The 72,089-nt window shown below is 47.2% G+C and overlaps 1 protein-coding gene and 1 long non-coding RNA gene across 2 annotated transcripts; one reads left to right on the top strand and one right to left on the bottom strand.

Moving 5' to 3' along the window:
- Positions 1-19,590: 19,590 nt before the first annotated feature.
- On the bottom strand, positions 19,591-26,775 carry LOC120928232. The gene is made up of 6 exons (XM_040339339.1): positions 26,736-26,775; positions 26,185-26,336; positions 22,470-22,911; positions 20,989-21,147; positions 20,290-20,380; positions 19,591-19,750 (listed from the first exon to the last, which is right to left on the bottom strand). The coding sequence occupies exons 1-6, from the start codon at positions 26,773-26,775 to the stop codon at positions 19,690-19,692; spliced, it is 945 nt and encodes a 314-aa protein (XP_040195273.1). The 3' UTR covers positions 19,591-19,689.
- A 2,436-nt stretch (positions 26,776-29,211) lies between these two features.
- LOC120929362 lies at positions 29,212-53,609 on the top strand. Its single transcript, XR_005747378.1, has 2 exons — positions 29,212-29,324; positions 53,332-53,609. It is a non-coding gene; the product is annotated as an uncharacterized LOC120929362 (long non-coding RNA).
- The last annotated feature ends 18,480 nt before the right edge of the window (positions 53,610-72,089 follow it).

The following is a 72,089-nucleotide window of genomic DNA, read 5'->3' as shown; positions in this document are numbered from 1 at the left end:
TCCAAGAAGATTTTTAATAGTAGTGCTTGCATTCATTTTGCATAGTTGTATCTTGCATATTGGTGTATATGATTTTTAATTCACTTAAACTGACTTCATTTTTTGGGGAATACATCAATTTTAAAGAGTTTTAGACACTATTTTAATGTTGGTAAAGTGACAGCGGGCTTGCACATACATATTAGTTTCTTCCAGAAGACCCAAACCTTCAGATTCTCAGTATCAAGGCTTCCAAATGGCTTTGGAATACAGAGTAATCAAAAAAAAATATCAATTAACGGTTTTAAATTGACATACAAATATATATTTGAAATGAAATCTTTATTATTTTTTGGTAGTAACATGGTGTGGGTGGATTCCTGCCAGTCACAGGCTGTGTCACACCCCTCCAGCCTGTGTCTTGGAATAAGAGGGAGGTGATCCCTCCATTAATCAACATGTAATATCCAACCCCCATTGTGTTTAGCTGGTTAGCAGGCATGGAGGAAGAGGAAGGGAGTGGGCAGTCATTTACCACTGTGTATACACTAGAGATGCACAAAAATTGCTGCCGCGGAAACATTAAATGCGAAAATGGTGTTATCGGCATTGCGGCGGATTTACAGTGATTTTTTATTTTTATTGCCTACAATTATTTCTTTACATTTAGCTGTCAGTAGCTTGTGTTTTTTGGTGTGGATGCATTGAAGTCTATTACACGCAATTTCCTGCGGTAAAAAACATCCCTGACCCTTTCCAGAAATATACGCATATATATAGCTGTGAGCGTGTACCCTAGGAAACCATGTTAAATGGACTGAAAAAGGCACAAAAAAATGCATACTGTAGGTCTGAACCTAGTGTGATTGATATTTGTTTATGATGTGGGATTGGTGGCACGTTAAGGTAAAAAGCCTTCTGTGCAGAAGATCCCGCCTCCCCAGCCCCTCTGCATACTAATCTCAATCCAGCACTGTGCCCAAAAGCAGCAGCTCTCTCCCCCTTCGCACTGGACATGGTGGCAGCAGTCTGTGAGGAGAGAGCAGGGATTGGTGGGGGGGGGTACGGAGCCACACTTGTATGTGTATCTATGGACACAGCTCAAGATCGTGCCCGTGTGAGTTCCCCTGTAGCAAGCAGCTTGAAGGGGGGAGGAGCCAGCAGCACTGACAGAAGACCCCAGAAGAGGAGGACCTGGGCTGCTCTGTTCAAAACCATTACACAGAGCATGCAAGTATAACATGTTTGTTATTTTATTTATTTTTAAATAATGTTAGCAATCACTTTAAGTTATGTTCTTGTGACCAGTAGCGAGGTACTTCAGGCAGGACGAGGTTGGGCCACAGCTTTGATTCTGGCATGTAAAATGAATAGCCCTGGAAACAACCCTACTCATAAGTTTGACATACTACGGAGCTCTTGTGAGGAATCCCATAAACTTTGTGGAACAAATGCAAAGCCATTGTGTACCAGAATCTAATACTGCATGTTATCTTTTGTAACTAGATTGAGACATTCGTTTTTGTACGTATTTACATGATGATGATAATACAAAAGCAATGGTCATTAAGGCCCCTTTCACACGTGCAGACCGTATGTCCGCTTTTTCATCCATCCGTTTGCGAATGAAAAAGGGACATACATTGGTCCCTATGAATATCCGCTGACACCCGATCTCGTTCGCCTCCGCAAAGATCCGATTCTGCAGACAGAAGAAAACCCTATTTTTCCTTCAGTCTGCGGATCGGGTGAACACAGACATACGGTCCGTGTTCATCCGATCCCCCCATAGGGGAGAGCGGAGAAACTGCAGGGACCGCCCTGTCATCTGCCAGCTCAGCAGGGATCAACAGAGCGATCCCCGCTAAGCAAACAGAGCATAAGGAGGCGGATCATTACTGATCCACCTCGTGTGAAAGGGGCCTAAAACAAAATTAGTGCCCAGTGTTTCAGGTGTCCAAGTGTTTTGGAAGAAAAATAAAGGTATGTGTAGGCACATCATGTTTGCTGTCACTTTACACTTTTTTTTAGCAGTTTGCTAAAGTTTGTTTATACTGTAACTCGGTGTGTAGCATTGTTTTTAGCTTGTAGTTTCTCAACCCAGCAGTGGCAAATGTTCTTAAAAAAAACAAGCAAAAATAGAATTCTAGGCATATTAAAAATCTAACTCCATATTTCCATGTTGGCGATAAATTTGCAGCAGAAACTATTATGGGTACGTTTGCCAATGTGATACCCTTTTATTTTCCATTTTCAGTATGGATGTTTGTGCAGTGTATACAGAGCAATGTTGCCTTTCTTGGCTTTAATAAAGCTGGTCTGTAGACTGGCCTCTGTTCCTACCGGCATCAATACGTTTCAGCTCAACACAACTTATGGCTGCTTGTGCAACTTGGTTTTAATGCTGATGCTTTTGTACACTGATTTTAGGATATATTTAAAAAAAAAAGTTTATAAATGTTGCCTTTTTGATGCGTATTCATCTAAATAAAATACAGGTTTAACCACTTCCCGCCCGGCCTATAGCCGATTTACGTCCGGGAAGTGGTTCTGAAATCCTGACAGGACGTTCCAGAACGTCCTGCAGGATTTCATGCCGCGCGCGCCCGTGGGGGCGCGCAGCGCGGCGATCGGTGATGCAGGGTGTCAGTCTGACACCCTGCATCTCCGATCTCGGTAAAGAGCCTCCGGCGGAGACTCTTTACCACGTGATCAGCCGTGTCCAATGACGGCTGATCAAGATGTAAACAGGAAGAGCCGTTGATGGCTCTTCCTCACTCGCGTCTGACAGACGCGAGTAGAGGAGAGCCGATCGGCGGCTCTCCTGACAGGGGGGGTTCGCGCTGATTGTTTATCAGCGCAGCCCCCCCTCGGATCGCCACACTGGACCACCAGGGATGCCCACCCTGGACCACCAGGGTGGGCAAAAAAATAAAAAAGCCTGCAAAAAAAATAAAAGTCTGAAAAAAAATAAAAAAAGCATTCAAAAAAATAAAAAAAGATGCCAATCAGTGCCCACAAATGGGCACTGACTGGCAACCTGGGAAAATCAGTGCTGCCCCACAGTGTCCACCAGTGCCACCCCAGTGTCCATCAGTGCCACCCCATAGTGTCCATCAGTGCCACCCCACAGTGCCTATCCATGCCCAGTGCCCACCTATCAGTGCCCATCTGTGCCACCCATAAGTATCCATCAGTGCCACCCATAAGTGCCGCCCATGAGTGCCCATCTGTGCCGCCTATGAGTGCCCAGTGCCGCCTATGTGTGCCCATCAGTGCCGCCTATGTGTGCCCATCAGTGCCGCCTATGTGTGCCCATCAGTGCCGCCTATGTGTGCCCATCAGTGCCGCCTATGTGTGCCCATCAGTGCCGCCTATGAGTGCCCATCAGTGCTGCATACCAGCGCCGCTAATCAGTGCCACCTCATCTGTGCCCGTTAGTACTACCTCATCGATGTCCATCAGTGCCATCTCATCGGTGCCCATCAGTGTCGCCATATCAGTGCCCGTAATTGAAAGAGAAATACTTATTTACAAAAAAATTAACAGAAAAAAATAAAAACGTAATTTTTTTTCGAAATTTTCAGTCTTTTTTTAGTTGTTGCGCAAAAAAAAAAAAAATCGCAGAGGTGATCAAATACCACCAAAAGAAAGCTCTATTTGTGGGGAAAAAAGGACGCCAATTTTGTTTGGGTACAGTGTAGCATGACCGCGCAATTGCCATTCAAAGTGCGACAGTGCTGAAAGCTGAAAATTGGCTTGGGCGGGAAGGTGCGTAAGTGCCTGGTATGGAAGTGGTTAATGTCTCTTAGTAATTTTTATTTACATCTGTGTACCTTTGTCAGTCATGTCATTCTCTAAATAAGGCCTCATGCACACTGGACGTTTTTACAGCTGCTGTTTTTGGCTTCAGACGTTTTTTTTCTACAGTCCAACTCTCCAGCATGTTATCCTATGTATCCATGCGGGCTGTTATCAACTGTTTTTGTCTGGAACCCCCCCCACCCCCCACCCTCCTCTAAAAACTAGTGGGTTCTGAGAGGGGTTTTTCAGCTGTAAACACGCTCTAACGTCATCTTGCCAGTGTTTTTTTAACATCTTTGGTCCCATTGAAAAAACAAAAAATACTGCTAACACTTAAAAAATGCAAAGAAAATTCACTGCAAAGCTACTAGCTTTTTGATAACACCCAGTGTGCATGAGGCCTGAAGGGTAATCAACAAGCAGGGAATTTAGAAATATCAACTTTGCAAATTGTGTTTTTTCTAAATAACTGTAATCTTGGACTCACCATTTTTTTAGGTAAATATATTTCTAAGGGTGATATTGACATGACATTTTCAGTAAGATCCAATGCAATCCATACAAATAAGTTCAAAAATTGTTGTGTAATAAAATGGAATGAAAAAGTATTGAACAGGCTAACAGAAATGTATTTAATACTTCATACAAAATCCTTTTTTTGGTAATGACAGCTTCAAGATGGCTGATTATGACCCATTCTTCCACACAGTCTTCTAATCTTGAAGGTTCTGTAGGCCTCTTCTATGAACTCAGATCTTTAGTTATTTCCATAGATCTTGAATTGGATTCAAGTCAGGTGATTGGCTGGGCAATTCTAGCAGCTTTATTTTCTTTCTTTGAAACTAATTGAGAGTTCATATGGCTTTGTGTTTGGGATCATGGTCTTGCTGAAATGTCCACTTTTGTTTCATCTTCATCATCCTATTAGATGGCAGAAGACATTTATATACAATATCTTGGTACATTTTTTTCAATTCATCCTTCATTTAATGATATGAAGTTTGCCAGTCCCTGTACGCTGAAAAACAGCTCCACACCATAGTTACATAGTTAGTCAGGTTGAAAAAAGACACAAGTCCATCCAGTTCAACCACAAAAATTAAAAATAAAAAGTACAATCCTATACACCCAACTTCATACCCACAGTTGATCCAGAGGAAGGCAAAAAACCCCAGCAGAGCATGATCCAATTTGCTACAGCAGGGGAAAAATATCCTTCCTGATCCCCCGAGAGGCAATCGGATTTACCCTGGATCAACTTTACCTACAAATCTTAGTACTCAGTTATATTCTGTACATTTAGGAAAGAATCCAGGGCTTCCTTAAAGCAATCTACTGAGCTAGTTTCGGGGGTTTAGGAGCCTGCACATCACGTCGCTCTTCAGCCGTCTTCATCTGTTCATGATTGTACTTCATGCCGTTTTTAGTCTGGCCAAATGTGAGTAGCCTGACTTCTATATTCTTTTGTGAATAAATCTACCTATTGCAACAGAGAGCACTTAGTCTGTGATATCTTTTTCCATGTACCTGTCCTATGCGGTATGGTTGCCTAAATGAGGATCTAATACATCAGCCTGGTTCCTGTTTACTGTGAGACCTGCCTAATTGACCATTTGTTAATTCAGTGGTCCACGCATGAAGGTGAGAGTAGCCATTCCTAACGGTGGAGGGATCACTTTAAGTGTGGTGGTTTATCACGTGGTGGATATCTACTTCATCTATTTTATTTATTCGACATTTATGGACTTTGGATCGTTATTCTGAGTTTACATATTTGGTCTGTTTTATTATACATAAATGTGCTGGCCATATACCAGCATCATATATATATTTTTACGTTTTTTGCGCTGCACTAATTTCACCTATTATTGAATCTACTGAGCTGGCCAGAACCACCTCTGGAGGGAGTCTGTTCCACATTTTCACAGCTCTTACTGTGAAAAAACCTTTCCGTATTTGGAGGTGAAATCTCTTTTCCTCTAGACGTAAAGAGTGCCCCCTTGTCCTCAGTGTTGACCGTAAAGTGAATAACTCAACACCAAGTTCACTGTATGGACCTCTTATATATTTGTACATGTTGATCATATCCCCCCTTATTCTCCTCTTCTCAAGAGTGAATAAATTTAGTTCTTCTAATCTTTCCTCATAGCTGAGCTCCTCCATTCCTCTTATTAGTTTGGTTGCCCTTCTCTGCACTTTCTCCGATATCCTTTTTAAGAAATGGCTCCCAAAACTGAACTGCATATTCCAGATGAGGTCTTGCTAATGATTTGTACAGGGGCAAAATTATATCTCTGTCTCTGGAGTCCATACCTCTCTTAATACAAGAAAGGACTTTGCTTGCTTTGGAAACCGCAGCTTGGCATTGCATGCCATTGTTGAGCTTATGATCAACTAAAACCCCCAGATCCTTCTCCACTACAGATCCCCCCAGTATGTATGACGCATGCATATTCTTAGCCCCCAAGTGCATAACTTTACATTTATCAACATTAAACCTCATCTGCCACTTAGTCGCCCAATTAGACAGAGCATTGAGGTCGGCTTGTAAATTGGAGACATCCTGCAAGGACTTTATTCCACTGCATAGCTTGGTGTCATCTGCAAAGACAGAAATGTTACTTTTGATCTCAGACCCAATATCATTTATAAATATATTGAAAAGTAAGGGTCCCAGCACTGAACCTTGGGGTACACCACTGATAACCTTGGACCATTCAGAGTAAGAATCATTAACCACGACTCTGAATTCTGTCTTTCAGCCAGTTTTCTATCCATTTACAAACTGATATATCCAATCCTGTAGACCTTACCTTACACATGAGCCGTGTGTGCGGAACTGTATCGAACGCTTTTGCAAAATCCAAATATATCACGTCCACAGCCACGCCAGGGTTTTACTTACCTCTTCATAAAAAGAAATCAGGTTTGTCTGACAACTTCTGTCTTTCATGAATCCATGTTGTCTGCTGCTTAAATAGTTTTTTTCCAGCAAGAACTCATCCATGTGGTCTTTTATTAAACGTTCCAGTATCTTCCCAACTATAGAAGTTAAACTAACTGGTCTATAGTTACTTGGTAAAGACTTTGTTCCCTTTTTAAATATGGGCACCACATTGGCCCTGCGCCAATCCAGTGGTACTATTCCTGTCTTTAATGAGTCCCTAAATATTAGATACAGTGGCTTTGAAATGACAGAGCTCAACTCACCTAGGATCCGTGGATTGATGCCATCAGGTCCAGGTGCTTTATCCACCTTTATTCTGTCTAAATATTTCTGGACCATATCACTTTTGAGCCATTGTGGATTTGGGGCTGTGTCACTCCCACCCCCATTTTGGACATGAGCTCCCCCATGCTCCATTGTATACACAGAGCTGAAGAAAGCATTTAATAAATTTAATAATTTAATAAATTTGCCTTCTCTTTGTCCCCAGTCACCCACTCTAGATTATTTTGTAAGGGGCCTACATGCTCAGACTTCACCTTTTTACTATTAATTAGGGTTGTCCCGATACCACTTTTTTAGGACCGAGTACAAGTACCGATACTTTTTTTCAAGTAGTCGCCGATACCGAATACCGATACTTTTTTTTAATGTCATGTGACCGTTTTCAAACCACAATACAGACCAAAGATATTTTCTTTAGAATTATGAAGAACTGGTACATCATGGTGTGGGGCTGTTTTTTAGCATACGGTACTGGAAAACTACATATCATTGAAGGAGTGATCACTGCCAGTGCCACCTATCAGTGCAGCTCATCGTTGCCAGTGCCCAAAAGTGCAGCTAGCCAGTGCCACCTATCAGTGCAGATCAGTGCCCATTAGTGCATCAGTGCAGGGAGGCAGCTTATTAGTGCATCTCATCAGTGCCATTCAATCAATGCCAGTGCCACCTATCAGTGCCATCCAATGGTGCCATCCAATTTGTGCTCGATGTAAAAAATAAATAAAAATAAAAAAAAAGTATTCTATTTTGGTATCGGGAGTATTTGCGCGAGTACGAGTACTAGCGCAAATACTCGGTATCGGTCCCGATACCGATACTGGTATCGGTATCGGGACAACCCTACTATTAATATATTTAAAGAATTTTTTGGGGTTTGTCCTATCTTTTTCAATCTGTCGTTCGTTTTGAATTTTTGCATCCTTGATTTCCTTTTTACATATCCTGTTATATTCTTTGTAACATTTAAACAACACTAGTGTTCCTTCATTTTTATATTTTTTACAAGCTACTTTCTTATTGTTTATAGCTTTTTTAACTTTGACCGTGAGCCACATAGGTTTTATTTTTAGCCTTTTAAACTTATTACCCATGGGAACATACTTTGCAGTGAGGTTCCACACAGTCTTTTTGAAGAATTCCCATTTCTGTTCTGTGTTCATCTGTGCCAATAGTCCCTCCCAGTCCAAGTCCTGGAGAGCAGCCCTCATCCTTGGAAAATTTGCTCTCTTAAAATTTAGTGTTTTAATATTTCCTGTATGTATTTCTTGCTTATAGTTAACATTAAATGAAATCATGTTATGATCACTGCTACCCAGGTGTTCCTTTATCTGAACATTCGTAATAAGCTCTGCATGGTTTGAGATTATCAGGTCAAACAGCATCATTCCTAGTTGGGGCCTCAATAAACTGCACCATAAAATTGTCCTGCAATAGGTTTTTAAATTTTTGTCCTTTAACTGTCCCAGAAGTGCCATTAATCCAGTCAATTTCTGGGTAGTTAAAATCCCCCATTATTATCACCGTCCCAGCCCTTGCAGCCCTTCCCATCTGTGCAAGGAGCTGAGTCTCCACCTCCTCATTAACATTGGGTGGTTTATAACAAACTCCAATGATTAATTTTGAACTACGCACATCTGTATGCAGTTCCACCCATAATGCTTCAGCCTCATCACACTCTCCATCAAACAGGTTCTCTTTCACGCTTGCTTTGAGGTCACTTCTCACATAGAGACAGACCCCTCCACCTTTCCTTTTTACCCTGTCTTTCCGAAAGAGCATAGCCAGGAATATTAATAGCCCAGTCATGTGAGGATTGAAGCCAAGTTTCAGCAATACCGATTACATCATAGCTCTCCTCATGCACCAGAGCTTCCAGCTCACCTGTTTTGCTTGGCAGAATTCTGGCATTGGTGAACAAACACTTAAATGTATTGTTACATTTTTCTCCGGTGTTTTTCATATAATTTATAGTAGTACAAATGGCACTATTATTTCCAGTGGCTGTTTGCAACATGGGAACTTTCTTGTCACCTGCCATAACCCTCCCCCCATCTATCCCCATGATGTTCCCACCTCCAAACTTCACTGTTGGTATGCTGTTTTTGGGGTGATGTGCAGTGCCATTTGACCTCCAAACATGGTGTGTATTATGGCATCCAAAGGGTTCAATTTTGGGCTCATATGACCAGACTATATTCTCCCAGTATTTCACAGGCTTGTCTAAATGTTGTGCAGAAAATTTTAAACAAGCTTCAACAGGCTTTTTCTCCACCTATGGAGTCTTGCATGGTGAGCGGACATACAGGATATGGCAGTTGATTGCATTACTTATTGTTTTCTTTGAAACAATTGTACCTGCTAATTCCAGGTCTTTCTGAAGCTCTCCACAAGTGGTCCTTGGTTCTTGGACTACTTTTAATTCTTTTCACTCTGTCATAAACTTTGCTAGGAGCACCTGGTCGTGGCCGGTTTATAGTGAAATTACGTTCTTTCCACTACCTGATTATGGCCCCAACAGTGCTCACTGGAACAGGTTTAGAAATGCTTCTGTAAACAATGCCATCAGTATGTTTTGCAACAATAAGTTTGATCATGAGATATTTCTTGTGACACCCTGGTAATTATACCTTTTTTATAGGCCATCATTTGAGACACAACCAGCTGATAGTAATTTGCACTGACAAGGGGTAGGATTGCTTTCTAACTACTGATAGATTCCAGCTGGTGTTTTGGCTTTCCATGCCTTTTTTGCACCTCCCTTTCTTCACGTGGTGAATATTTTTTTCCCTGTGTCATTCCATTTTATTACATGTAACTTAATTTCTAAACTAATTTGTTTTGGTTTCTTTGTATGTATGGATTGCATGGGTTGTTGCTGAAATGTGGTGAACATTTAATGTTAATAGCACCTTTAGAAATATTTACCTAGAAAAATGGTTACATGTTCAATTCTTATTTTACAAGCTGTATGTATAACACTGTTGGTTGTTCGAACTAGGGTCAGCACTTGACTATCAGCGCACCTTAGTTTTTTTCTGTAATGGGTTGAGGTTCCTACACTTTACACCAGTAAGCTTTCTTTTACTATCAGGTGTTAGGGGTGTCGAATTTAATCGGTGCATCGCGATTCGGGTGTCACTGATGCGATTCCGATGCAGGCGATCATAATAATCAATGTCTAGCCCCGCCCCCACCCGGGAGAACTCTCCGTGCAGCCGTTACCTAATTTCCCAGTGTTTGTGACTGCTCATGTGACTGCCCGGCCCGCAGTGATTGGATGACTCGCACAGCTCCTCCCACAGGACCTGATTGTACGTGCCTACTCTGCTGCTCAGGATAGTTATGTGGGCGTGTCCGCCTGTACACGCTCCAGTCGTCCTGTTGTCACGTTTCCTACCCCCTGTGATCCCTGGATGGAGTTCCTGAGAGCGGAGCGGGCCGTACCGGATGATCTGAGGAGGAGAGGGATGGAGGCGGGAGGAGCGCAGCCTGTACACCTCACTGACAACCGAGCTCCCCGCTCTACAGGTACCGGGGTGAGGGGCTCTCACTTACAAAAATCCATTGGTGACCGAGTCCTCTTATGGCACACCCCAAAGTCTGTTTAGTTGATTTTGTGAAAGAGTCAAGCACTTTGTATTGGGTCAGAGCTAAGCCTTTAATGGCTATAAGAGCAAAAGGAGTTATTTTTTTTTCCAATGTTATTTTTCCACTTGGTAAAGGGAATTCCAGAATGTAACACATGCTGTTTTTTTGCCTAAGGCAAACCTGTATAGAAAATTGAAAACGATGTGACACATATGTTTCAGTAAACTGTAATATGCATGTTTTATCTTTCCGTGGAAGTCACATAAAGTAGGACACATTGTTCATTATTGTGAAATATTTGTCACTGAGTGTAAAGTATCCTGTAATTAAAAAAAGCTCATAAATAAATTTAAAAGGTAAGGTAAGCTCTACAGGTACCAGGGTGAGTGGCTCTCACTGACAACACTTTGAAAAGCATTAAATGTCGCTCTTCCTGATCATCTCCTGTACTATGTCTGCAGTCTCTGATCATCGCCTGTATTATGTCTGCAGTCTCCGATCATCTCCTGTAGCATGTCTGCAATTTTCCGATCATCTCCTGTAGCATGTCTGCAGTCTCCGATCATCTCCTGTAGCATGTCTGCAGTCTCTGATCATCTCCTTTAGTATTTTGGGGGGAGAGCCATGCGCACTTGCGCTGCAATCGTGATGCATCGCAGAATCGAATCGTGGACTTGATAATCGTAATCGCATCGAATCGTGAGACCAGTGAAGATGCGCAGCCCTATAACAGTATGACATACCTACCTGCAAAACAAATACAATAAAACATTGTAAAAATATTTTTTTTAACACAATCTGTGCCTAAAAAATATATGCTGAAGCATGGGGGCAATCCGCCCCTAATTTTAGGGGCAAATCGCCCCTCCACCCCAGCCCCCATGCTTCGGCATATATGCTCTTTTTTTTAACTGTGATGGTGAAATCACCTTCTACAGTGCTGGAGTCGCTGATTTACATATCGTGGGAGAAAACGCTGTTGCTGTCAAGATACATAAATCAGTGCTGCAGCTGAATGGCATACGTGCTAAGAAAATTATGTTTAACAAGAAAACAAAGTAACATTACAGTATAACATACCATAACTGCAAAGCAAATGCAATAAAACATTGTAAAAATAAAACATTTTTTAATGCAACCTGTGCCTAAAAAATATATGCTAAAGCATGGGGGCAATACGCCCCTAATGTTAGGGGCAAATCGCCCCTCCGCCCCCATGCTTCGGCATATATGCTCTTTTTTTTTTAACTGTGATGGTCAAATCGCCTTCTACAGCGCTGGAGTCGCTGATTTACGTATTGTGGGAGCAAATGCTATTACTGTCAAGTTAAATAAATCAGTGCTGCAGCTGAATGGAATACCTGCTAAGCAAATAATGGTTAACAAGAAAACAAAGTAACATTACAGTATAACAGTATGACATACCATACCTGCAAAGCAAATACAATAAAACATTGTAAAAATTAGGGTTGTCCCGATACCACTTTTTTAGGACCAAGTACAAGTACCGATACTTTTTTTCAAGTACTCGCCGATACCGAATACCGATACTTTTTTTTAAATGTGTCCCCAAATGCAGCCATGTCCCCCCACAAATGCAGCCATGTCCCCCACAGATGCAGCCATGTCCCCCCTCAGATGCAGCCATGTCCCCCCCATATTCAGCCATGTACCCCCCCATATGCAGCCATGTCCCCCCATATCCAGCCATGTCCCCCCTATCCAGCCATGTCCCCCCCTATCCAGCCATGTCCCCCCCATATCCAGCCATGTCCCCCCCATATCCAGCCATGTCCCCCCATATGCAGCCATGTCCCCCCATATGCAGCCATGTCCCCCCCATATCCAGCCATGTCCCCCCATATGCAGCCATGTCTCCCCCATATCCAGCCATGTCCCCCCATATGCAGCCATGTCCCCCCCATATCCAGCCATGTCCCCCCATAAAAAGCCATGTCCCCCCCATAAAAAGCCATGTCCCCCATATATGCAGCCATGTCCCCCTTATAAGCAGCCATGTCCCCCCATAAAAAGCCATGTCCCCCATACATTGATGCTGCCGCCGCCGCTTAGTTTATACGGGCGGGGAACATTACAGCTTTCATTTGAATAGCTGTAGTGTTTCCCGCCGCGTATAGACACTCCCCCTTGCTCGGGATTGGACAGATCACCCGAGCAAGGGGGAGTGTCTATACGCGGCGGGAAACACTACAGCTATTCAAATGAAAGCTGTAATGTTCCCCGCCCGTATTAACCAAGCGGCGGCGGGATGCGGCGTGGCAGCGGGGGGGGGAGTATTCGGCTAGGCATCGGGGGCATTTGCGGGAGTACAAGTACTCCCGCAAATACTTGGAATCGGTACCGATACTAGTATCGTATCGGGACAACCCTAGTAAAATATATTTTTTTTAACACAATCTGTGCCTAAAAAATATATGCTGAAGCATGGGGGCAATCCGCCCCTAATGTTAGGGGCAAATCGCCCCTCCACCCCAGCCCCCATGCTTCGGGCATTTATGCTCTTTTTTTAACTGTGATGGTGAAATCACCTTCTACAGTGCTGGAGTCGCTGATTTACGTATCGTGGGAAAAAACGATGTTGCTGTCAAGATACATAAATCAGTGCTGCAGCTGAATGGCATACCTGCTAAGCAAATGATGGTTAACAAGAAAACAAAGTAACATTACAGTATAACAGTATGACATACCATAACTGCAAAGCAAATGCAATAAAACATTGTAAAAATAAAAATGTTTTAACGCAATCTGTGCCTAAAAAATATATGCTGAAGCATGGGGGCAATCCGCCCCTAATGTTAGGGGCAAATCACCCCTCCACCCCTGCCCCCATACTTCGGCATATATGCTATTTTTTTTTTTAACTGTGATGGTGAAATTGCCTTCTACAGCGCTGGCGTCGCTGATTTATGTATCGTGGGAGTAATCGTGGGAAAAAGGAGTACCGTATTTATCGGCGTATACCGCGCACTATTTTGCCCTGAAAATCAGGGCAAAATCGTGGGTGCGCGATATACGCCGATACCCGCTTTACCGCCATGAGTTTGAATACTGCGCCCGCATATAGCGAGCGCAGTACACTCGTGAATCTTCGGCCAGTCTCGGCGCCTCTCGTACTGACGTCCTGAGCGTACAGGACGTCAGTGCGAGAGGCGCCCGAGCCTGCCCGAAGATTCACGAGTGTACTGCGCTCGCTATATGCGGGCGCAGTATTCAAAGTCGTGGCGGGAAACGAGCGGGAGGACGCCGCCGAAGGACGCCGGACCCGACGAGGCCGCAGATGGACGCCGCGCAAGACATCAAAACTGTAAGGGGTTTGGGGGTGCGCGGTATACGCCAGAGCGCGTTATACCGCGATAAATACGGTATTTTATTAAATAAAATGGCACGCACCCCAGATGATGTCTCATTAGACAAAATGCAATTCCCAATGGCGCTGTTTATATACGGTGAAACCTAAGTCATGAAATGCTGGTAGCATGACATACCATAACTGCAAAGCAAATGCAATAAAACATTGTAAAAATAAAAATGTTTTAACGCAATCTGTGCCTAAAAAATATATGCTGAAGCATGGGGGCAATCCGCCCCTAATGTTAGGGGCAAATCACCCCTCCACCCCTGCCCCCATACTTTGGCATATATGCTCTTTTTTTTTTAACTATGGTGGTGAAATCACCTTCTACATTGCTGGAGTTGCTGATTTATGTATCGTGGGAGAAAACGCTGTTGTCAAGATAAATAAATCAGTGCTGCAGCTGAATGGAATACCTGTTAAGCAAATGATGGTTAACAAGAAAACAAAGTAACATTACAGTATGACATACCATACCTGCAAAGCAAATACAATAAAACATAGTAAAAAACATTTTTTTAACGCAATCTGTGCCTAAAAAATATATGCTGAAGCATGGGGGCAATCCGCCCCTAATGTTAGTGGCAAATCACCCCTCCACCCCTGCTCCCATGCTTCGGCATACAGTATATGCTCTTTTTTTTTAACTGTGATAGTGGAATCGTCCTTTTATAGCACTGGAGTCACTGATTTACGTATTGTGGGAGCAAACACTGTTGCTGTCAAGATAAATAAATCAGTGCTGCAGTTGAATGGCATACCTGCTAAGCAAATGATGGTTAACAATAAAACAAAGTAACATTACATTATAACAGTAAGACATACAATAACTGCAAAGCAAATGTAATAAAACATTGTAAAAACAAAAAAATATTAACGCAATCTGTGCCTAAAAAATATATGCAGAAGCATGGGGGCAATCCGCCCCTAATGTTAGGGGCAAATCACCCCTCCACCCCTGCCCCCATACTTCAGCATATACGCTCTTTTTTTTAACTGTGATAGTGAAATCACCTTCTACAGCGATGTAGTCGCTGATTTACATATCGTGGGAGTAATCTTGGGAAAAAAGAGTATTTTATTAAATAACACGAAAATCCCAGAAATTTGGACGAAAATGCAGTCGGACGATAATGAATGGACATGTCTATACAGCAGTGCTGAACAGCCCGCCGAACTTCGATTCATCTCCGGTCAACTTAAAGTGAAACTTCACCTAACACAGTAGCATCTTCTGACTCTCCCCCTAACAGTAGGGTCCTGTGCACCCCCAAAGCAGTGTCCAGTGCCCTCTGCCCCCCCATAGCAGTTTCCTCTGCCATCCCGCTCCATTGTTACATAGTTAGTCAGGTTTAAAAAAGACACCAGTCCATCCAGTTCAACCATAAAAAAAATGAAAAATAAAACAGTATCATACAGTCCCATATACCCACAGTTGATCCAGAGGAAGGTGAAAAACCCCAGCAGAGCATAATCCAATTCGCTATAGCAGGGGAAAAAAATTCCTTCTTGATCCCCCGAGAGGCAATCGGATTTTCCCTGGATCAACTTTACCCCAAATTAAAATTCCTAGCACACCTCACCAAATCTCCATTTGTTAACCCCTGTCACCCCCCAAATTCCTCCACCCAACACAAAATCCCCTCCCTCCAATCTCCTTGTGGTGCCCACCCACCTCACATAATACCACAGTGCCCAGGGCAGCCTCTCCTCCTGCCCACCCCTTGTCCTGGCCCTGATTGTTGTACATCCTGCTCCATTGTAGTGCCCCCTGCCCCTTCATAGCAGTGTTCTCTGCCCAGGGCAAACATACCAAATGCGCCCCCCCCCATTATGTATGAGCATTATGTGTCAGCAACCCCACCCCCAAAAAATAAAAATCGATCCCCTCCCCAAAAAATAAAATAATGAATAAATATTCCCCCTCCTAGTACAAATCCTCTATTCCTCAACTTTCCCCTCCAAGCACAATCCTCCACCCCCCCCTTTCAGCAGAAATTCCCCTCACTAATCCCCCTATCCTAGAAAAAATCTCCCCCCACAAATTTACCCTCCTAGCACAAATACCCCAATCACTCCTACTAGCACAACCCCACCCCCACCCCCCCCCCCAAAAAAATCCCCTCTAGCATATTACTTTTATAGCACAAACCCCCCTAATCCTCCCTCTTAGCACAAATACTCTTCCCCATCCTAACACAAATCCCCCCCCCCCAATTAGAATTAGCTATTCTCACACACCTCACCAAATCTTCAATTGTTAACCCCTGTCACTCCCAAAATTCCTCCACCCAACACAATTCCCCTCCCTCTAATCTTCTTGTGGTGCCCCCCAAACCCACATAATACCACAGTGCCCAGGGCAGCTTTTCCTCCTGCCCACCCATTGTCCTGGCCCGGACTGTTGTACAACCACCCCAGGCCCGGACTGGCCATAGGGCACACCGGGCATATGCCCGGTGGGCCGCGGCAGCCGGCCACATGTCAATTTTGTGCCTGATTTTGCAGCTGCTTGAGCCGGCCCTGCTCATCCGCTGCCGGCCTCTCCGTGGCCGGCTCCTCGGGATGAGCCGCATCCATGTCCTTCTGGCCGGGGTCCCCATCCCTTATCAAAGTGCTGCGTCATCTGGGCTGCTCCGTGAGTCGGGGCCGCTCAGCCGGCCTCACCACTGCCAGCTCCGCGGCCGTCCGACGGACTATTCAGCTGAGCTCAGGGGGGGGCGGAAGTGAAGAGAACGAGGAAAGAGCGCTGTGAGTAGAACGAGGAAAGTTGAATGTGGAGCTCTGACTGTACTGGAATCTGGGGGGGGGGGGGTGGAGAGGAGAGCACCCACCTCACCCTCTGCACCCACCCCACCCATCTCACCCTCTGAACCCACCTCACCCTCTGCACTCACCTCACCCTCTGCACTCTGCACCCATCCCACCCACCTCACCCTCTGCACTCTGCACCCACCCCTCCCTTCTTACCCTCTGCACCCACCCCACCCATCTCACCCTCTGCACCCACCTCACCCTCTGCACCCACCTCATCCTCTGCACCCACCTCATCCTCTGCACCCACCTCACCCATCTCACCCTCTGCACCCACCTCACCCTCTGCACTTTGCACCCATCCCACCCATCTCACCCTCTGAACCCACCTCACCCTCTGCACTCTGCACCCATCCCACCCACCTCACCATCTGCACCCACCCCTCCCTTCTCACCCTCTGCACCCACCCCACCCATCTCACCCTCTGAACCCACCTCACCCTCTGCACTCTGCACCCATCCCACCCACCTCACCCTCTGCACTCTGCACCCACCCCTCCCTTCTCACCCTCTGCACCCACCTCACCCTCTGCACCCATCTCACCCTCTGCACCCACCTCATCCTCTGCACCCACCTCACACTCTGCACCCACCCCACCCATCTCACCCTCTGCACCCACCTCACCCTCTGCACTCTGCACCCATCCCACCCACCTCACCCTCTGCACCCATCTCACCCTCTGCACCCACCCCACCCATCTCACCCTCTGAACCCACCTCACCCTCTGCACCCTGCACCCATCCACCTCACCCTCTGCACCCATCCCACCCACCTCACCCTCTGCACCCACCTCACCCTCTGCACCCACCCCACCCACCTCACCCTCTGCACCCACCCCACCCATCTCACCCTCTGAACCCACCTCACCCTCTGCACTCTGCACCCATCCCTCCCTTCTCACCCTCTGCACCCACCCCACCCATCTCACCCTCTGAACCCACCTCACCCTCTGCACCCATCCCACCCACCTCACCCTCTGCACTCTGCACCCACCCCTCCCTTCTCACCCTCTGCACCCACCCCACCCATCCCGGCCACCTCACCCTCTGCACTCACCTCATCCTCTGCACCCACCCCACCCATCTCACCCTCTGCACCCACCTCACCCTCTGCACCCATCCCACCCACCTCACCCTCTGCACCCACCCCTCCCTTCTCACCCTCTGCACCCACCCCACCCATCTCACCCTCTGCACCCACCTCACCCTCTGCACCCACCTCATCCTCTGCACCCACCTCATCCTCTGCACCCACCTCACCCATCTCACCCTCTGCACCCACCTCACCCTCTGCACTCTGCACCCATCCCACCCATCTCACCCTCTGAACCCACCTCACCCTCTGCACTCTGCACCCATCCCACCCACCTCACCCTCTGCACCCACCCCTCCCTTCTCACCCTCTGCACCCACCCCACCCATCTCACCCTCTGAACCCACCTCACCATCTGCACTCTGCACCCATCCCACCCACCTCACCCTCTGCAATCTGCACCCATCCCACCCACCTCACCCTCTGCACTCTGCATCCATCCCACCCTTCTCACCCTCTGCACCCACCTCACCCTCTGCACCCACCTCATCCTCTGCACCCACCTCACACTCTGCACCCACCCCACCCATCTCACCCTCTGCACCCACCTCACCCTCTGCACTCTGCACCCATCCCACCCACCTCACCCTCTGCACCCACCCCACCCATCTCACCCTCTGAACCCACCTCACCCTCTGCACCCTGCACCCATCCACCTCACCCTCTGCACCCATGCCACCCACCTCACCCTCTGCACCGACCTCACCCTCTGCAACCCACCCCACCCACCTCACCCATCTCACCCTCTGAACCCACCTCACCCTCTGCACTCTGCACCCATCCCTCCCTTCTCACCCTCTGCACCCACCCCACCCATCTCACCCTCTGAACCCACCTCACCCTCTGCACCCATCCCACCCACCTCACCCTCTGCACTCTGCACCAACCCCTCCCTTCTCACCCTCTGCACCCACCCCACCCATCCCGGCCACCTCACCCTCTGCACTCACCTCATCCTCTGCACCCACCCCACCCATCTCACCCTCTGCACCCACCTCACCCTCTGCACCCATCCCACCCACCTCACCCTCTGCACCCACCTCACCCTCTGCACCCACCCCACCCATCTCACCCTCTGAACCCACCTCACCCTCTGCACCCACCTCACCCTCTGCACCCACCTCACCCTCTGCACCCACCCCACCCATCTCACCCTCTGAACCCACCTCACCCTCTGCACTCTGCACCCATCCCACCCACCTCACCCTCTGCACCCACCCCTCCCTTCTCACCCTCTGCACCCACCCCACCCATCTCACCCTCTGAACCCACCTCACCCTCTGCACTCTGCACCCATCCCACCCACCTCACCCTCTGCACTCTGCACCCACCCCTCCCTTCTCACCCTCTGCACCCACCTCACCCTCTGCACCCACCTCATCCTCTGCACTCTGCACCTCACACTCTGCACCCACCCCACCCATCTCACCCTCTGCACCCACCTCACCCTCTGCACCCATCCCACCCACCTCACCCTCTGCACCCATCTCACCCTCTGCACCCACCCCACCCATCTCACCCTCTGAACCCACCTCACCCTCTGCACTCTGCACCCACCCCTCCCTTCTCACCCTCTGCACCCACCCCACCCATCTCACCCTCTGAACCCACCTCACCCTCTGCACTCTGCACCCATCACACCCACCTCACCCTCTGCACTCTGCACCCACCCCTCCCTTCTCACCCACCCCACCCATCTCACTCCCTTCTCTTTCCAATTCCTGAATCACGTCCTCGAAGATATAGTTCCATTTCCTCATTTGTTGGCTTGGTAAAAAACTTCCTTTCCTTGTAAAATCTATTGTTTTATTTTACAACAACGCTTGTCAGTTGGTCTGTTTCATTTAATCTTGATTTTTGTTTCCACCTGCAAAAAGAAGAAAAAGTTTAGTTTATAGTGGACAATAGAAAAAATGGGCAACAAATACAGTCAGAGGTAAACAGCAGGATAAGCCTAGAAACACTGTATCAGGGGCCCACATGGTATGACACCAAAACAGGCATGAATGTTCTGGATTAGAGATCTGTGGTATGACAGGTTGTCACTGGCACAGACCTAGAAGTACTGGATCAGTGGCCCATGTCATAGCACAGGTAGTCACCAACACATGCCTGGAAGTACTGGATCAGTGGCCCATGTCATACCACAGGTAGTCACCAAAACATGCCTGGAAGTACAGGATCAGTGGCCCATGTCATACCACAGGTAGTCACCGACACATGCCTGGAAGTACAGGATCAGTGGCCCATGTCATACCACAGGTAGTCACCAACACATGCCTCGAAGTACAGGATCAGTGACCCATTTTTAATAGCACAGGTTGTCACCGGCACATGTCTTGAAGTACTGGCCAAACAGAAAAATAAATACAAATATTTTCAATTGTATAAATTGTGGATACTTACTGATTCTTTGCTTTGCAGATGCAGATGACGACCAACATGAAAATAAATCCACTGAGTATCACCGTCATGATAGCCAGGAGCCAAATAGGGACTTCAACAAAAAGAAGGAAATAAAGCGTTATTGTCAATGATAAGAGCACATGTAAGAACTTCTAAGGCCCCGTACACACGACAGAGTTTCTCGGCAGAATTCACCGAGAAACTCGGTCAAAACCCGGATTCTGCCGAGAAACTCTGTCGTCTGTACAGTTTTGGCTCGATGGAGCCGCCGAGGAGCTCGACGAGAAAATAGAGAACATGTTCTCTATTTTCTCGTTGTTCTATGGGAGAAGGCGTCCCGCCGAGCTCCTCGGCGGCTTCATCCCAGAACTCGACGAGGAACTCGACGTGCCAAGCACGTCGAGTTCCTCGGCCGTGTGTACGGGGCCTCAATGTATCGGGATAACATAGCTGGGTAAAATTAATCATGTGGAACTCCAGGTGGGGAAATTGCGAACAAACGTTATGTCTCCTCACTTTACCTCTACCTCCCTTTGTGTCCTGGAGAGCACACAGGATGTAAGAAGAAATCTTACCAACTCCTCCCCACACCATATTAACTAAAAAAATAAAAGTTTTGGCTGGAGCTGTGCTTTAAATCATAATTAATATTACACTAGCTGCATTAAGCCCATTCTTATTTCAGAACATTTCACTTACCTTGCACCTTGGTGTGATACCAAGCCCGGACATCTTCTGAGGAATCTTGGCCTTCGGGTTCATCCAGCATCCTCTGACCACCTGGCAAAATGGCCAGATATTCATTGTCTTTTCCCAGGGCTGGAATATACTGATAGTCTCTACCCAGCAAATCTAGTCCTAGAATAACAGAAAAGAAACAAAGATATACATTTCTCAGGTACATTATCTACAAGGATACAAAATCATAAATGTTATTTATACATTAAAAATTTGATTAGAGTTTAGAAGTCCTTTGGGTTTTCTAGATAATTGTCAGCATAAGAACGGCTATTATTTCCCCACAGCGGGCAATCAGATTCCAGCCTGCCTTGCACCGTTCTGGCCGTTGTGGCTGTGATAAAATAAGTGAGGCCCCGTACACACGTCCGAGGAACTCGACGTGCCAAACACATCGAGTTCCTCGTCGAGTTCAGTGTGGAAGCCACCGAGATCTCGGCGGGCTGACTTTCCTCATTGAACAACGAGGAAATAGAGAACATGTTCTCTATTCGCCCCGACGAGTTCCTCGTCGGCTTCCTTGCTGAAAAGTGTACACACGACCGAGTTTCTCGGCAGAATCCAGCTCCGATCGAGTTTCTGGCTGAATTCTGCCGAGAAACTCGGTCGTGTGTATGGGGCCTGAGAGAAAGCCTTGTTGGCTTGAAGTAGATATTCCCTGGCTCATGTGCTGCATGCTAGTTCTGGGGCAGTGGGCCAGAACCTATTCACTGAGGCAATGACTTGACATAGGTGTGTGGCTCCTGAGTCAGGGGATGGTTACTTCCTTCTCACATAGGCGTTTTACTTCATGACAAAGAATGTGTATTTGCTTAGAACTGATAATGGCCCTTCTTTTTTAGAACCCCAAATTCCATAAGTGCTTTTACTATTGGACATTTATAAAATATACATCCATGCAGGGACAGCACCAGAGGGGTGTATGGAAGTCCCCTAGAACTACCAAAAAATAAAAGACTGTGCAAGCATCTATAAAATTATGGACTCGGCAGCTGGTCGGTGCACAGCCAAGCATAAGAACGGAGGGTACTCTGTGTTCCACCTCCTGCTGCCGTTTTGGCCTGGCCCCCGGGGATTTATGAGACAGACAGAATGTGCATGGAATTCAATTCCCCAGAAGTCACCCAAGTTTTCAAACCCCTCAAATAGTGTTCCTGCCCACTGTGTAAGTCTTCCCTAATAGCAGCATGGATGAAGGGATCTCTATTATATTCAGGCAGCCATGGCTGCTGGTGCTGCCAAACAATGATTACATCTGATAGGATGCAGTCACTGTTTGCCCGATAATTTACCCCCTGAATTTTAAACAGACTTTTGTAGGGATGGGTGATGCTTGCAGACCCACCCGTGTCTTGAATTGTGGCCATTTTAGCAAGAATCAGACAAAATTTAAGTAATTGGTTAGAGCACTGACTTCAAATGATCACGTTATATTCTCTTACCTGTATCCTGGGTGTCTGGGGGCTTAGACGTCACATCTGCCTTTGTTTCTTCACCTGCAAGCTTGGACTCCGCAGGTACATCCATCTCATCTGCCTTCGTATCTTCACCTGTGAGCCTGGACTCCGCAGGTACAACCATCTCATCTGCTTTGGTATCTTCACCTGTGTGCTTGGACTCCGCAGGTACACTTGTATCATCTGCTTTGGTATCTTCAGCTGACAGATTGGACTCTGTAGCTAAATCCTCCTCAACTGCCGTCTGTCGCCATCCACCTGTGAACTCAGACTCTTCAGGTGCATATAGCACGTCCGCTTTGTGTTCCTCGGGTGCAAGCTCGGACTCTTCAGGTACATATAGCGCGTCCGCTATGTGTTCCTCGGGTGCAAGCTCGGACTCTTCAGGTGCAAATAGCACGTCTGCTTTGTGTTCCTCGGGTGCAAGCTTGGACTCTTCAGGTGCAAATAGCACGTCCGCTTTGTGTTCCTCGGGGGCAAGCTCGGACTCTTCAGGTGCAAATAGCGCGTCCGCTTTGTGTTCCTCTGGTGCAAGCTCGGATTCTTCAGGTGCATATAGCGCGTCCGCAATATGTTCCTCGGGTGCAAGCTCGGACTCTTCAGGTGCATATAGCACGTCCGCTTTGTGTTCCTCGGGTGCAAGCTCGGACTCTTCAGGTGCATATAGCACGTCCGCTTTGTGTTCCTCGGGTGCAAGCTCGGACTCTTCAGGTGCATATAGCGCGTCCGCTATTTGTTCCTCGGGTGCAAGCTCGGACTCTTTAGGTGCATATAGCACGTCCGCTTTGTGTTCCTCGGGTGCAAGCTCAGACTCTTCAGGTGCAAATAGCACGTCCGCTTTGTGTTCCTCGGGTGCAAGCTCGGACTCTTCAGGTGCATATAGCGCGTCCGCTATATGTTCCTCGGGTGCAAGCTCGGACTCTTCAGGTGCATATAGCACGTCCGCTTTGTGTTCCTCGGGTGCAAGCTCGGACTCTTCAGGTGCATATAGCACGTCCGCTTTAGGTTCCTCGGGTGCAAGCTCGGACTCTTCAGGTGCATATAGCGCGTCCGCTATATGTTCCTCGGGTGCAAGCTCGGACTCTTCAGGTGCATATAGCACGTCCGCTTTGTGTTCCTCGGGTGCAAGCTCGGACTCTTCAGGTGCATATAGCACGTCCGCTTTGTGTTCCTCGGGTGCAAGCTCGGACTCTTCAGGTGCATATAGCACGTCCGCTATATGTTCCTCGGGCGCAAGCTCGGACTCTTCAGGTGCATATAGCACGTCCGCTTTGTGTTCCTCGGGGGCAAGCTCGGACTCTTCAGGTGCATATAGCACATCTGCTTTGTGTTCCTCAGCTGTGAGATTGGATTCTTCAGGTGCATATAGCACGTCCGCTTTGTGTTCCTCGGGTGCAAGCTCGGACTCTTCAGGTGCATATAGCACGTCCGCTTTGTGTTCCTCGGGTGCAAGCTCGGACTCTTCAGGTGCATATAGCGCGTCCGCTATATGTTCCTCGGGTGCAAGCTCGGACTCTTCAGGTGCATATAGCACGTCCGCTTTGTGTTCCTCGGGTGCAAGCTCGGACTCTTCAGGTGCATATAGCACGTCCGCTTTGTGTTCCTCGGGTGCAAGCTCGGACTCTTCAGGTGCATATAGCACGTCCGCTATATGTTCCTCGGGTGCAAGCTCGGACTCTTCAGGTGCATATAGCACGTCCGCTTTGTGTTCCTCGGGGGCAAGCTCGGACTCTTCAGGTGCATATAGCACATCTGCTTTGTGTTCCTCAGCTGTGAGATTGGATTCTTCAGGTGCATATAGCACGTCCGCTTTGTGTTCCTCGGGTGCAAGCTCGGACTCTTCAGGTGCATATAGCGTGTCCGCTATATGTTCCTTGGGTGCAAGCTCGGACTCTTCAGGTGCATATAGCACGTCCGCTTTGTGTTCCTCGGGTGCAAGCTCGGACTCTTCAGGTGCATATAGCGCGTCCGCTATGTGTTCCTCGGGTGCAAGCTCGGACTCTTCAGGTGCATATAGCACGTCCGCTTTGTGTTCCTCGGGGGCAAGCTTGGACTCTTCAGGTGCATATAGCACGTCCGCTTTGTGTTCCTCGGGTGCAAGCTCGTACTCTTCAGGTGCATATAGCGCGTCCGCTATATGTTCCTCGGGTGCAAGCTCGGACTCTTCAGGTGCATATAGCGCGTCCGCTATATGTTCCTCGGGTGCAAGCTCGGACTCTTCAGGTGCATATAGCACGTCCGCTTTGTGTTCCTCGGGTGCAAGCTCGGACTTTTCAGGTGCATATAGCACGTCCGCTTTGTGTTCCTCGGGTGCAAGCTCGGACTCTTCAGGTGCATATAGCACGTCCGCTATATGTTCCTCGGGTGCAAGCTCGGACTCTTCAGGTGCATATAGCACGTCCGCTTTGTGTTCCTCGGGGGCAAGCTCGGACTCTTCAGGTGCATATAGCACGTCCGCTTTGTGTTCCCCGGGTGCAAGCTCGGACTCTTCAGGTGCATATAGCACGTCCGCTATATGTTCCTCGGGTGCAAGCTCGGACTCTTCAGGTGCATATAGCACGTCCGCTTTGTGTTCCTCGGGGGCAAGCTCGGACTCTTCAGGTGCATATAGCACATCTGCTTTGTGTTCCTCAGCTGTAAGATTGGATTCTTCAGGTGCATATAGCACGTCCGCTTTGTGTTCCTCGGGTGCAAGCTCGGACTCTTCAGGTGCATATAGCGTGTCCGCTATATGTTCCTTGGGTGCAAGCTCGGTCTCTTCAGGTGCATATAGCACGTCCGCTTTGTGTTCCTCGGGTGCAAGCTCGGACTCTTCAGGTGCATATAGCGCGTCCGCTATGTGTTCCTCGGGTGCAAGCTCGGACTCTTCAGGTGCATATAGCACGTCCGCTTTGTGTTCCTCGGGGGCAAGCTCGGACTCTTCAGGTGCATATAGCACGTCCGCTTTGTGTTCCTCGGGTGCAAGCTCGTACTCTTCAGGTGCATATAGCGCGTCCGCTATATGTTCCTCGGGTGCAAGCTCGGACTCTTCAGGTGCATATAGCGCGTCCGCTATATGTTCCTTGGGTGCAAGCTCGGACTCTTCAGGTGCATATAGCACGTCCGCTTTGTGTTCCTCGGGTGCAAGCTCGGACTCTTCAGGTGCATATAGCACGTCCGCTTTGTGTTCCTCGGGTGCAAGCTCGGACTCTTCAGGTGCATATAGCACGTCCGCTATATGTTCCTCGGGTGCAAGCTCGGACTCTTCAGGTGCATATAGCACGTCCGCTTTGTGTTCCTCGGGTGCAAGCTCGGACTCTTCAGGTGCATATAGCACATCTGCTTTGTGTTCCTCAGCTGTGAGATTGGATTCTTCAGGTGCATATAGCACGTCCGCTTTGTGTTCCTCGGGTGCAAGCTCGGACTCTTCAGGTGCATATAGCGTGTCCGCTATATGTTCCTTGGGTGCAAGCTCGGACTCTTCAGGTGCATATAGCACGTCCGCTTTGTGTTCCTCGGGTGCAAGCTCGGACTCTTCAGGTGCATATAGCGCGTCCGCTATATGTTCCTCGGGTGCAAGCTCGGACTCTTCAGGTGCATATAGCACGTCCGCTTTGTGTTCCTCGGGGGCAAGCTCGGACTCTTCAGGTGCATATAGCACGTCCGCTTTGTGTTCCTCGGCTGTGAGATTGGATTCTTCAGGTGCATATAGCACGTCTACTTTGTGCTCCTCAGGTGTGAGGTTGGACTCCGCAGGTAAATCCTTCTCATCAGCTTTGGTATCTTCAACTATTGGCTCAGGTAGAAATATCTCAATCTTGTACTCCTTGCCTGACGGCTCATACACAACATATCTATAACGTTCATTCGGATCTATAATCACAGAAGAGAAAATAAATACAAATATTAATTTTATATTATCTAAGAAAGATAAGTACAATCCTATTATATTATATTCAGTTATTTTGTGTGTGTGTGCCAGAACTGAGTTCTGGTACTTCTGACAGGGAGCAGAGTTTTTTTTTTAATATATAGCTTGTTTTAAGCAGCTCTCAGCCCGCAGAGTCAGCTGGCGGCCACATAAGCCGACACAGCTCCTATAGTACCGGCAGCAGCCTTAAAGGGGTTGTAAAGGAATGTTTTTTTTCCCTAAATAGCTTTCTTTACCTTAGTGCAGTCCTCCTTCACTTACCTCATCCTTCGATTTTGCTTTTAAATGTCCTTTTTTCTTCTGAGAAATGCTCACTTCCTGTTCTTCTGTCTGTAACTCACCACCATATGCAAGGTTTTCTTCTTGGTGTGCAGAAAGCATCTTGAGGGGGGAAAGGGCGAGCAGGAGTGTCCGGATGCCCACTAGCACACAGCTCCTTTCTCTATCTGCAAAGTAGAGAGTGTCCTGACTTGCCTGCTCGCCCCCTCCCCCCTCAAGAGGCTTTCTGCACACCATGAAGAAAGCCTTGCATTACTGTGGTGAGTTACAGACAGAAGAACAGGAAGTGAGCATTTCTCAGAAGAAATAAGTACATTTAAAAGCAAAATGGAAGGATGAGGTAAGTGAAGGAGGACTGCACTAAGGTAAAGGAAGCTATTTAGGGGGGAATTTTTATTTTATTTTATAACCCCTTTAAGAGAGTGGAGCAATATCAGCTGCACTCTGCCTCTCCCTGTAGTAGAGTGGATGTTCCTGTGAGTGTGAGGAAGAGCTGCAGTGTGGTGTCCTGTCCTGAAACTTCTGACTGCTCACTGCCTGAGGAAGACTGTACATTGATTTTGGTAATTATTTAAAACTGTCAGTGTTGTTGCTGGATGAATATAGGGGCTGCTTGACTGTCTAGTAATGCCGCTGTCAGGATATGGGGATGTCTTATAATGCTGCCTGGATATTGGGACTGTCTCTCTTGCTGTATATATGGGACTGTCTCTCTTGCTAGATATTGGGAACTGTCTATTGTGATCGGGAACAGTGATATCTGTCATGTCCCAGGCAGCCACCCAGGGAACACAGTTAACCCCTTCCCTGCCAGTGTCATTTTTACATTGATTAGTGCATTTTTATAGCACTGATCAATGTAATAATGTCACTGGTCCCCAAAAAGTGTTATTTGGGGTCAGATTTGTCCGCGCTAAAAATCACAAACCAGTAAAAACAATAAAAAATAAATAAAAATCCCTAAAATCTATCCCAGTGTTTGTAGATGCCATAACTTTTGTGCAAACCACTTAATATACGCCTATTGTGAGTTTTTTGTTTTTTTAACCAAAAATATGTACAGGGATATATATTGTCCTAAACTGATGAATAAATTCATTATATATATATATATATATATATATATATATATATATATATATTTTGGGGGGGGGGGGGGTTGGGGTATTTATTATTGCAGAATGTAAAAACAATTTATTTATTTTTTCTTTTTTTAAATTGTCGCTCTTTTTGTGTTTTATAGCGCAAAAAATAAAAACTGCAGAGGTGATCAAATACCACCTAAATAATCTATTTGTGGGTAAAAAAGAACATAAATTTGTGTTTTGTGTACAGCGTCACACGATTGGCAATTGTCAGTGCCGTATCGCAAAAAAATGCTCTGGTCATTAAGGGGGAGGGGAATCCTTCCGGGACTGAAGTGGTTAAACAATCGCTGTTTACAAACCAATACAGTTTACAAAGTTAAAGGGGTGTTCCAGCCAATTTTTATGTTTATTAAAAGTCAGCAGCTACAAAAAGTGTAGCTGCTGGCTTTTAATAAAAATACACTTACCTGCTCCAGCGTTCCATCGACGCGTCGGCCGGGGCTCCGCTCCTCTCCCCCCCTCCCCGGCCGGCGTTTTCATTTCAACTGTGGGCCACCCGGCCGTGACAGCTTTCGGCTTCACGGCCAGGCACCCACTGCACATGCGCAAGCGGCACTGCGCATGTGCGCGCGGCATGGCCCGGCGCCGTCTGATTAGACAGGAGATCACCTAGGACCTGTGACGTGTCCTAGGCGATCGCCTACAGGGAGGGGCTGTTGTAGGCATTTAAGCTTAATCGCCTAACCAGCCTCTCAGCGGAAGGAGGAAGTGGGACAGGAAGTCCCACTAGGGTTGCCACCTCATCCCTTTAAAACAGAACACATATGAATTACACAGGTTCTGAGGCTAATTGAATGCAGGTAAGGCACCAAATGAGTCCTAATTACCACCTTAATTAGCCACAGAACCTGTGTAATTAATATGTGTTCTGTTTTAAAGGGATGAGGTGGCAACCCTAAGTCCCACTCCTCCTAAAGCCCCCACTCCCCCCCAAAAAAAATTACATGCCAAATGTGGCATGTAAGGGGGTGAGGAGTGGGATAATCGGAAGTTCCAATTTTGGGTGGAACTCCGCTTTAACTGAAGGACAGCACTTTAACAGGAAGTACAAAACCTCCCAAAAATATCTTGTGTTTCTGCAAATCCCAGGCTCCACTTCCTGTAGTGTTGTCTATTTGTTGTTTTGTTACATTAAAGTTCATTTAAAAAAAGGTGGAGGACACATGTTTCCTATGGCGCTCCAGCTGCAGAGATTCCCAATGAAGTTCAGTAATAAAAAAAAAAAAAAATTGGAGTGGAGGCCATATGTTTCCTGTCATCGGTGGAGCTCCACTCTGCAGCCAGACCTCCTTACGAATCATACTTGGTTCCCTATTCTCAAAAGGGGGCGGTGCTAGAAGGTATGTAGGGGGTGGAGATGAGAGGCGGGTATGGGGTGGATATAGGCGTGACTTAGGTGAGGGGCGGGTTATTGTATGTCTAGTAACCGTTCCCTGAATGCCATTTCTAGGGTGATGAAGTTGCTTCCAGCACAGCCTTCTCACACGGGTGTTGTGACCATATGTAAGTAATTGTAAAGAAGCTGTAATCTCCTCCCTCAATGTGATGTACACTGGGATTCCCATGTCCTGTATATAGGATGGATCTCTATGGCTTCTATTATCTACTACACTGCAGTGTATTGGGCTCACTTCACAAAGCTTTCAGGGTCTTTGTCATTTTCATAAATAACTGACACTTCGGGGGAGGGGAAGGTTCATGTTTTACAAAGTGACAGTTTGATTTCAAATGAATCCAGGAAGATTTAAGTCACATGAGTGAAGCAAAGCTCCGAATATGAAAGTGCAATGTGTATAATGTGTACTCTTCTTTATTCCAATGAAAACTACAAATATATAATAGAGTCCTAACCTTTTGATGGAATCGGTAATCCGTTGATCATTGCAATTGGCATGGCCAACACAATAAGAAATAATGACAATAACTTGTTCATTTTCGCTTGTTTTGTCAGAGACAAATAACAACACATCCACACTCCTCAACGCTCTGTGTTATCTGAGGCTGAGCCCTATGCGTCTGGAATATAAAGGCTCTGTGGGGGTTAGCTTTGTGATGTCACTGTGCAGGGCCTGGAACTTTCTTTTTTCAGAACACTAGAATATACTTAGGTGGGCGGAGCCTCCTGCATGTTTTTTTTTTTTTTTTAACTGTTTTCTTCCTGATTTAAGGCTTGTTTACACCACAATCCCTGTGTTCACTGTGCATTTCTGCATCTGCATTTACATGCATTTTAGTGTGTTTGCAGTGCGTTTAAAGGCATATACTTATCTCTCGCTATTAGGGGTGCAACGGATCAAAAAACACACGGATCGGATCGATCATCGGATCAGGAGTCACGGATCGGATCATTTTCGGATCAGTAAAAAAAAAAAAAAAAAAAACACAAGGCAAACAAAAGTTTTGTCTTTTTTTACATTTTTATTATTTTTTTTTACTACCAATGGCGGCGATCAGCGATTTATTTTTTCGTGACCGCGACATTATGGCGGACACATTGGACAATTTTGACACATTTTTGGGACTATTACAGTGGGAAAAATGACAATTACAGTGTTACTGTTTTACTAGTGTGGGGGCAATGTTGGCTATGGCTATTATTAATAGCCATAGCCAACATTGCCCCCACACTAGTAAAACAGTAACACTGTAATTGCCATTTTTGCCACTGTAATAATAGTCATAGCCAACATTGCCCCCACACTAGTAAACAGTAACACTGTGTGTATAGCCATTTTTCCCCTGTAATAGCCATTAGCCAACTCACTGTACTGATGTACTCGGTCCGTCTCACTGTACTCAGGTTGCATGCAGAGTCAGCGCGCTCTTGCAGAATAGAAAAGATCCACGAGCGCGCACCGCCGCCGAGTGTACCAAGATGGCCGACCGCTCCGGAGCTAGGTCGAAGCCGCGGTCTTTCTTAAGGCTGCAGCGCCGGTGCATTCCGCGGATTGCATACTGTGCCGATCCGAACAGGTCGACCCGTTCGGATCGCGGATCGGGCACGATCCGTTGCACCCCTACTCGCTATCTCCTCTCTCTCGCTATCCTCCTCTCTCTCTCTCGCTATCCTCCTCTCTCTCTCGCGCTATCCTCCTCTCTCTCGCTATCCTCCTCTCTCGCTATCCTCCTCTTTCTCTCGCTATACTCCTCTCTGTATACCTCTCTCTCTTTCGCTATACTCCTCTCTCTTTGTATTCTCCTCTCTCTCTCTCTCTCTCTCTCACTATCCTCCTCTCTCTCTCTCTTGTTATCCTCCTCTCTCTCTCTCTCTCTCTCTCTCTCTCTCTCTATCCTCCTCTCTCTTGCTATCCTCCTCTCTCTCTCAAATTCAAATTCAAATAAGCTTTATTGGCAGGACCAAATACATATTAGCATTGCCAAAGCAAGGAAAAGGGGAAGGGGGTAATATAAAGGGGAAGGGGGGTAATATAAAGGGGAATGGACATAAGTCTGTGAAAGTCCTCAGTTTCTCATGTCCCTCTCAGTCTGTGACATGCTGTCACATATTGGGCAGCTCTCTTCACCATTGGCTCCTCTTCTCCCAGTAGAATTTGGAGTTTCCTCTTCTCTCCTGTAGAATTGAAGTCCGGGATGAGAGCGGAGAGTCTCTGGAAGTGAGTGTCCCTCACTGACGAGTACTTGGGGCAATGTAACAGGAAGTGTTCCTCATCCTCTGGGACCCCCTGGTTACATTGCTGGCACAGTCTCCTCTCCCTCTCTCTCTCTCTCTATCCTCCTCTCTCTTGCTATCCTCCTCTCTCTCTCTCTCTCTCTCTCTCTCTCTCTATCCTCCTCTCTCTCTCTTTCTATCCTCCTCTCTCTTGCTATCCTCCTCTCTCTCTCTCTCTCTCTATCCTCCTCTCTCTCTCTCTCGCTATACTCTTCTCTGTATACCTCTCTCTCTCGCTATCCTCTCTCTCGCTATACTCCTCTCTCTCTCTTTCTATCCTCCTCTCTCTTGCTATCCTCCTCTCTCTCTCTCTCTCTCTCTCTATCCTCCTCTCTCTCTCTCTCGCTATACTCCTCTCTGTATACCTCTCTCTCTCGCTATACTCCTCTCTGTATTCTCTCTCTCTCTCTCTCGCTATACTCCTCTCTGTATACCTCTCTCTCTCTTTCTCTCTCTCGCTATACTCCTCTCTCTCTCCCTCTCGCGCTATACTCCTCTCTGTATACCTCTCTCTCTCGCTATACTCCTCTCTCGCTATTCTCCTCTCTCTCTCGCTATCCTCCTCTCTGTATACCCCTCTCTCTCTCTCTCGCTATACTTCTCTCTCTCTCTATCCTCCTCTCTCTCTCTCTCGCTATCCTCCTCTCTCGCTATCCTCCTCTTTCTCTCGCTATACTCCTCTCTGTATACCTCTCTCTCTCTCTTGCTATACTCCTCTCTCTCTCTCTCTCTCGCTATACTCCTCTTTCTCTCTCTCGCTATCCTCCTCTTTCTCTTGCTATACTCCTTTCTGTATACCTCTCTCTCTCTCTCTCTCTCTCTCTCTCTCTCTCTCTCTCTCTCTCTCTCTCTCTCTTTTGCTATACTCCTCTCTCTCTCTCGCGCTATCCTCCTCTCTCTCTCTCTCTCTCTCTCTCTCTCTCTCTCTCTCTCTCTCTCTTTTGCTATACTCCTCTCTCTCTCTCGCGCTATCCTCCTCTCTCTTGCTATCCTCCTCTCTCTCTCTCTCTCTCTCTATCCTCCTCTCTCTTGCTATCCTCCTCTCTCTCTCTCTCTCGCTATCCTCCTCTCTCTCTCGCTATCCTCCTCTCTGTATACCTCTCTCTCTCTCTCTCTCTCTCTCTCTCTCTCTCTATCCTCCTCTCTCTCTCGCTATCCTCCTCTCTCGCTATCCTCCTCTTTCTCTCGCTATACTCCTCTCTGTATACCTCTCTCTCTCTCTTGCTATACTCCTCTCTCTCTCTCTCTCTCTCTCTCGCTATACTCCTCTTTCTCTCTCTCGCTATCCTCCTCTTTCTCTCGCTATACTCCTCTCTGTATACCTCTCTCTCTCTCTCTCTTTTGCTATACTCCTCTCTCTCTCGCTATTCTCCTCTCTCTCTCTCGCTATACTCCTCTCTCTCTCTCTCTCTCTCTCGCTATCCTCCTCTCTCTCTCCTTCTCTCTCGCTATCCTCCTCTCTCTCTCGCTATACTCCTCTCTGTATACCTCTCTCTCTCTCTCGCTATCCTCTCTCTCGCTATACTCCTCTCTGTATACCTCTCTCTCTCGCTATACTCCTCTCTCTCTCGCTATACTCCTCTCTGTATTCCTCTCTCTCCCTCTCGCGCTATACTCCTCTCTGTATACCTCTCTCTCTCTCGCTATACTCCTCTCTCTCTCTCGCTATTCTCCTCTCTCTCTCTCGCTATCCTCCTCTCTCTCTCTCTCTCTCTCTCTCTCTCTCTCTCTCAAATTCAAATAATCTTTATTGGCAGGACCAAATACATGTTAGCATTGCCAAAGCAGTTGAGTTTGTATAGGAAAAGGGGAAGGGGGGTAATATAAAGGGGAATGGACATAAGTCTATCCTCCTCTCTCTCTCGCTATCCTCCTCTCTCGCTATCCTCCTCTTTCCCTCGCTATACTCCTCTCTGTATACCTCTCTCTCTCTCTCGCTATACTCCTCTCTCTCTCTCTCTCTCTCTCTCTCTCTCTCTCTCTCTCTCTCTCTCTCTATATCCTCCTCTTTCTCTCGCTATACTCCTCTCTGTATACCTCTCTCTCTCTTTCGCTATTCTCCTCTCTCTCTCTCTCTCTCGCTATACTCCTCTCTCTCTTGCTATTCTCCTCTCTCTCTCTACTTCTCTCTCTCTCTCTCTCGCGCTATCCTCCTCTCTCTCTCTCTCTCTCTCTCTCTCTCCATCTCTATCCTCCTCTCTTTCGCTATCCTCCTCTCTCTCTCTCTCTCTCTCTCTTTCTCTCTCGCTATCCTCCTCTCTGTATACCTCTCTCTCTCTCTCTCTCTCTCTCTCTCTCTCTCGCTATCCTCTCTCTCGCTATACTCCTCTCTCTCTCTCGCTATACTCCTCTCTCTCTCTCGCTATACTCCTCTCTGTATACCTCTCTCTCGCTATACTCCTCTCTGTATACCTCTCTCTTTTGCTATACTCCTCTCTCTCTCGCTATACTCTTCTCTGTATACCTCTCTCTCTCTCTCTCGCTATACTCCTCTCTGTATTCCTCTCTCTCCCTCTTGCGCTATACTCCTCTCTGTATACCTCTCTCTCTCTTTCTCTCTCTCGCTATACTCCTCTCTGTATTCCTCTCTCTCTCCCTCTCGCGCTATACTCCTCTCTGTATACCTTTCTCTCTCGCGCTATACTCCTCTCTGTATACCTCTCTCTCTCTCTCTCTCGCTATACTCCTCTCTCTCGCTATACTCCCCTCTCTCTCTCTCTCTCTCTCTCTCTCTCTCTCTCTCTCTCTCTCTCTCGCTATCCTCCTCTCTCTCTCTCTCTCTCTCTCTCTCTCTCTCTCTCTCTCTCTCTCTCTCTCTCTCTCTCTCTCTCTCTCTCGCTATCCTCCTCTCTCTCTCTCTCAAATTCAAATAAGCTTTATTGGCAGGACCAAATACATTTTAGCATTGCCAAAGCAGTTTAGTTTGCATAGAAAAAGGGGAAGGGGGTAATATAAAGGGGAAGGGGGGTAATATAAAGGGGAATGGACATAAGTCTGTGAAAGTCCTCAGTTTCTCATGTCCCTCTCAGTCTGTGACACGCTGTCACATATTGGGCAGCTATCTTCGCCATTGGCTCCTCTTCTCTCTCTCTCTCTCTCTCTCTCTCTCTCTCTCTCTCTCTCTCTCTCTCTCTCTCTCTCTCTATCCTCCTCTCTCTCTCTCTCGCTATCCTCCTCTTTCTCTCGCTATACTCCTCTCTGTATACCTCTCTCTCTCTCTCTTTCGCTATACTCCTCTCTCTCGCTATACTCCTCTCTCTCTCTCTCTCTCTCTCTCTCGCTATCCTCCTCTCTCTCTCTTGCTATCCTCCTCTCTATCTCTCTCTATCCTCCTCTCTCTCTCTTGCTATCCTCCTCTCTATCTCTCTCTATCCTCCTCTCTCTCTCTTGCTATCCTCCTCTCTATCTCTCTCTATCCTCCTCTCTCTCTCTTGCTATCCTCCTCTCTATCTCTCTCTATCCTCCTCTCTCGCTATCCTCCTCTCTCTCTTTCTCTCTCGCTATCCTGCTCTCTCTCGCTATACTCCTCTCTGTATACCTCTCTCTCTCTCGCTATACTACTCTCTCTCTCGCGCTATACTCCTCTCTGTATACCTCTCTCTCGCTATACTCCTCTCTGTATATCTCTCTCTCTCGCTATACTCCTCTTTCTCTCTCGCTATACTCTTCTCTGTATACCTCGCTCTCTCTCTCGCTATACTCCTCTCTGTATTCTCTCTCTCTCTCTACTCCTCTCTGTATTCCTCTCTCTCTCCCTCTCGCGCTATACTCCTCTCTGTATACCTCTCTCTCTCGCTATCCTCCTCTCTCTCTCGCTATACTCCTCTCTCTCTCGCTATCCTCCTCTCTCTCTCGCTATCCTTCTCTCTCTCTCTCTCTCTCTCTCTCTCTCTCTCTCTCTCTCTCTCTCTCTCTCTCGCGCGCTATCCTCCTCTTTCTCACTATCCTCCGCTCTCTCTCTCTCTCGCTATACTCCTCTCTCTCTCTCTCTCTCGCTATTCTCCTCTCTCTCGCTATCCTCCCCTCTCTCTCTCTCTCGCTATCCTCCTCTCTCTCTCTCTTGCTATCCTCCTCTCTCTCTCGCTATCCTCCTCTCTCTCTCTCTCTCTCTCGCTATCCTCCTCTCTCTCTCTCTCTCTCTCTCTCTCTTGCTATCCTCCTCTTTCTCTCGCTATCCTCCTCTCTCTCTCTCTCGCTATCCTCCTCTCTCTCTCTCGCTATCCTCCTCTCTCTCGCTATTCTCCCTGTATACCTCTCTCTCTCGCTATACTCCTCTCTCTCTCTCTCGCTATACTCCTCTCTGTATACCTCTCTCTCGCTATCCTCCTCTCTCTCTCTCTATACCTCTCTCTCTCTCTCTCTCGCTATACTCCTTTCTGTATTCTCTCTCGCTATACTCCTCTCTGTATTCCTCTCTCTCTCTCGCGCTATACTCCTCTCTGTATACCTCTCTCTCTCTCTCTCTCTCTCTCTCTCTCTCTCTCTCTCTCTCTCTCTCTCTCTCTCTCGCTATACTCCTCTCTATATTTCTCTCTCAATTCAATTCAAATAATCTTTATTGGCAGGACCAAATACATGTTAGCATTGCCAAAGCAGTTGAGTTTGTATAGGAAAAGGGGAAGGGGGGGTAATATAAAGGGGAATGGACATAAGTCTGTGAAAGTCCTCAGTTTCTCATGTCCCTCTCAGTCTGTGACATGCTGTCACATATTGGGCAGCTCTCTTCACCATTGGCTCCTCTTCTCCCAGTAGAATTTGGAGTTTCCTCTTCTCTCCTGTAGAATTGAAGTCCGGGATGAGAGTGGAGAGTCTCTGGAAGTGAGTGTCCCTCACTGATGAGTACTTGGGGCAATGTAACAGGAAGTGTTCCTCATCCTCAGGGACCCCCAGGTCACATTGCTGGCACAGTCTCCTCTCCCTGGGCTTGTAGGTCTGTCTGTGCCGCCCTAATTCCATTTCCAGGCTGTGGGCACTCAGTCTGTACAGGCTCATTGTCTGTCTGTCTGTCTTTGGGGTCTTGTAGCACCTCCAGGTACGGGGCCAGTTTGTGGTCTCTCTGCAGTGACTGGTAAATTGTTAGTTTTTTGGAGTTTTTTATTTCGTATCTCCATTCTCCCACATGTTTTTCTTTGGAGTTATCCATTATGGTTTTTATTTGAGATTTTGTCAGGCCGCATTGTTGAGAGTTTGGGATAGACAAGGTGTTGATGAGTTGTTGCAGGCCACACGGCTTGGACTGGTTCTTACTGTCCAGTAAGGCTTTATGGTGGTAGGAGTTGGGACTGCTGTTTTGTAGGTGGTCCCAGTATGATAGCGCCCTCTTCTGTACTGCGAGAAGTAAGGGAAATCTGCCCAACTCGGACCGGCAAGCACTGTTGGAGGTGCTCCGATGGACTTGGAGGAGGTGCTTGCAGAATTCCAGATGGAATATTTCTGTTGGGCTGGGGTCCCATTTGGATTGGTCTGGGTAGGTGACAGGACCCCAAACTTCACTGCCATAAAGAAGGATTGGGGCGACGACGCTATCAAATATTCTGAGCCAGACTCTCACGGGTGGTTTTAGGTGGTACAGCAGTCTCCTGATGGCATAGTAGGCTCTGCATGCCTTGTCTTTTAGTGCCTCTATGGCTGGCTTGAAACTTCCTGATTGGGTAATGTCTAGCAGGGCCGCCATCAAGGGGGTACAGGCAGTAAACCTGTAAGGGACCCGGAGGTCCCCAGGGGCCCGGATGGCAACCCCCTTTAACCACTTAACGCCCGCCGCACGCCTATTTACGTCCACAGAATGGTACGTACAGGCAGATGAGCGTATATATACGTCCCTGCCTTCTAGCAGGTCGGGGGTCAGATCGGGACCCCCTCCGCGGCGGGCGGCTTACCTCGGGGAACGATCCGTCTTGAGGGGGCGGCTGTTCGTTTCTGTCTGCCCCCTTGTGATCGCTCTCGGACAATCCCGTCGTGTCCATGCCGTGTCACTTCCTCTGCCTGTAAAATGTAAACACTGGCAGAGGAAGTGATGCAGCTCTCCTCTCAGCGGTATTTTCAAACCGCCGAGAGGAGAGAAGACTTCACAGTAAGTCGCACCAACACTACACTGACACTTGTACACATAGGCACATTAACCCCTTCAGATCACCCCCCCCCCCCCCACCCCCCTGTCACAGTGTCACTGAATGCAGTGATCATATATGTACTGATCACTGCATTTAGTGTCAGTGTGACAGTTAGTGTGACAGGCAGTTAGTGTTAGGTCATTTTTCTGATCGCTGTATTAGTGTCACTTTTGCCGCTAGGTAAAGGATTTTTATATTAAAGGGCCATTTTTTTATTTTTTTTAGGGGTCTGGAGGTCCCCAGGGGCCCGGAGATCCCCAGGGCCCTGGATGACAACCCCCCTTTTTTATAAAAAAAAAATATGTTTTTTATATTTTTTTTTTATTTTTTATATATATTATAATATTATTATTAACCACTTAAGCCCCGGACCAATACGCTGTCTAAAGACCCAAGGTGTTTTTACAATTTGTCACTGCGCTGCTTTAACTGGTAATTGCGCGGTCATGCAATGTTGTACCGAAACGAAATTTGCGTCCTTTTCTTCCCACAAATAGAGCTTTCTTTTGATGGTATTTGATTGCCTATGCGATTTTTATGTTTTGCGATATAAACGGAAAAAGACCGAAAATTTTGAAAAAAAATGATTTTTCTTATAACAAAAAGTAAAAAATATCGAATAAACTAAATTTTAGTCAAACATTTAGGCCAAAATGTATTCAGCCACATGTCTTTTGTAAAAAAAATCGCAATAAGCGTATATTTATTGGTTTTCGCAAAAATTATAGCGTCTACAAACTAGGGTACATTTTCTGGAATTTACACAACTTTTATTTTATGACTGCCTATCTCATTTCTTGAGGTGCTAAAATGGCAAGGCAGTACAAAACCCCCCCAAATGACCCCATTTTGGAAAGTAGACACCCCAGGGAAACTGCTGAGAGGCATGTTGGGTCCATTGAATATTTTTTTTTTTTTTGTCCCAAGTGATTGAATAATGACAAAAAAATAAAAATAAAAAATAAATTACAAAAAGTTGTCACTAAATGATATATTGCTCACACATGCCATGGTTATATGTGGAATTGCACCCCAAAATACATTCTGCTGCTTCTCCTGAGTACGGGGCTACCACATGTGTGAGACTTTTTGGGAGCCTAGCCACGTACGGGACCCCGAAAACCAAGCACCGCCTTCAGCATTTCTAAGGGCGCAAATTTTTGATTTCACTCTTCACTACCTATCACAGTTTCGAAGGCCATAAAATGCCAAAATAGCACAAAACCCCCCCAAATGACCCCATTTTGGAAAGTAGACACCCCAAGCTATTTGCTGAGAGGCATGTCGAGTCCATGGAATATTTTATATTTTGACACAAGTTGCGGGAATATGACAAACTGATTTTTTTTTGCACAAAGTTGTCACTAAATTATATATTTCTCACACATGCCATGGTTATATGTGGTATTGCACCCCAAAATACATTCTGCTGCTTCTCCTGAGTACAGGGATACCACATATGTGGGACTTTTTGGGAGCCTAGCCGCGTACGGGACCCCGAAAACCAATCACCACCTTCAAGATTTCTAAGGGCATACATTTTTGATTTCACTCCTCACTACCTATCATAGTTTTGAAGGCCATACAATGCCAAGATGGCACACAACCCCCCCCAAATGACCCCATTTTGGAAAGAAGACACCCCAAGCTATTTGCTGAGAGGCATGTTGAGTCCATGGAATATTACATTTTTTTGCCCCAAGTGATTGAATATTTTTTTAGTTTACCCACATTTTTTTTTTCTATTTGACCCCTATAGTGATATAGTGCTAGATCCAGTACAGTGATCAGGGCAGGACTTAGGGTGGTGGGGGCCCCTGGGCTTGAGTGTTGAAGGGGCCCCCTGGAGCCGAGAATTGGGGGGGATCGAAGTTGTTGAGCGGGGGGGGGATTTTGCAGTTGTTGAGGGGGGGAGTGCCTCTCACCTGTGCCAACAGCCGGGGCCACAGACTGTCATTAGCCCGGCTCTCGGCTATCTTCCCTTCAGCAGCCACAGTCCTCCACACACCACTCCGGTTCCTCCTGCTTCCGTGCTGCCTCCTCTTGCAGTGCGGGAAAATTAACCCTTTTGCGGGACTGCGGGAAGAAGCTGTCTGTGCGGGAAAGTCCCACAGAATCCGTGCGTGTTGGGAGGTATGCGCAGGGCCGCCATCAGGAATTTTGGGGCCCCTTGCACAGCTTAAGGCATGGACCCCCTGAAGCAGAGAACCTAGGGGGGGTGGGGGTGCTGCCGCCTGAAATTGAGAAGCGTGGGGGCTGCCGCAAATTGAGAAGCGGGGGGGCCTTTACAAAAAAAAGAAGAAATAAAGAAGAAAACAAATATATATAAATATATGTAGCCATCCGGGGCCCTGGGGACCTCTGGGCCTTTTAATAAAAAGAAAAAATAAACCTCTGGGCCCTTTAATAATAAAAAAAAAAACATTTATAAAAAATACATAAAAAAAGGGAGGTTGCCAAACCCGGGGGCCCTGGGGACCTCTGGGCCCCTGGGAACCTCTGGGCCTTTTAATAAAAAATAAAAAAATAAACAAAAATAAAAAAATAAACATTTATAAAAAAAATAAAAAAGGGGGGGTTGCCACATGGGGCCCTGGGGACCTCTGAGCCCTTTAATAAAAAAAAATATATATATATATAAAAAAAAATGTAATTTTTTTTATAAAAAAATAAAAAAGGTGGGTTGCCATCCGGGGGCCCTGGAGACCCATGGGCCCTTTAATAATAATAATAATATATATATATATATATATATACATATATATATATTATATATATAAAAATAAAAAATATAAAAAAAAAACATTTTTTTACAAAAAATAAATAAAAAAAAGGGGGGTTGCCATCCGGGGCCCTGGAGACCCCTGGGCCCTTTAATAATAATAATAAAATATATATTATATATATATATATAATATTATATATATAAAAATAAAATATATATAAAAAAAACATTTTTTTACAAAAAATAAATAAAAAAAAGGGGGGTTGCCGTCCGGGGCCCTGGGGGCCTCCGGGCCCCTGGGGACCTCCGGACCCCTAAAAAAAAAAAAAAAAAAAAAAATTTTTTTTTTTTTTTTAAAGGGGGCCCCCTATTGGGTGGGGCCCCTGGGCTTGAGCCCAGTCAAGGCCAATGGTAAGTCCGGCCCTGACAGTGATGTACGTGATGGGTCACTATAGAAACAGCTCTTGTGAACATATGTACTAGCGTGATGCTATGTGCATATGCTGTGCCATCAAAAATAAATAAATGAATAAATAAATAAATATGGCTACCCCAATTTTTTTTTTTTTTTTGATATCACATTATTATACCAGCGCAGTACCAACACCTTTTTAATTTTTTCACCTAAACCTCATAGAAGGTTTATACAGCACTGCAGCAGGTCAATATAGTATTATTTAGAACTTATTTTTGCGCCGGTGACAATCACTTTTCCTAAGTGATTGAATATTGACCAAAAAAATAAATAAAAAATAAATGACAAAACGTTGTCACTAAATGATATATTTCTCACACATGCCATGGTTATATGTGGTATTGCACCCCAAAATACATTCTGCTGCTTCTCCTGAGTACGGGGATACCACATGTGTTGGACTTTTTGGGAGCTTAGCCGCGTACGGGACCCCGAAAACCAATCACCACCTTCAAGATTTCTAAGGACATAAATTTTTGATTTCACTCACACAAATCTTGAAGGCGGTGCTTGGTTTTGTGAGAAATATGTCATTTAGTGACAACGTTTTGTAATTTTTTTTATTTATTTATTTTGGTCAATATTCAATCACTTGGGGCAAAAAAATTAAATATTCCATGGACTTAACATGCCTCTCAGCAAATAGCTTGGGGTGTCTTCTTTCCAAAATGGGGTCATTTGGGGGGGGTTGTGTGCCATCTTGGCATTTTATTGCCTTCAAAACTATGATAGGTAGTGAGGAGTGAAATCAAAAATCAGTTTATCATATTCCCGCAACTTGTGTCAAAATATAAAATATTCCATGGACTCGACATCCCTCTCAGAAAATAGCTTGGGGTGTCTACTTTCCAAAATGGGGTAATTTTTTTTTTTTTTTGGCATTTTATGGCCTTCGAAACTGTGATAGGTAGTGAGGAGTGAAATCAAAAATTTACACCCTTAGAAAGCCTGAAGGCGGTGATTGGTTTTTGGGGTCCCGTACGTGGCTAGGCTCCCAAAAAGTCTCACACATGTGGTAGCCCCGTACTCAGAAGAAAGCAGCAGAATGTATTTTGGGGTGTAATTCCACATATGGGGGGAGTATGCTTTGCGCGTGGGTGTAAGCGTTACTGGCACTAACTAGCTACCTAGCGGCACCAGCGACACTAATACAGCGATCAGAAAAATGATCGCTTAGTGATGCTGGCAATAGGGGGTGAAAGGGTTAACTCTAGGGGCAATCAGGGGTTAAAACCTTTATTAGAAAATGTATGGGGGTACCTAACGCTATAAAAACCTAGCGGGCGAACCTCAAAAAATAACTAGCTACCTAGCGGCACTAATACAGCGATCAGAAAAATGATTGCTTAGTGACGCTGGTAATAGGGGGGTAAAAGGGTTAACTCTAGGGGCAATCAGGGGTTAAAACCTTTATTAGAAAATGTATGGGGGTACCTAACGCTATAAAAACCTGGCGGGCGAACCTCAAAAAATAACTAGCTACCTAGCGGCACCAGCGACACTAATACAGCGATCAGAAAAACGATCGCTTAGTGACGCTGGCAATAGGGGGTGAAAGGGTTAACTCTAGGGGCAATCAGGGGTTAAAACCTTTATTAGAAAATGTATGGGGGTACCTAACGCTATAAAAACCTGGCGGGCGAACCTCAAAAAATAACTAGCTACCTAGCGGCACCAGCGACACTAATACAGCGATCAGAAAAACGATCGCTTAGTGACGCTGGCAATAGGGGGGTGAAAGGGTTAACTCTAGGGGCAATCAGGGGTTAAAACCTTTATTATAAAATGTATGGGGGTACCTAACGCTATAAAAACCTGGCGGGCGAACCTCAAAAAATAACTAGCTACCTAGCGGCACGAGCGACACTAATACAGCGATCAGAAAAACGATCGCTTAGTGACGCTGACAAAAGGGGGGTGAAAGGGTTAACTAGGGGGTGATCAAGGGGTTAAAAGTGTTAGGTCCAGTGTAGCCCCCTACCCCCCCCCCCCAATAAAGGTTTTAACCCCTTGATCACCCCCTAGTTAACCCTTTCACCCCCCTTTTGCCAGCGTCACTAAGCGATCGTTTTTCTGATCGCTGTATTAGTGTCGCTCGTGCCACTAGGTAGCTAGTTTTTTTTTGAGGTTCGCCGCCATGTTTTTATAGCGTTAGGTACCCCCATAAATTTTCTAACGCTATAAAAACATGGCGGCGAACCTAAAAAAAAAACTAGCTACCTAGTGGCACGAGCGACACTAATACAGCGATCAGAAAAACGATCGCTTAGTGACGCTGGCAAAAGGGGGGTGAAAGGGTTAACTAGGGGGTGATCAAGGGGTTAAAAGTGTTAGGTCCAGGGTAGCCCCCTACCCCCCCACCCAATAAAAAGGTTTTAACCCCTTGATCACCCCCTAGTTAACCCTTTCACCAGCGTCACTAAGCGATCGTTTTTCTGATCGCTGTATTAGTGTCGCTCGTGCCGCTAGGTAGCTAGTTTTTTTTTGAGGTTCGCCGCCATGTTTTTATAGCGTTAGGTACCCCCATAAATTTTCTAACGCTATAAAAACATGGCGGCGAACCTCAAAAAAAAACTACCTACCTAGTGGCACGAGCGACACTAATACAGCGATCAGAAAAACAATCGCTTAGTGACGCTGGCAAAAGGGGGGTGAAAGGGTTAACTAGGGGGTGATCAAGGGGTTAAAACCTTTATTGGGGGGGGTAGGGGGCTATCCTGGACCTAACACTAACTGCCTGACACTAACTGCCTGTCACACTGAAACTAAATGCAGTGATCAGTAAATGATCACTGCAATTTAGTGACAGTGTGACAGGGGGGGGCTGGTGGGGGTGACCGGGGGGGGGGATCGTAAGCCTATGTGTCTGTGTGTCAGTGTAGTGCTTGTGTACTCACTGTGTGATGTCTCCGCTCCTCCGCCGGACGAATATACCGGCAGGAGGAGCGGTGACATCACTTCCTCCTCTGCCTGTGTTTACAATGCAGGCAGAGGAGGGCGGGGGAGGAAGCTGATTGGCTGGGGAGCGTTCCGGAGGGGGCGGACGAAAACGAACCGCCGCCCCGGATCCCGGATCGCTCCTGAAGATTACCGACCCGCGCCATGTACCGGGGGGGTCCCGATCGGACCCCCGACCCCGTCAAGCAGGGCACGTACAGGTACGTGGTTGTGCCTGTCCGTGCCATTCTGCTGACGTATATGTACATGAGCGGGTCGGGAACTGGTTAAAGGGCCCAGAGGGCAACCCCCCTTTTTTTTATAATTTATTTTTTATATTATTTTATTTCTTTTTATTTATATATATATATATATATATATATAGTGTTGGTGTGTGTGTGTATATATATATATATATATATATATATATATATATATATATGTATTTTATTAAAGGGCCCAAAGGTCCCCAGGGCCCCAGATGGCACAACCCCCCTTTTTAAAAATAAATACATTTAAATATATATTTTTCTTTTTATTAAAGGGTCCAGACAGAGGTCCCCAGGGCCCCCGGATGGCTACCCCCCTTTATTATATATATTTTTCTTTATTTCTTATTATTTTGTAAAGCCCCCCCCCCCCCCCCGCTTCTCAATTCGTGGCAGCCTCCCCGCTTCTCAATTTCAGGCGGCAGCACCCCCCCCCCCCCCGGTTCTCTTCTCCAGGGGGCCCATGCCTGAAGCCCCATAATTCCTGATGGCGGCCCTGATGTCTAGGCCGAGGTATGTGTAGCTGTTAGTTTCATCCACAGTGCAGTTGTTTATTGTGAAGGAAGGGCTCTTTGTTTGTGTTGTATTTTTCTTTTGGAACACCATGGTTTTTGTTTTGCTCGAGTTGATTGGTAGTGCCCATGTGGCACTGTATTTCTCCAGCACTTCCAGGCTGTCTTGTAGGCCTTTCTCTGTTGGTGACAGAAGTAGGAGGTCATCCGCATACAGCAGGAACTTCACCTCAGTGTCGTGTAGAGTCAGTCCTGGTGCTGGGGAGGATTCTAGAGCTGCAGCCAGTTCATTGATGTAGATGTTGAAGAGGGTAGGACTTAGGCTGCATTCACACTATAACGCGGCGTATTTTGCCGCGACAAATTGCGGCGTATTTTTTTAACAAAACATTTAACATTGTTGTCTACGCTGAACGCCGAAAGCCGCCTGAAAAAAAGGGTCCGGGACTTGTTTTGAGCTTCAGGCGTAGGGCGTTTCGGCGTACGGCGTGGAGATGTGAACCATCTCCATAGACATCAATGTTAAATCACCCCTCCAGCGGCACGGGCGTAAATACGCCAAGGTGTGAATGCAGCCTAAGGCTGATTCCTCGGGCCTGCCGGAAGTGTTCAGTTCTTTTCCCATTCACCTTTACGCTGCAGCTGTTCTCGGTGTATGAACTCTTGATGACGTTGTATATTTTCCCTCCTATTCCACTCTCCGATAGTTTGAGGAACAGGCCTGGGTGCCACACTGAATCAAATGCCTTCTTAAAGTCCACAAAGCAGGCGAATATCTTCCCATGTTTTGTGTGGTGGACATGGTTCTTGATGAGGCTGTGCAGGGTGTAGATGTGGTCTGTAGTCAGGGCCCTTTCACACGGATGTGTGCATGTACGGGCACCGCTTTGCTCAGCGGGGATCACTCTGTCGATCCCCACTGTGCAGGCAGATGACAGGTCTGTCTCTGCACACTTTGCAGGGACCGACCTGTCAGAGCGCCGCTCTCCCCTATGGAGGGTTGGATGAAGACGGACCGTAGAGTCAGTTTTCATCCAATCCGATCCGCCAGACGGATGGACAGACAGCTTACACGAACAGTCTGCAGGAGTCCTGCACTGAACCCCAATCTGCTGGTGCAATGCATTGCAGGCTCCTAAAAAAAGAAAATGGTAAATGCACATTTTTTTACCTGCACAAAATTATGCAATCTTTTTTAAAAGGTGAACTTATCCTTTAAAGTGTAAGTCCAGTCAAAAATTAAAAATTTTCTATTCGTTATATGTAAAATATCTTTATCTTTGACACTATTCATTTTCTGTATAGCAGTTTGTGTCGCTAATGCCTCGTACACACGCTCGGGATTTCCGACAGGAAAAAGTCAGCCGGGAATCCCGACGGGAAAAAAAAGAGCTGATTCTTTTTTTTTTTATGGATTTTGGGGAGCATACACACGGCAGGGATTCCCGGCCAAAAGCTCTCCTCGCAGTTTTCCGGTCGGAAAACCGGGTCGTATACACAAGGCATCAGAAAATCTAATCAAATCCAGACAATCGGCTTCTTCCTGTTCTTCAGGGACAACCTTACTTCCTTATTTCTGACTTCTGCATGGGGGCCTCTCACTTCCTGAAAATGTTGTCCTTCTCTGATACACGCCCCCACCCCCATCCCTCCTCTCCTTTAGACAGACATGCCTAGACCTGCCCAGCCCCACCCCCATCCCTCCTCTAAAGCTCAGGCTTTAGAAGTATGTTCTGTTTGTTAGATTATAATGCAACATGCTGAAGATTTTCTACAGTGTACAACCACTGTGTGCATGGTGTCATTGGCACTGTGTGCATGGTGTGTTGGCACTGCATGCATGGTGTGGTACTGTGCATGATGTGGCAAACACCCAGCTGATGGAGCTTACATTTGAGTAATGAGTTTAAGGCTACATTTCCATCAGTATGAATTGTCATGCGACTTTGGACACATTAAGTCGCATGACAAGTCACAGCCCATTGATTTTAAAGGGTTTGTAAAGGATTTTTTTTTTATCTTAATAGCTTCCTTTACCTTAATGCAGTGCTGTTTTCATGTCCTCATTGTTCGTTTTTGCTCTCAAGTTGCTGTAAAATTTTCTCTGATCTCCACACTTCCTGGTTGTGTGTTTCCTGATAACCACAGTGTTGGGAGCTTTCTCTCTGTGGTCACTAATCAAGGAGGTGTGATTACTGTGTGTCTAAAACCCCTCAGCACCAATCGGTTTCATTTTCCAAACCATCACTGCCCTGTATTGGCTCTGTGGCGCTGTACAGCAGAGAAGCAGGAAACAACATGCAAAAACGAAACTAGAAACTACAGGTACATTATATGATTGATTTTTATCTATTTTTAATCGTTTTTAAAAGGAATCAGTTAACTATTATGTCTCTATACCCTGTAAACAGTCATTTCAGCAAATTTTTGTATTTATTTACAACTCCTTTAATGGCAAACGTTCCCATCTATACGACTTTGAAAAGGTACCTGCAATGCTTTGATGCAAATTTCATCCAGAGAGTGTAAACTTGGATCAAAGTTGCACTCAAAGTTACACTCTAAATCGCACAGCTTTGGAGCCGCACTAGTGGAAACGTAGCCTAAGGCTATAGTGCGACTTTGGAGTGTGACTTTGGTGCAACTCTGAGTGCAGCTTTGATCCAATTTTACTCTCTGGATGAAAGTCACATCAAAAGTCGTATAAACATCCCCCCCACCCCCGTGTCCAGCTCCCTGCTCCTGTTTACAGCTATACTGTATATGTGCATTGCACCTCCCATCCCCCCTCCTGTGTGGATGGGACTTTTTATTTTCTCATGAATTAGGATTTTCAATGAGAGAACACTGATCAGTGCTTTCCATCCTGTATACACCCACTGGCTACACAGAACAATGTCCCTCCCAGGAAGTGATGTCACTAGCTTTCAGTAACCACACCCACTGGCTGATTTTTGTCTCAGAAGGAAGTAGAATTGAAGTCATGTGACGGCACTGGATTCTGCAAAATAAAGGTAGAAAAACTATAGGGTGCCCAAACTTTTGCAGACGCCATTTTTTAGTTTTCTGTAATTTTAAAAGAGTAAATGATGGAAATAAAATCTAACTTTTTTTAACATATTATAAGAATGTCTAATCTGTAATTTGATGCCTTTTGGAGATTTTTCCATCTTTCCTTGGCTTCGTTATGCACATTAATACAATTTTTTACCTGGGGTGCCCAAACTTTCGATCCCCACTGTATACATTTGATATGAGCTCAATAAACATAATTTGATACTGAAAACAGTGCACTTTGCCACTTAAAGCGAAGTTCCACCCAAATATTGAACTTCTGCTTTTCCGTTTTTTCCCCCCTCCGGTGTCACATTTGGAACCTTTCGGGGGGGGGGGGGGGGGCAGATACCTGTTTAATACAGGTATTTGCGCCCACTTCTGGGCATAGATCGCCGCAGATTCCGCCTGGCGATCTACGCCATGTCCGGCCCCCCCCCCCCCATGCTGTCTTCTGAGAGACACACAGGTCCCAGAAAACACCAGGGACCAGTAAGGACACGCAGCGCGACTCATAAATGCGCAGTAGGGAACCAGGCTGTGAAGCCGCAGAGTAAATTGATACCCAACATGTCACGCTTTAAAATTGCGCCCGCTCGTGGAATAGCGACAAACATTTACCCCTAAATATCGCCATAGGTGTTGTTTAACCACTTGCTTACTGGGCAAATATACCCCCCTCCTGCCCAGGTGAAATTTCAGCTTCCGGCACTGCGTCGCTTTAACTGACAATTGCGCAGTCATGCGACTTGGCTCCCAAACAAAATTGACGTCCTTTTTTCCCCACAAATAGAGCTTTCTTTTGGTGGTATTTGATCACCTCTGTGGTTTTTATTTTTTGTGCTATAAACAAAAAAAGAGCGACAATTTTGAAAAAAAAAACACAATATTTTTTACTTTTTGCTATAATAAATATCCCAATTAAAAAAAAAAAAATTCTCAGTTTCAGCCGATACGTATTCTTCTACATATGCTTGGTAAAAGAAAAAAAAAATTGCAATAAGCGACTGGTTTGCGCAAAAGTTATAGGGCCAGATTCACAGAACAGATACGACGGCGTATCTCCTGATACACCGTCGTATCTCTTGTCCTATCTATGCGGCTGATTCATAGAATCAGTTCCGCATAGATAGCCCTAAGATCTGACAGGTGTAATTGACTTACACTGTCGGATCTTAGGATGCAATTCTTCGGCCGCCGCTGGGTAGAGTTTGCGTTGTTTTCCTGCATCGGGTATGCTAATGAGCATTTACGGCGATCCACGACGGTTTTCGCATTCGTTACGTCGTCACTAGTAATTTTTTCCCGTCGCAAATTTACACCTGCTTTAACATGCCTTAACTTTAGTCGAGCCATGTTAAAGTATAGCCGCCGTTCCCGGGTCGAATTTCAATTTTTTTTTTGTTTTGGCGTAAGACGTCCGGGAATACGAATGGACGATACGCACGTCGCCGTTCTAAAAAATGACGTCACATCGCGCAAAGCACGGCGGGAATTTCTAAACTGAGCATTCGCAGTACGTCCGGCGCGGGAGCGCGCCTAATTTAAATGGTACACGCCCCATTTGAATTGGGCGGGCTTGCGCCGGACGTGTTTACGATACACCGCCGCAAGTTTACAGGTAAGTGCTTTGTGGATCAGGCACTTACACTGAAAACTTGCGGCGGTGTACGTAAACGGGTTACGTTACACGGCCGCAATTGTACGAGAATCTGGCCCATAGTGCCTACAAAATAGGGGACATTTTTTTATTTATTTTTTTACTAGTAATGGCGGCGATCTGCGATTTTTATTGGGACTGCAACATTATGGCGGACACATCAGACACTTTTGACACATTTTTGGGACCATTCACAGCTATAAATATGCACTAATTACTGTATAAATGTGACTGGCAGGGAAGGGGTTAACACTAGGTGGTGAGGAAGGGTTAAATGTGTACCTTGCATAGTGTTTCTAACTGTGGGGGAAGGGGACTGACTGGGGGAGGTGACCGATCTGTGTCCCTATGTACAAGGGACACAGCATCAGTCTCCTCTCTCCCTGACAGGACGTGGGTGCCTGGCAGACATCGCGGCCGCCAGGCACGCGCATTGGCATCCCAGTAATGCAGCGGATGTGCGTCGCGCGCCCCCCAGTGGCCTGAGGAGCCGGGGACGTCTATAGACGTCCTCCTGACAATTGAGAGTCACCTTGCCAAGTGGTTAAAAATTTCTACAGGTTGCCAGTTTTGAATTACAGAGGAGATCTAGAATTATTGCTCTCACTCCCGAGGCGATACCTCACATGTGTGGTTTGAACACCATTTTTATATGCGGGCGCTGCTCACGTATGCGTTTCCGTGCAAGCTCATTTGGACGGGCCAATTTTAATTTTTGTCCTTTTAAAAAAAAAAAAATGGTTCACTTTTATTCCTATTACAAGGAATGTAAACATCCCTTGTAATAGAAAAAAAGCATGACAAGTCCTCTTAAATATGAGAACGGGGGTCAAAAAGACCTCAGATCTCATACTTATACAAAAATGCAATAATAATAAAAAAAAGGTAATTTGGAGGGAAAAAAAAAACTTCTCGTTTAAGAGCATTGAGCAGAAGTGATGATCGACGTCGCTTCTACCAGTCAATACTATGGAGCCAGGTGGGGGCCATCTTCCCCTCACTCGGCAGCCAGCCAGACAGGGGAAATTACTTGATCACCTCTGCTGCTACTGGTAAGCGGCAGAGACAAGCCAGAGCGCTGCAGGAGTGGGGGGGGGGCACTCTCCCGCCACCGATAAGGCTGCATTCACACCTGAGCGTAGGGCGTTCGGTCATTTTTTCGGGCGTTTTTTTTCGCGCGTATTCATGCTTATTTGCGCGTTTGCATACAGCGTCGTGCGACGTTTTTGTACTTCGGCGTTTCTTATTTTAGCCAATAGGAAAAATTATCATCTTTTCATCACTTGTTGCTATGTTGGTAGATTTTTTTTAATCTTCTGCATGGGCGACAAGTTCTATTGATTAAAGCGACGAAACGCCCATAGCAAACGCCCGTTGTCGCGCGATACGCTCAATACGCGCGTTTCCCATTACTTTCTATGGGGAAAAAAATCGCTCAAACGCCGCTGTCGCGCGATTTGCGCGACAAAAAAAGGTCCGGGACTTGTTTGAGCTTCGCGCGACAGGCGTTTGGGCGTTCAGGTGTGAACAGTCACCATAGGGAATAATGTTAATTCTCCCCTCTGGCGTTTGTGAGCAGTGCGCTTCAGGCGTAAAAACGCCTAGGTGTGAATGGGGCCTAAAAGATCTTGTGGCAAACCATCGGCCTTGAATTTACCACAGGTGGACTCCAATCAAGTTGTAGAAACATCTCAAGGATGATCAGTGGAAACAGGATGCACCTGAGCTCAACTTTGAGTGTCATGGCAAAGGCTGTAAATACTTCTGTACATGTGATTTTTTTTTTTTTGTTATAAATTTGCAAAGATTTCAAACAGATTTCTTTCACATTGGCATTATGGGATATTGTTTGTAGAATTTTGAGGAAAATAATGTATTTAATCTATTTTCGAAAAAGGCTGTAACACTACAAAATGTGGAAAAAGTAAAGCAATGTTTGTACTTTCCGAATGCACTGTATTTCAATTGGTTCAGGCGAACTTTGATTCTATTGGGTAAAGAAAACAGGTTAAAAATCTGTGATGAGGACGGCGGAGGGAGTTTGATGGTTAATGATTCTTACTCTGAATGGTCCAAGGTTATCAGTGGTGTACCCCAAGGTTCAGTGCTGGGACCCTTACTTTTTAATATATTTATAAATGATATTGGGTCTGAGATCAAAAGTAACATTTCTGTCTTTGCAGATGACACCAAGCTATGCAGTGGAATAACGTCCTTACCGGATGTCTCCAATTTACAAGCCGACCTCAATGCTCTGTCTGATTGGCAACTATGTGGCAGATGTGGTTTAATGTTGATAAATGTAAAGTTATGCACTTGGGGGCTAAGAATATGCATGCATCATACATGCTAGGGGGAGTACAACTGGGGGGATCTGTAGTGGAGAAGGATCTGGGGGTTTTAGTTGATCATAAGCTCAATAATAGCATGCAATGCCAAGCTGCAGTTTCCAAAGCGAGTAAAGTCCTTTCTTGTATTAAGAGAGGTATGGACTCCAGAGAGAGATATAATTTTGCCCCTGTACAAATCATTAGTAAGACCTTATCTGGAATATGCAGTTCAGTTTTGGGCACCAGTTCTCAAGAAGGATATCGGGGAACTGGAGAAAGTGCAGAGAAGGGCAACCAAACTGATAAGAGGCATGGAGGAGCTCAGCTATGAGGAAAGACTATAGGAACTAAATGTATTAACTCTGGAGAAGAGGAGAATATGGGGGGGGGGGGGTATGATCAACATGTACAAATATATAAGGGGTCCATATAGTGAACTTGGTGTTGAGTTATTCACTTTACAGTCAACACTGAGGACAAGGGGGCACTCTTTACATCTAGAGGAAAAGAGATTTCACCTCCAAATACGGAAAGATTTCTTCACAGTAAGAGCTGTGAAAATGTGGAACAGACTCCCTCCAGACGTGGTTCTGGCCAGCTCAGTAGATTTCTTTAAGAAAGGCCTGGATTCTTTCCTAAATGTACCGTAATAATATAACTGGGTACTAAGATTTGTAGGTAAAGTTGATCCAGGGAAAATCCGATTGCCTCTCGGGGGATCGGGAAGGAATTTTTTCCCCTGTTGTAGTAAATTGGATCATGCTCTGCTGGTTTTTTTTGCCTTCCTCTGGATCAACTGTGGGTATGGAGTTGGGTGTATGGGATTGTACTGTGTTTTTTTTTTGTTTGTTTATTTTTTTTGTGGTTGAACTGGATGGACTTGTCTTTTTTCAACTTGAATAACTATGTAACTATGTCAGGCACCGTACAGAGGAGGCCAGCATCGGTGCCCCCATTAGGGGTGTAGAGAGGAGTGTGAAGGAGAGCATGTCTTGCCATATTAGAGACGCATTGTTTAGCACACCATGAGGCATCCTTTTTTTGGGGAATATCACATTGGACATCAAGGTAACAGACATCTATTAGGCAGCATTTTACTTTACCTTATGGGTATTAGAAAGGAAGTAGGGGGGGGGGGGGGCAGCACTGTTTGATATACATATGTATGGAGATGCCCTGTGAATATTTATAAGCAGGATTTTATTTTGGGGAGTTCCTATAGAAAAGCCTTCTTCATTTGTTTTTGCAGTGATCTTGGAGTATACTTTTGGTCAGGAATATTGATATAAGTATTTCAAGCAGATTTAAAAATATATGGAGATGTTATTGTATATTCTGCAGTCCCATTTTTGACCCATATAACTCTATGCATTGTAATTCCTCTTACACATAGATACTACTCCACGTTGGTGTACATTTTTAATACCTGTGGTTGCCATCCTTATATACACCCCCCCCCCCCCACAAGGGATTTTTAACTAGCAGGTTGGTGCCCCCTTGTGGCTTACTAGTCAGACCTATAGCAACAAGAGGATGATGTGTCATATTTACCTGCTCATGCTCCTCTCACTAGTTCTCCTTTTTCCTTGTGCTCCCTCATACCTGCCCCCAGGGCAAGTGGGCGATTTTTTATGTGGTGGCCAGGCTGATGTCAGACATGCCTGGATTGGATTGGTCAGTATACCATTGCAGTTGTTTAAAATGGCATTTTATGTTGTACCATTTAATTTTAGATACTGTTACGAATGTATCTTGTTGTTTTCAGACTTATTACATTGATGCCTTCTTCACTCCCCTCTCCTGAAGAAGCGGAATAATCTCCGAAAGGCGTCAAATTGGGAGTCCTTCAACTTTCTCCCCTTGGACAATTTTTACAGAACTATGAAATGTAACCTAGCTATACATTGTATTGTTTAACCTGTAATAGGTGTTGATGGCAACATGAGAAGTCCATCCAGGGGACATATATTTTATACATTGAAACACACAAGAGCTTGTAATGTAATGTTTTTATTATTGTTGGAATAAAGATGATTATTTTAAGAATTAGTGTATGTATTATCCTAGTGCACCATTAAAGTCTATCATGCCCCATTATTCTTTTGTTTTTAGGACATGCAACTTTAGTTCTTACACGTGAACATAGTAAGAAAGAAAAAGCCACTGATATATTTCATGCCAGCTGGAACCAGTAATCAAGGGTTATCACATCTATATCAGAGCAGTAACTGCATGCAAGGTGCTACTAAATAAAGTTGCAAAAATTATTTTGAACTAGGGATGCACCAATACCATTTTTTTTTAACACCGAGTACTCGCCGATACCAATTACCGATGCCTATCACCAATATACATTTGTACTAAAGACATGTAGAAGAATACATTTTGGCCTAAAAACACAGTGGTGATCATAAAAAACAAAGTGCAAAAAAATAACTGACCCTAGGTGTTCGCGGACATCCAGTGGCGTGGGGGGGGCACTGCCCTGGGCGCAAAATTTAGAGGGGCGCTGTCACAAGTGTGGAGAGGAGGGACCACCAACAAAAGATGGAACATATGCATAATGTCACCACTCCAGGCTTTACCAGTCATTATCCAGCACACTCTCCTCTTCCCTACAGCCACCGCTGTCTCACACAGTGGATCATGTGACCAGATTGGAGCTAGCTGAATATAGGTAAGTCCATGGGTCAGAGAGGTGCAAATTACTTGCCTTGCCCCAGGCACTAACAACCCACGCTATGACACTGTTCGGCCGCTAGCGGTGCGGTATTAACCCACGCTAGCGGCCGAAAAAGGGTTAATACTGCCCACAATGCACCTCTGCAGAGGCGCAATGCTGGCGGTATTACCACGGTGTCCCATTGTTTTCAATGGGAAGGAGCGGTATACACACTGCTCCTCTCACTGCTCCAAAGATGCTGCTTGCCAGAATTCTAAACCGAGATTTCATCTTCCCTCGATGTTCTATCTTGTGAGGAGAAAATTCATGTCTGTAGGCCGGAGGGACGCCGTGGGAAGGGGACAGAGGGACTACATCTCCCAGCAAGCTCTGTCCGCATGGGGAACTACAACTCCCAGCATGCACTGTGTATGTAATGGCTTCAGCTCCCAGCCTGGAATAAGATGTTACAGGACTATATGTCCCAGCATGATTTTTTCTATAGATGTACTACAGGTCCCAGCAATCTCTACATACCCCAGCCTGCTCCCCTCCCCCTCCTCAGGGGTAATTTTACCCCACACTCCTCTCCCACCAAGGGTGGTGGGTCCCCTCCCCCCAGGATAAGGGTGGGCCTGCGGGGGAGGGGAGAAGGGCGGTGGGACTGGGGGGGTGCAATCCCCCATGAGGAGGGGGAGGGGAGCAGGCTGGGATATGTAGAGATCACTGGGACCTGTAATATCTCCATAGAAAAAATCATGCTGGGATATGTAGTCCCACAGCATCTTATTCCAGGCTGAGAGCTGAACCCCCAGTACTTACACAGTACATGCTGGGAGGTGTAGTTCCCCATGCGGACAGATTGCTGGGAGTTGTAGTTCCCTTAGAGCCTGAGCAGAGGCGGCAGATTACACAGACACGTCGTGACCCACCTGTAGTCTGGACAATGGCTCCTCCCTCTGGAGCTCTGTGTGGGGGATTGTCCCTCCTCCCCCGCTCTCCACACACCAACACCCACATCTCCACTCACTTACCACCGAGGGTGGGGCTCCAATTGCCCGCTCTCCCCCACACACAGGGCTGATCCAGGAAATATTCGATTGCCTCTCGAGGGATCAGGAAGGAATTTTTTCCCCAGCTGGAGCACATTGGATCATGCTTTGCTGGGGTTTTTCGCCTTCCTGTGGATCAACTGCCTCAAAACCCAATACACCCACTCATCAACCTCCAAGAGGGGATGCTACCACCCTTGGTATGGGGTGAGTGTGGCCAGTGGAACTTCCCCCCAAGTTTCATCTGTCCACACTCCCCCACGCCCAGCATAATGGTACTACCCCCTGGCCCCACCATCTACCCCCAAGAGGGTCCAGAGAAAATGGGGTGCCTTGCAGATAAGTTGGGCTACATGCCAAGGTAAAAACAGGACTAACATTTATTTACTAACACACTGGTCAACATACAATGACTGGCATGCACTGACCTACACTAACAGACGACGTCCAGATGTACATAACTGACCGCTTCATGCTTTAGATAGATGCACACACACACACAACCACATTAGGAGAGAGTAGATGGCACACACAGATTATAGGATGAGGCCTACTACAAACATCCATCCAACATTAGAAAAAGGATGACTAGCATCCAGTAGGGTAGCTTAGTGTAGTGGGTGTAGGTCCTGCCCTAGAAGAGTATACCTTGCCGTGGTGGGCAGGCTTGGAATCTCTTGGTCAACAGTGTGCCAGCAAACGGGCGAGAGGATCACTAGATCTTCACTTCTGGTCAATTGATTTTACCAAAGGACTCTTGGTTTAATCAGAGTATATATAGTTGGAAAAGGAAAAAATGTGTATAGGTCCAGGGCTGGACTGGGACAGAAATTTGGCCCTGGACTTCATCCAGACCAGCCCACTTTAATTTTAAGTGTCCCCCTTGCATCAGAGTCCCCCTTACATCAGTGTCTCCCCATCAGAGCCCCCCTTGCATCAGAGAGTCCCCCTTGCATCAGAGCTCCCCTTGTATCAGAGTATCCCCCATCAGAGTCTCCCTTGCATCAGAGTGTCCCCCATCAGAGTTTTTCTTGCATCAGAGTGTCCCCCATCAGAGTCCCCCTTGCATCAGAGTGTCCCCCCTTGCATCAGAGATCCCCCTTGCATTAGTGTCCCCCTTCAGTGTCCCCCCTTGCATCAGAGAGTCCCCCTTACATCAGAGTGCCCCCCTTGCATCAGAATGTCCCCCCCTTGCATCAGAGTGTCCCCCCTTGCACCAGAGAGCCCCCTTTCCATTAGAGTGTCCCCCCTTACATCAGAGTGTTCCCCCCTTGCATCAGAGTGTCCCCCCTTGCATCAGTGTCCCCTCTTGTACCAGAGAGCCCCCTTTGCATTAGAGTGTCCCCCCCTTACATCAGAGTGCCCCCCTTACATCAGTGTCCCCCCTTGTACCAGAGCGCCCCCTTTGACTGTTCTGCCTAGTAACAGGACAGTGATCTATTGCTCCCTGTGATCGGGAGCAGTGATCAGTGTTGTGTCACTGGTAGCCCATCCCTCACAGAGTTAGAATCACTCCCCAGGACACACTTAACCCCTTCCCTGCCAGTGTCATTTACACAGTAATCAGTGCATTTTTATAGCACTGATAGCTGTATACAGTAAATGACAATGGTCCCAAAATAGTGTCAAAAGTGTCCGATGTGTCTGCCATAATGTCGCAGTCACAATAAAAATAAAAAAAACGCTGATCGCCGCCATTACTAGTAAAAATTTTAATTATTAATAAAAATGCCATAAAACTATCCCCTATTTTGTAGACGCTATAACTTTTGCGCAAAAATCAATATACGCTTATTGCAATTATTTTTTTTACCAAAAATATGTAGAAAAATACATAATCGGCCTAAACTGATGAAGAATTTTTTTTGGGGATATTGGGCCAGATCCACAAAAACCTGGCGTAACTTAAAAAATCCCATTTAAGTTACACTGCCTTAAAATTTCTACCTAAGTGCCCGATCCACAAAGCACTTATCTAGAAATTTCAGGCTGTGTAACTAAAATTCCGCCGGCGCAAGGCGTTCCTATTCAAATGGGGCGAGTCCCATTTAAATGAGGCGCGCTCCCGCGCCGGCCGTACTGCGCATGCGCGAAGTTACGTTACGCCGAGTTTTGAGGATCGCGACGGCTTAAAAAAGTTGCGTCGGGAAAAAAAAAAAAAAAATGACAGCGTCGCTCGGCATGCATTCCTGAGGGAAAACTCCATGCCAATTTTCAAAGAAAAAACCGGCATGGGTTCCCCCCCCAGGAGCATACCAGGCCCTTAGGTCTGGTATGGGTTGTAAGGAGACCCCCCTACGCCGAAAAATCGATGTAGGGGTCCCCCTACAATCCATACCAGACCCGTATCCAAAGCACGCTACCCGGCCGGTCAGGAAGGGAGTGGGGACGAGCGAGCGCCCCCCCCCCCCTCCTGAGCCGTGCCAGGCCGCATGCCCTCAACATGGGGGGGTTGGGTGCTCTGGGGCAGGGGGGCGCACTGCGGGCCCCCCCACCCCAGAGCACCCTGTCCCCATGTTGATGAGGACAGGACCTCTTCCCGACAACCCTTGCCATTGGTTGTCGGGGTCTGCGGGCGGGGGCTTATCGGAATCTGGGAGTCCCCTCAAATAAGGGGGCCCCCAGATACCGGCCCCCCACCCTAAGTGAATGGATATGGGGTACATCGTACCCCTATCCATTCACCTGTAGGCAAAAAGTTAAAGTTAGTAAACACACAACACAAGGGTTTTTAAAATAATTTATTAATCTGCTCCGGATGCCCCCCCTGTCTTCTTTATTAGCTCTATTAGCAGGGGGGGCTTCTTCTTCCACTCTCCGGGGGGGGTTTCTTCTTCCGCTCTCCGGGGGGGGGCTTCTCCGCTCTCCGGGGGTCTTCTTCCATCTTCTCCCCTCTTCCGCTGTTGACTCGGCGAACCCCGGTTCTTCTGCAGATGTCCGGTGCCTTCTTCTTCAGCGCTGGCTGCCTGCTATCTTTGTGTGTTAGCTCAATTTCTAACAGGCAGCCGGCGCGGTCTTCTGTGACGTCAGGGTCTTCTCTTCTGTTCTTCTCCCCTCTTCCGATGTTGCCTCGTCGCCTGTTGTCGCTGTAATGATGGAAGCGCGCCTTGCATCCCATTTATATAGGCATCACCGTCCCATCATGCTCCGGCAGGTACCCACGTGGTGGGTGCCTACCCACGTGCACCCACCACGTGGGTACCTACCGGAGCATGATGGGACGGTGATGCCTATATAAATGGGATGCAAGGCGCGCTTCCATCATTACAGCGACAACAGGCGACGAGGCAACATCGGAAGAGGGGAGAAGAACAGAAGAGAAGACCCTGACGTCACAGAAGACCGCGCCGGCTGCCTGTTAGAAATTGAGCTAACACACAAAGATAGCAGGCAGCCAGCGCTGAAGAAGAAGGCACCGGACATCTGCAGAAGAACCGGGGTTCGCCGAGTCAACAGCGGAAGGTGGGAGAAGATGGAAGAAAACCCCCGGAGAGCGGAGAAGCCCCCCCCGGAGAGCGGAAGAAGAAACCCCACCCCCGGAGAGTGGAAGAAGAAGCCCCCCCTGCTAATAGAGCTAATAAAGAAGACAGGGGGGGCATCCGGAGCAGAATAATAAATTATTTTAAAAACCCTTGTGTTGTGTGTTTACTAACTTTAACTTTTTGCCTACAGGTGAATGGATAGGGGTACGATGTACCCCATATCCATTCACTTAGGGTGGGGGGCCGGTATCTGGGGGCCCCCTTATTTGAGGGGACTCCCAGATTCCGATAAGCCCCCGCCCGCAGACCCCGACAACCAATGGCAAGGGTTGTCGGGAAGAGGTCCTGTCCTCATCAACATGGGCACAGGGTGCTCTGGGGTGGGGGGGCCCGCAGTGCGCCCCCCTGCCCCAGAGCACCCAACCCCCCCATGTTGAGGGCATGCGGCCTGGCACGGCTCAGGAGGGGGGGGCGCTCGCTCGTCCCCACTCCCTTCCTGACCGGCCGGGTAGCGTGCTTTGGATACGGGTCTGGTATGGATTGTAGGGGGACCCCCTACGTCGATTTTTCGGCGTAGGGGGGTCTCCTTACAACCCATACCAGACCTAAGGGCCTGGTATGCTCCTGGGGGGGAACCCATGCCGGTTTTGTTTTTACAAATTGCCGTGGAGTTCTCCCTCGGGAATGCATACCAAATGCCGTCGCTGGAATGGGCTTTTACATGGTGTGACTAGTTTACACTTTGTAACACCAGCCCTAGTTTTACACTTGCAAACTAAAACTTACGGCGAAAAAACGAAGCTGGAAAGCTTTGTGGATCGCCTTAAGTGCTAATTTGCATACTAGAAACGGCATTTCGACTCGAAATGCCCCCAGCGGCGGATGCGGTACTGCATCCTAAGATTAGGCAGTGTAATTCAATTACACATGCCGGATCTTCTGCCTAACTTTGGAAAAAGCCTTTTGTGGATCGTTTCCAAAGTTAGACACAGACTGAACAGCAGTTAAGTCTGCGTATCTCTTTTGAGGATCTGGCCCATTGTTTTATAGCAAAAAGTTCAACATTTTGGGGCTGATTTACCAAGCCTTTGCGCCATGAATCATGGAGCAAAGGCAGGAGTAACAGCCGTTTTGACATTTACTAAAGAAATACGCCGACAGAGCAGTGTATTTCTTTATTTACTATAATGCCTAGTGCGCCCAGGAGAGGGCGCATGGTGCGCCTCTATAGAGCTGGCGTACGGCATTTAAAAAAGTAAATAGAAGGAGTTTGGGCGGGAGTTTATTAGGGGGCGGGTGTGGGGTGCTGTGGGGAAGTGTAGTGACATGTGTTTGTCGATATTTTACGGGCCGAATTGAAAGTGAAAGTGATTTTTCTGAAAACATCGCAACACGCGGCAAGTACGCCTAAACACTCGGGGAGGTTTATTTGCATACTGCGCATGCGTGCGCGGCAATTACGTCCTCCCATGTACTTGGTAAATTCCAAGCGGCGTAGCTGTATTTGCGCTGGTTGATGGCCGAATTGTTTTCAGCTCACGCTGACCATGAAGGGGAACTCCGTGCCAAATTTCAAACAAAAAAACGGCGTGGGTTCCCCTGCAGTGGCACATCAGGCCCTTCGGCTTGGTCTGGATCATAAGGGAGAAACCTACGCTGAAAAAAACAGCGTGGGGTTCCCCCAAGATCCAGACCAAACCCTTATCCAAGCACGCAGTCTGGCCGGACAGGAATGGGTGTAGGGACGAGCGAGTGCCCCCCCTCCTGAGCCGTACCAGACCGCATGCCCTCAACATGGGGGAGTGTGTGCTTTGGGGCAGGGGGCACTGCCCCCCCACCCCAAAGCACTCTTGTCCCCATGTTGATAGGGACAAGGGCCTCTTTCCGACAACCCTTGCCGTTGGTTGTCGGGGTATGCGGGCGGGGGCTTATCGGAATCTGGGAGCCCCCTTCAATAAAGGAGGCCCCCAGATGCCGGCCCCCCACCCTATGTGAATGAGTATGAGGTACATCATACCCCTACACATTCACCTGGGGGGGGGAGGAAATGTAAAGTAAAATAAAACACCACAACATTTTTTTAAATAATTTATTAGTCAGCTGGGGGGTCTTCTGCCGCCCCCCCCCTTTCTTCTTTAAGCTCTTTTACAAGGGGGGTGTAGGCCCGGTCTTCTCTCTTCCACCGGGACCCCAGGCTTCGTAGTTTTCTGCCGGGGGGGGGGGGGGCGCCGGCAGAAATGATCAAAAAATTATTATTTAGTTTGGGGTTTAGTAAAGGCAAAGCCACTCTGCAGTAGAAGCGTAGTCGCTGAAAATCAGAGGGGAAGCACTGATGGTTTTAACATTCAATCCTGTAGAAGCAAATTTTTTTTTGTTTTCTTCCTTGCTTGTCCACTTGTAGTGCAAAGTGGATTTGCCTTTAGTAAATGGACCCCAAAGTCCAAGATCCCTAATAATTTGGGGTGTACACAGCAAAATGCTAGAGTGCAATTTACATAATAAGAAACTATTTAGATTGATCTCTGTGTCCCCGAGAAAAGATATTAGTAAGGTTTTACCCTCACTTTCTGTTTGGCTATGTAACAAGAAGTGAATGAATTTGAATTAGAAAGTGACAACATTTGTGAGGTGTCTTCACCCTATCAGGGGTGCAGACATCCCTAAAAAAATGAGCAGATGATACTTATTTGCTAATTAAGAAACATTTTTATTTGGGTGGTGTTTGTGGGGGGCCCTAACACACACATTCATACATATTAGCAATGCTGTATCCTTGCCTATTGGCATGGTTATATTTTCTTAGTCCTCTCAATAAAATTCTCAGAAATTTGTGCATTAAGGAGAACTATAATCAACACTTTTTTTCTTTCATTTTGGATGGAGGGAGGGAGGGTTATAGCCCCTGTCAGTTTATTTTGTACCATCCCTGTCCAATTGGGGAGATTTGCCTTCACTTCCTGCCCCATAGCCAAACAGGAAGTGAGAGAAAAACTATGTAAATTAAGGGAATCCAGTGCCTCCCCTCCCCCCCAGAACTAGTGTGTGTGTGTCCCGAAAATGTCTGGGCGGGTCCTAAAAAAACAGGGTGTGGCCTTGACAGGAAGTGTGGGTTATTTTTCCATTAGGAGGTGCAGAAGTTTAGTCAGGCCTAGGGCAGCACAAAACCTAAAATATACTAATGCATATTAGGGCTTATTTAGACAGGATCCGATTTACAGCATGTTTTTATGTTGTGGGAGGAAGCCCAGGCAGGCACAGGGAGAACATGCAAACTCCAGGCAGACGGTGTCACGGGCGGGATTCGAACCAGCGACCCTTTTTGCTGCTAGGTGAAAGTACTATCCACTACACCACTGTGCTGAACGAACATGAACGCGGCTGAAAGGATGAGATCAGTGTTTTTTTTTTTCGATCTCATGCTTTCCAGCCTGGAGGATAGATGTGGGGTCTTATTGACCCCTCCTCTCTCCATAAGGAGGACCTGTCACACACTAGTCATATTAGAAGGGATGTTTACATTCCTTGTAATAGGAATAAAAGTGATCCAAAAAATAAAAAAAAGGACAAAAAAGTGCAAAAATATAAATATTACGTAAAATGTTTTTTTTTTAAATGCCCCTGTCCCTAGTAGCTCGCACTCAGAAGCAAACACGCATGTAAGTCCCACCCACATATGTAAACACTGTTCAAACCACACATGTGAGGTATTGAGGCGTGCGTTAGAGCGAGAGCAATAATTCTAGCCCTAGACCTCCTCTGTAACTCTGAACCGGTAACCTGTAAAAAAAATTCAAGCTTCGCCTATGGAGATTGTTAAGTCCCGAAGTTTGGTGCCATTCCATGAGTGTGTGCAATATTAAAGCGTGACAAGTTAGGTATCTATTTACTCGGTGTAACATCATCTTTCATATTATCCCTAAAAATTGGGCTAACTTTACTGCTTTGTTATTTTTTAATTCATGAAACCGTTTTTTTTTGGGCCAAAAAAAAAGGCGTTTGAAAAATTATTGCGCAAATACCGTTGGAAATAAAATAAAAAATGACCGCCACTTTTTTCCCTAGGGTGTCTGCTAAAAAAATATATACAATGTTTGGGGGTCCTTAGTAATTTCTCAGGATCAAAATATAATTTTTACATGAAGGGGAGAAGTGCCAGAAAAGGCGCGGTATGGAAGTGGTTAAAGTGAAATAATAAAAGTGAAATATTCCTTTAAATTTCCTACAGGGGGGGGGGGGTATAACATGCCTGTGAAGCGCATGTTTCCCGTGCTTAGAACTGTCCCTGTACAAGATGTCATTTCTGAAGTGAAAAAAAAAGTAATTACTTGGCCCTTCAGGTCTGGTGTGGATATTAAGGGGAACCTTAATAGAAGGTGACTTGTAGGATGTCGCCCACACTCAGACTCCAGAAGAGTGTGTCGTCCACACTCAGACTCCAGAAGAGTGTGTCGTCCACACTCAGACACCAGAAGAGTGTGTCGCCAACACTCAGGTTCCTAAAGAGTGTGTCGCCAACACTCAGACTCCAAAAGAGTGTGTCGCCCACACTCAGGTTCCAGAAGAGTGTGTGGCCAACACTCAGACTCCAGAAGAGTGTGTTGCCCACACTCAGGTTACAGAAGAGTGTGTGGCCAACACTCAGACTCCAGAAAAGTGTGTTGCCCACACTCAGGTTACAGAAGAGCGTGTCGCCAACACTCAGACTCCAGAAGAGTGTGTCGCCCACTCTCAGACTCCAGAAGAGTGTGTCGCCCACTCTAAGACTCCAGAAGAGTGTGTCTTCCACGTTCAGACTCCAGAAGAGGGTGTCGTCCACGTTCAGACTTCAGAAGAGGGTGTCATCCACGTTCAGATTTCAGAACAGTGTGTTGCCCACATTCAGACTCCAGAAGAGTGTGTCTCCCACGTCCAGTCTCCAGAAGAGTGTGACGCTAACTTTGAGACTCCAGTAGAGTGTAATGTGCACATTGGGACTGTACCAGACATTGAGACTCCACCAAAATGCCAGGTGAACCATGGGAACATCTCCTCCGGTGAAGATGGGGGCAAGGTTACAAGAAGGGATAAGCAGATACTGGTGGTAGGGGATTCAATGATTAGAGGGACAGAGAGGGCAATCTGTCACAAAGACCGTCACCTCCGAACAGTATGTTGTTTACCAGGCGCTCGGGTTCGGGACATTGCAGATCGGATGGAAAAATTGTTGCGTGGGGCTGGAGAGGACCCAGCTGTTTTGGTACATATTGGTACCCATGACAAAATTAGAGGAAGATGGAGCATCCTACAAAATGATTTCAGGGACATAGGGACTATGTTGAAAAAAAGGACCTCCAAGGCAGTATTTTCAGAAATACTGCCTGTACCTCAAGCCACACCAGAAAGGCATCAGGAGCTTAGAGAGCTTAACAAGTGGCTGAAGAACTGGTGCAGAGAAGAGGAGTTTGGCTTCATGGAGAACTGGGCTGACTTTGCGGTCAATTAACGGCTCTATAGCAGGGATGGACTGCACTTAAATGGGAGGGGCTTTTTTGGGAGTGAAGATTGCCAACAAGTTGGAAGAAATTGTTCAGACTCCAGAAGAGTGTGTCGCCCACATTCAGACTCCAGAAGAGGGGTGCTGTCTAAAAATTTAGAGGGGGCACTGTCACAAGTGTGGAGAGGGGGGAGCACCAACAACAGATGGAGCCGAAAAAGGGTTAATACTGCCCACAATGCACCTCTGCAGAGGCGCATTGCTGGCGATATTACCGCGGTGTCCCATTGTTTTCAATGGGAAGGAGCGGTATACACACTGCTCCTCTCACTGCTCCAAAGATGCTGCTTGCCAGAATTCTAAACCGAGATTTCATCTTCCCTTGACATTCCATTTTGTGAGGAGAAAATTCATGTCTATAGGCTGGAGGGATGCTGTGGGAAGGGGACAGAGGGACTACATCTCCCAGCAATCTCTGTTCGCATGGGGAACTACAACTCCCAGCATTCACTGTGTATGTAATGGGGCTTCAGCTGCCAGCCTGGAATAAGATGTTACAGGACTATATGTCCCAGCATGATTTTTTCTATAGATGTACTACAGGTCCCAGCAATCTCTACATACCCCAGCCTGCTCCCCTCCCCCTCCTCAGGGGTAATTTCACGCCACACTCCTCTCCCACCAAGGGTGGTGGGTCCCCTCCCCCCAGGATAAGGATGGGCCGGTTGGGCATGCGGGGGAGGGGTAAAGGGCGGTGGGAGATGAGTGGGGTTGTGGGACTGGGGGGGTGCAATTCCCCCATGAGGAGGGGGAGGGGAGCAGGCTGGGATATGTAGAGATCACTGGGACCTGTAATATCTCAATAGAAAAAATCATGCTGGGATATGTAGTCCCACAGCATCTTATTCCAGGCTGGGAGCTGAACCCCCACTACTTACACAGTGCATGCTGGGAATTGTAGTTCCCCATGCGGACAGATACTGCTGGGAGTTGTAGTTCCTCAGAGCCTGAGCAGAGGTGGCAGATTACACAGACACGTCGTGACCCACCTGTAGTCTGGACAATGGCTCCTCCCTCCGGAGCTCTGTGTGGGGGATTGTCCCTCCTCCCCCGCTCTCCACACGCCGACACCCACATCTCAGGGCTGATCCAGGAAATATTCGATTGCCTCTCGGGGGATCAGGAAGGAATATTTCCCCAGCATTGATCATGCTTTGCTGGGGTTTTTCGCCTTCCTCTGGATCAACTGCCTCACAACCCAATACACCCACTCATCTACCACCAAGAGGGGACGCTACCACCCTGGGTATGGGGTGAGTGTAGGGTGACCACATTTCCAAACGCCCATTCAGGGACCCCCTTCCCAAAAATCAGCTTGTGCTGTAATAAATCACAGCACAGCTGGGGCGGCGGGTGCAAGCTCTACCCAGGAGCACTGATCACGCTCCCAAAAAAGGCAGCCGCTTCGCCACTTCACCCACTGACAGCATGAGTCCTGACTGGCAGAGACCCGTTTTACCTTCTTCCAACGCTGCTGGCTTTACACCACCTTGCTGTGATTAGGCACAAGAGGCGGGATTTGTGATTTCTCCAATCACAAGCAGGGGGATTGTGCCTCTCCAGACATTCCCATCCAGAACAAGTGTTGTCAGTGAGTAAAGTGGCAATGTGGTGGCCTTTTTTGGGGGCAACAGATAGAGGGGAGGGGGGTGGCTGTGTCAGCTTCATTCCGGGACAATGTATTGTCCCGGAATGAAGGTGCCCGGGACCTAGGACAGACCTGCAAAATGCGGGACTGTCCCGGGCAATCCGGGACATGTGGTCACCCTAGGTGAGTGTGGCCAGTGGAACTTCCCCCCAAGTTTCATCTGCCCTCACTCCCCCACGCCCAGCGTAATGGTACTACCCCCTGGCCCCACCTATAAGCACTCATCTACCACCAAGAGGGGACGCTACCACCCTGGGTATGGGGTGAGTGTGGCCAGTGGAACTTCCCCCCAAGTTTCATCTGCCCTCACTCCCCCACGCCCAGCATACTGGTAATACCACCTGCCCTCATCTATATGCACTCATCTACCACCAAGAGGGGACGCTACCACCCTGGGTATGGGGGTGAGTGTGGCCAGTGGAACTTCCCCCCAAGTTTCATCTGCCCTCACTCCCCCACGCCCAGCGTAATGGTACTACCCCCTGGCCCCACCTATATGCACTCATCTACCACCAAGCTGGGACGCTACCACCCTGGGTATGGGGTGAGTGTGGCCAGTGGAACTTCCCCCCCAAGTTTCATTTGCCCTCACTCCCCCACGCCCAGCATACTGGTAATACCACCTGCCCTCATCTATATGCACTCATCTACCACCCAGAGGGTATGCTACCACCCTGGGTATGGGGTGAGTGTGGCCAGTGGAACTTCCCCCCAAGTTTCATCTGTCCTCACTCCCCCACGTCCAGCGTAATGGTACTACCCCCTGGCCCCACCTATATGCACTCATCTACCACCAGGAGGGTCCAGAGAAAATGGGGTGCCTTGCAGATAAGTTGGGCTACATGCCCAGGTAAAAACAGGACTAACATTTATTTACTAACACACTGGTCAACATACAATGACTGGCATGCACTGACCTACACTAACAGACGACGTCCAGATGTACATAACTGACCGCTTCATGCTTTAGATAGATGCACACACACACACAACCACATTAGGAGAGAGTAGATCGCACACACAGATTATAGGATGAGGCCTACTACAAACATACATCCAACATTAGAAAAAGGATGACTAGCATCCAGTAGGGTAGCTTAGTGTAGTTAGTGTAGGTCCTGCCCTAGAAGAGTATACTTTGTCGTGGTGGGCAGGCTTGGAATCTCTTGGTCAAAAGTGTGCCAGCAAACGTGCGAGAGGATCGCTAGATCTTCACTTCTGGCCAATTGATTTTACCAAAGGACTCTTGGTTTAATCAGAGTATATATAGTTGGAAAAGGAAAAAATGTGTATAGGTCCAGGGCTGGACTGGGACAGATATTTGGCCCTGGACTTCATCCAGACCGGCTCACTTTAATTTTAAGTGTCCCCCTTGCATCAGAGTCCCTCTTACATCAGTGTCCCCCCATCAAAACCCCCCCCCCTTGCATCAGAGAGTCCCCCTTGCATCAGAGTCCCCCTTGCATCAGAGTCTCCCTTGCATCAAAGTGTCCCCCATCAGAGTTTTTCTTGCATCAGAGTATCCCCCATCAGAGTCATCCTTGCATCAGAGTGTCCCCCCTTGCATCAAAGTGTCCCCCCTTGCATCAGAGATCCCCCTTGCAGAGAGTCCCCCTTGCATTAGTGTTCCTCTTCAGTGCCCCCCCTTGCATCAGAGTGTCCCCCCTTGCACCAGAGTGTCCCCCCTTGCACCAGAGTGTCCCCCCTTGCATTAGAGTGTCCCCCCTTACATCAGAGTGTTCCCCCTTGCATCAGAGTGTCCCCCCTTGCATCAGTGTCCCCCCCCTTGTACCAGAGAGCCCCCTTTGCATTAGAGTGTTCCCCCTTACATCAGTGTTCCCCCTTGCATCAGAGTGCGCCCTTGCATTAGAGTGTCCCCCCTTGCATCAGTGTCCCCCCTTGTACCAGAGAGCCCCCTTTGCATTAGAGTGTCTCCCCTTACATCAGAGTGTTCCCCCTTGCATCAGAGTGCCCCCTTGCATTAGAGTGTCCCCCCTTGTACCAGAGAGCCCCCTTTGCATTAGAGTATTCCCCCCTTACATCAGCGTGTCCCCTATTGCATCAGAGAGCCCCCTTGCATCAGACTGTGCCCCATTGCATTAGAGTTTCCCTCATCAGAGTTTCCCCCTTGCATCAGAGTGTCCCCCATTGCACCAGGGTATTCCCCATCAAAGTGTCCCCCCCCTTGAATCAGAGTGCCCCCCTCTCCTCCCCCTCCCACATGTACTCATTTACAGCTCTCCAGAAAGGCAGCATTGTTCCTCTCTCCAGTCATGTGATAAGTGACAAGTGATAAGGGGAGAGAGGAAGGAAAGTCTGCCGGCTGTCTATCTCCCCCTATAGGGCGGGAGGGAGCAGAAAGGCTAATACTCAAACTCAGCAAGTGACGGCTGCTGCTTCTCTTGACAGGAGTGAAATCGCGATTACTCACTGTCAGAGAGGAGCAGCTCGAGGACTGCACCTAACCGGCGCACTGAGCCATCGGCCCACCGGGAAACTCCCGGTAGTCCCAATGGCCAGTCTGTGCCTGTATAGGTCCATAATTATAATTTCATAAAAACACAATAAAAATTTGGTATATTTACATTTGAATTGCTTCCTCTTTTATTTATTCCTTTCATGACTGGGGATCATTACCACTTGGATGCTAAGGCCCACATTTGCAAGCCTGCTGCCCCCCTGCAAAGTGCTGCCCTAGGCCTGGGCCTTGTTGGCCTAGGCCAGGATACATCGTTGATAGTATGGCTGATATCGCACTGCATTCGGTCCAAACGCGCACAGGACCCTTTTTTCTGTTCGGACCAGAATCGGATCGCATGGGTGTTCACACATATGTGATCCGATTCATGTCCGAACTGTGAGTTCGCAGTGCGATACGCAAGCTGAAATGGGGGTGTCGTTAACATTTAATGACACTACCCAGCAGTTCGCATATGGCAGTGTGAACGGTCATGCAAGTGTTGTGGCAGTGAAGGGGTTAACCACTAGGTGGCACTGAAGGGGTTAAGTGTGTCCTAGGGAGGGATTTTCACTGTTAGGGGAAGGAGCTACCAGTGACACGTCACTGATCACTGTTCCCGATCACGTCGCTAGGCAGAACAGGGGAATGCCTTGTTTAGGCCGGATTCACACTAGCGAATTTCAGCTCTCTTATCTCTGCAGATACGAGAACTGTTCAGCAGATCATCTTCCTTTTAGCTGCAAATTTGGAGACCTGGGCGAGGGGAGTGGGAGGGGGGAAGTGTATTGAGGTGAATGAGAAACATTTCTGAAGAGAAATTAACACATCTGCGAATCAGATGCGTGCTCATAGAAGATAATGGGCCTGAATTCGCACCTGAGCCACACCGTAATGCCTAGAAAACGCACATAATTTTAGTACAGGTGCTATGTTAAATTTAATGGGGGATGAGAGAGTTACATTGCTCTCATCGGTTTGATTTGTTTAAATTGGGCTGCTGCCAGCCCTGGGCTGTCCTGTGGGTCATTATGTGCTCCAGAGATGTAGTTCCATCTCTGGATGGCAGGTGACGCCGGAGGGGTTCAGGCGGAGGCGCCTTTCTCCAGCAGCCAATCAGAGGAGTGTTTCCCTCGTGGGGCATGCTGGGGGAGGGTATTTCTGGGGCAGGCGCCATTTTGTGGGGTCTTCGCGCGTTCCTGGTTCCAGGTGCGGCACCCACCTTTAGGGTGTGCGCACATCACGGGCCCCGGCGATATGGCCTACCAGGCCGGGGCGCACATGCTACGCGGAGTTCCTGACTCTGGGACCTCATAGCCCGGAGCAACTAAAGATGCAAAGGGGCCCCAGTGACTTACTGGGTCCTCACACTTCAATAGGAAGATCCCAAGCGAGTTGTGCTGTTCGGTGGGGAGTCAGTCTGAGGTGAGCCCGGAGGCATGTGATCCAACAGGGCTTAGATGATCCATCGGGGATCTGGGTGGCCGGACACTAACAGGTTGTATGCTGCAAACTGTTAGTCGGTGACCCCAAATATAGGAAATCTACCTGAGGGAGATTCAGGCAAATTATTGACTGAGAGGATTCGCTCTACTATCCATGTTCTTGAGTACTGGGCCTGTGGCAGAGGTCTCACTCCCAATTTCAATTCTACTAGAGCCAAGTCGGTGGCAGAGACTTGTTCCTTCTCAATGGTTTCCAGTGACACTCTGGCTGCCAGGCCTGTGAGAGGGACCTGTCCAGGGGCACTTCACCCACTCCGGCTGGAGTGGCGGCGAAGCAAGAGTTATCATTGGAGGCAGGACTGCTTCTGTTATCCATAGCCTGAATCTGCAAGTTCTCCTTTCACCAACCTTTCTCTATCTACCTCAAGTTGACTGTTGGTCATGTTAGACCAGGAATAAAAGCACAGAAAACGTCACCCAGTTGTCTGGACATTCCATCATTGCTCATTGTCATCATCCCTAGACACATCATAGAGGTAACATAACATGCCGTCCCAATCTAACCAGCGGCTCCTGAGGGGGTAGCGCTACACACATATGTGAACCAGCCTCATTGAAATCAATTGGGTAGATTCAGGTAGGGGCGCCTAAAGATAGGTCGGCGTAGCCTAGCGTGTTTACACTACGCCGCCTTAAAGCGGATCTCCACTCTAAAGTGGAGTCCCGCTGATCGGAACCCTCCCCCCCTCCGGTGTCACATTTGACACCTTTCAGGGGGGAGGGGGGTGCAGATACCTGTCTACAGACAGGTATCTGCACCCACTTCCGGCCCTACGATACGGGCAAAGGACGGGTTTTTTCCTTCCTTCCCGTCCGTCCCCCGTTGTATGCTGGGAACACTCGGCTCCCAGCACACAGCGGGAGCCAATCGGCGGGCGCAGCGCGACTCGCGCATGCGCCGTAGGGAACCGGGCAGTGAAGCCGGAGCGCTTCACTTCCTGGTTCCCTCACCGTGGATGGAGGGGGAGCAGCAGGGTGACGAGCGATCGGCTCGTCATCTGCTGCGATCGGCGCTGGACTCCAGGACAGGTAAGTGTCCTTATATTAAAAGTCAGCAGCTGCAGTATTTGTATCTGCTGGCTTTTAATATATTTTTCCCGTGGCACATCCGCTTTAAGTAAGAGAGGAAAGTACATGATTCAGAAAGCACTTATCTACTTACTTAGGGCGGCGTAGTGTAAACACGGCGGGCGTAAGAGCGCCTAATTCAAATGGGTTGGAGGGGCGTGTTTAATGCTAATGAGGCTTGACCTCACGTTTTTTGAAGTCTTTTCGTACTGCGCATGCGCCGGGCGCCTACATTTCCCAGGGCGCATTGCGGCTAAGTACGCCGTACGGGCCTATTGATTTCAACGCGGACGTAAACGACGTAACTCCCGATTCGCAGACGACTTACGCAAACGACGTAAAAAATTCGAACCTCGCGGCGGGAACGGCAGCCATACTTTAACATTGTTATTCCACCTCATAGGTGGAATAACTTTAGGCCGCCTAAGGCCTTACGGAAACGACGTTAATCGACTGCAGCGGGCTCGCGTACGTTCGGGAATCGTCGTAAAAGCTCATTTACATAATCTATGCCGGCCGCAATGGAAGCGCCACCTAGCGGCCATCCAAAAAATTGCAAGCTAAGATAGAACGGTGCAAGCCGTCCTATCTTAGCTTTGTTTAAGCGTATCTCTGTTTGAGCATACACTTAAACAAACGCCGGCGTAGATTCAGAGTTAGGCCGGCTTATCTACTGATAAGCCGGCCTAACTCTTTGTGAATCTACCTAAATGTGTTTTATAATGTTATGCGAATTGGATGCGGTTTAATCCGCAACCAATTTGCATAGATGTGAACCAGGCCTTACAAAGGCATCCCGATGTTCTGCCTTTGCGGACTGCAATCGCAGGCCGCCTGAGAACATCGAGGCACGCTGGGTGGCAAATTTAAAGGGACGTACAGGTACACCCATTTGCCTTCCCATGCCATTTTGTCAACATATACTATAGGTCAGTTTAGTGGTCAGTGTAGGAATCAGGTAGGTTAGTATTTCTGTACTAGTGGAAGGGAGTGCTAAAAAATCCACGGGTTAGGGGGCGCAAATTTCTTGCCCTGCCCCGGGCATTGACAACCCACGCTACGCCACTGCGGACATCTGCAGGGCACTGCATAACCCAAAGTGAAAGGAACGTCTT

The sequence above is a fragment of the Rana temporaria genome, chromosome 2 (assembly GCF_905171775.1).
Source record: "Rana temporaria chromosome 2, aRanTem1.1, whole genome shotgun sequence".
NCBI lineage: Eukaryota > Metazoa > Chordata > Amphibia > Anura > Ranidae > Rana > Rana temporaria.
The sequence above is the reverse complement of the archived record's forward strand: the minus strand, read 5'-3'. Positions and strand labels throughout refer to the sequence as shown.

What these genes read in the sequence shown, in the direction of transcription:
- LOC120928232 (XM_040339339.1), bottom strand. Translation starts at nt 26,775, where the DNA reads ATGCTTTCTGCACACCAAGAAGAAAACCTTGCATATGGTG. An exon ending in GTATCACACCAAGGTGCAAG is followed by an intron (nt 20,381 to 20,988) that starts GTAAGTGAAATG and finishes TTTTTGTTGAAG; the next exon opens with TCCCTATTTGGCTCCTGGCT. An exon ending in ATCTGCAAAGCAAAGAATCA is followed by an intron (nt 19,751 to 20,289) that starts GTAAGTATCCAC and finishes TTCTTTTTGCAG; the next exon opens with GTGGAAACAAAAATCAAGAT.